Source organism: Callospermophilus lateralis, chromosome 9, assembly GCF_048772815.1.
Source record: "Callospermophilus lateralis isolate mCalLat2 chromosome 9, mCalLat2.hap1, whole genome shotgun sequence".
NCBI classification, from domain to species: domain Eukaryota; kingdom Metazoa; phylum Chordata; class Mammalia; order Rodentia; family Sciuridae; genus Callospermophilus; species Callospermophilus lateralis.
Genome location: NC_135313.1, coordinates 18,201,443 through 18,271,857, shown reverse-complemented (window position 1 = coordinate 18,271,857; position 70,415 = coordinate 18,201,443). Strand labels below are relative to the sequence as shown.

General features: G+C 49.1%; 2 protein-coding genes and 2 pseudogenes across 2 annotated transcripts; all 4 read left to right on the top strand.

Moving 5' to 3' along the window:
• Positions 1–6,915: 6,915 nt before the first annotated feature.
• On the top strand, positions 6,916–7,012 carry LOC143407693 (U6 spliceosomal RNA; annotated as a pseudogene).
• Positions 7,013–14,692: 7,680 nt separating this feature from the next.
• On the top strand, positions 14,693–27,361 carry Wnt6 (Wnt family member 6). Its single transcript, XM_077110289.1, has 4 exons — positions 14,693–14,772; positions 24,587–24,807; positions 25,018–25,352; positions 26,900–27,361. The coding sequence occupies exons 1-4, from the start codon at positions 14,693–14,695 to the stop codon at positions 27,359–27,361; spliced, it is 1,098 nt and encodes a 365-aa protein (XP_076966404.1).
• A 7,246-nt stretch (positions 27,362–34,607) lies between these two features.
• On the top strand, positions 34,608–46,469 carry Wnt10a (Wnt family member 10A). Its single transcript, XM_077110298.1, has 4 exons — positions 34,608–34,720; positions 35,686–35,948; positions 43,248–43,627; positions 45,972–46,469. Exons 1-4 carry the CDS (start codon positions 34,608–34,610, stop codon positions 46,467–46,469), a joined length of 1,254 nt encoding a protein of 417 aa, XP_076966413.1.
• Positions 46,470–54,522: 8,053 nt separating this feature from the next.
• LOC143642141 (heterogeneous nuclear ribonucleoprotein F-like) lies at positions 54,523–56,030 on the top strand (annotated as a pseudogene).
• The last annotated feature ends 14,385 nt before the right edge of the window (positions 56,031–70,415 follow it).

Sequence of the window (70,415 nt, the reverse complement as noted above, 5' to 3'; positions counted from 1 at the left end):
AACCCAGGGCCTCACACATGCCAGGCAGGTGCTCTACCACTGAGCCACAACTCCAGCCCCCTACAGAAATTTTCTGTGCACTTCTTCAGATCAGCTCTTTCAAAAGAAGTTTCCCAGGGTTGGGGTTGTGGCTCAGTGGTAGAGTACTTGCCAAGCATGTGTAAGAAACTGGATTCGATCCTCAGCACCACATAAATATAAATAAATAAAATAAAGGTCCATTGACAACTAAAAAAAAAAAAAAAAGTTTCCCACAACCCAGCTGCTGGCTCCTAATAATGCCCTTGTGTTACAGAGACTCCTTCCCAGAGTCTCACGGTATATGTGTGTATGTGTGTGGGGGGTGGTGCTGGGTTACAGTGATGGTCAAGTGCAACCTCATTTCTCACCTGGATTAGCAGCATTCTCCAACATCTCAGTCTGGCTTGGCTGCTAGTACAGCCTCTGCTACCACATTTCTTTCACACACAATGTCTGCCTCAGAGGACAGTCGTATCTATCTCTCCCTCTTTCCTTGCCTCAGTTTGACCTTCAGGAAATCTCACTCCATTTGCTGCATTTGTTTAAATGCCATTCATAAGCCAGGTTCAAGTTCTTTCCCACAGAGCTCCTGGGTAGCCTACAAACTGGAGTGGACACATGTCCTAAGCCGGCCTAGTTCACCAGGATCCCACAGAGAACTTCGGGAGGCATGTTGTCTTGTTCTTTCAGGATCTCAACAGAGATCTACCCAGCTCTACCAGCCAAAAAATGTGGCTGGTTTGCTCTACCCAGCCAAAAGATGTGGCTGTATTCACTATGTGACTTTCAGCAAATCACATTCATTAAACCTTGGTTTTCTTCTTTGCTCAAATAGGAATAGAAATACCTACTTGGCAGGGTTGACAATTTCAAATATAAGACATGCACATTGTTGGAAAAAATTCCAAAGCAATATAGAGAGGTATAATATTCAAAAGAAAAATCTCCCTTTTCCTATAATCTTTAGGCTACCCTTATTAACAGTTTATTGTGTTTTCTTCCAGAAATTTACCCCTTAGAGGATTTTTTTTCCATTTAAAAATTTATCCTGGATATGGTGTTCCTGCTTTCTTCAATAAAAATATATCTTGACCCTGTCAGCATATGTAGAGCCTGTATTTTATAGCATTGGCTATAATAGGTGCAATTATTTTCCTACTGATGAACATATAAATTGTTTTAAGGTGTTTTTTGTTGTTGTTGTTGTTTTCCTAGCACCATCAATGCCCCAATAATCTATTTTGTTCAAATGTCTTGAAATTACAAATTCACTTTTATTTGTTCTAATTAGTTATACATGACAATAGATTGCACTTTGACACATCATACATAAATGGAAATAACTTTCCATTCTTCTGGCTGTACATGGTGTAGAGTTACACCTGTCATGTAATCATATATGCACACAGGGTAATAATGTCTGATTCATTCTACTATCCTTCCTAACCCATACCTCCTCCCCTCCCTTCACTCCCCTCTGTCTAATCCAAAGTACCTCTATTCTTCCCTAGCCCCTCCCCCATTGTGAATTAGCATCCACATATCTGAAAAAACATTTGACCTTTGGTTCTTTGGGATTGGTTTATTTCCTTAGCACGTGATATTCTCCAGCTCCATCCATTTGCTGGCAAATACATAATTTCATTCTTTTTTAAGGCTGAGTAATACCATTGTGTATATATACAATATTTTCTTTATCCATTCAGATACTAGATTTCTTTTTTCCTTTGTTCACTTAAAAACTTTTTGTAAGCCAGATACTCAGGAGGCTGAGGAAGGAGGCTCACAAGTTCCAGGCTGGCCTGGACAATTGAGCAAGAACTTATCTTAAAATAAAAATAAAAAGGGCTGTGAATGTAGCTCAGTGCTAAAGCACCTCTAAATAAAGAAATAAATGTGAAGGACTGGGGGTGTATGTAACTCAGTGACTATCATGTTCAAAGCCCTGCTTCGGTCTGCAGTACTGCAAAAATCAAAAATCCCAACCTTTTTGTTAGCAGAAAGAGAAAAGAAGTCTCATCTTAGTGACCTGGAGGTCCTAAAGAGAAGGTGGTGTTGGAAAGGAATCTTGCATTTGAATGTTGAGAATTCTTCTCTAATTGCTATTTGCAGAGCGAGAGAAAATGCCTTGCCTGGAACCAGGCCTCGAGCCTTGGACTGGTCCTGTCCCTCCTCAGAGCTCTTTTCTCCTGAGCGAATGCTATAAGCCACTTTCCCCAGGTCATGGTGGCTCTTTCTACTTTCTCTCCCCTGGGGAAAGCTGAGCAGCGCATCAAATCTGCTCCTTAGGGTCTGGCACCCTCTGCTGGTTTCTGGGACTCACCACAATCCTTAGAAGATTTTAGGACCTACAGAGTTTAGGGCACAATCCATGTCCACTCCTCCCTGTCACATGGGGAGAGGAAGACAGAAAGTAGAGAAGAGACTTGCTCAAGAAAAAATGCAGGAAAGCAGTATGGAGATTCCTGGGAAAGCTGGGAATCGAACCACCATTTGACCCAGCTATTGCCCTTCTCGGACTATTCCCTGAAGACCTCAAAAGAGCGTACTACAGGGATACTGCCACATCGATGTTCATAGCAGCACAATTCACAATAGCTAGACTGTGGAACCAACCCCGATGCCCCTCAATAGATGAATGGATAAAAAAAATGTGGCATTTATACACAATGGAGTACTACGCAGCACTAAGAAATGACAAAATCATGGAATTTGCAGGGAAATGGATGGCACTAGAGCAGATTATGCTAAGTGAAGCTAGCCAATCCCTAAAAAACAAATGCCAAATGTCTTCTTTGATATAATGAGAGCAACCAAGAACAGAGCAGGGAGGATGAGCAGGAGGAAAAGATTAACATTAAGCAGAGTCATGAAGTGGGAGGGAAAGGGAGAGAAAAGGGAAATTGCTTGGAAATGGAAGGAGACCCTCATTGTTATACAAAATTACATATAAGAGTTTGTGAGGGGAATGGGAAAAAAATAAGGAGAGAAATGAATTACAGTAGATGGGGTAGAGAGAGAAGATGGGAGGGGAGGGGAGGGGGGATAGTAGAGGATAGGAAAGGTAGCAGAATACAACAGTTACTATTATGGTATTATGTAAAAATGTGGATGTGTAACCGATGTGATTCTGCAATCTTTGTAATGTTTTGAATAACCAATAATAAAATAAAATAAAATAAAATAAAATAAGAAAAAAAAAAAGAAAAAATGCAAAAACTAAGCTCCTGGGCCCAGAACTTGGGTCTCTGACCTGTCTTTCCACATGTTATCTTGGGAGGAATAAAGAAGACACCAAGGGGCTGGGGATGTGGCTCAAGCGGTAGCGCGCTCGCCCGGCATGCGTGTAGCCCCGGGTTCGATCCTCAGCACCACATACAAACAAAGATGTTGTGTCCGCCAATAACTAAAAAACAAATAAATAATAAATAATAAATATTAAAAAAACTCTCTCTCTCTCTCTCTCTCTCTCTAAAAAAAAAAGAAGACACCAAATGCCAGACTGGGTGACCAACCTAGGGGAGGAAGGTTTCAACATATGCCTGGGGCCCTCGGGGACTCCAGTCACAGAAGGCCCCTGGAATTGGAGGAACAAATGTTCAGCTGGCCCCATCCTTTGATTGCTCAGGGGCAGAGAGCCCTGCTGTCCTCCCTGGTCTGCTGCATTTCTCCCCTCAGAGCGCAGATGAGTTAAAGAACACCCAAGGCATAGGTCATGCTTCTCCAAAAGCCAGCTTTGAAGGCCCCTTTATGTATTTTTTATATCCATGTACTACCCAGATTATTATTTACTTATTTTTCTTTAAAATGTCTCATTTTAATTTTAAAGTTCCAAGGAAATCATCATTCTTCCCCCAGGTGATGATCCATGCATGCATCTGGTTTCCTGGCAACTGTCTCTGAATCTTCATTTAGTGCAAGAAAGTTGATCCTCACCAAGTTCTCCACTTGAAGCTGGTATCTTTCAGTAGCGACCTTGTTCTGTGCCTTCGCAATGCTATTTAATCCTCATCCCAGCTCTGTGTGGTAGGCATTCTAGTCCTCATGGGAAATTGAGGCACAGACAGGCTAGTTACTTAAATCCCCACAGTTTGCAAGTAGTTGAGCTGAATTTGTCACACCCTGATTATTTCCAACATCAACCGATCTTGCTTGAGTTCTAAAACTAAAAGTAAAATGATACAAAGCAATAATTAAGAAATAATGTCAGGGGCAGCATCTATGCAATAGAGACTCTCTGTGCAGGGGGGACAGAGAGTGGCCCCATGAAGGCAGCAGGTGAGCCATGCTGTGATAGAGGCAGGGACAAAGTTCAAGGTCCAGACACACAGGAGGTTAGGGATTGTGTTGGTGATAAGTCCTGGTTATGGTGGGTAGGAGTGGGTAAGAAGGAGCATCCTGGGTTCTACCCTTGATGTCGTTGACCCTGCTGGATACCCTGTGGCCCCTTTGGTCATCCATCTACAGGCCATCAATAACATTTTCTCCATGGGGGACCTTCTGGATGGAGTGGCTCACCTGGGGATGGTAAGTGCTGGACCACTGTGGGATAGGCAGGGAAGGGAGGGTTGGGATACAGACAGAAGCATAAGCTGAGATGATAATACCAAATGATAATGATATTGGCTTCAGTTACTTTATATACTTTATATGCTAAACATCCTATCCATGTAAACACAGATACGTACCATCCAGGTTCCCCTTCAAGGAAGAACTTGTTGGTCAGCTGGAGGAGTGTGGCCAGCAGGAAGTGTCCAGCTGTTGGCTCCTTTGGGATCAGCCTCAGTAGCAGAAAACACCTCTTATCCTTCCCAGGACTGCCCACATAGCTGATGACTGGATGAGGTAGGGGTACAAAGACCTGCCATTTCAACCCAGCAAGGAACACTCTGGGGCCAAACTCCCTCCATGGCTCCAGAACCCTGGATTGGAATTTAGCTCCAATCCTATTTCCTTCCTCTTCTTACCAATGCAGGTGTTGATTCCAAGCAAACCCCAAGCATTACAAACTCAGCCTGTGACATGTCTATTTTATGTGCCCAGGACATAAGAGGCATATAACTAGTTTTGATTAAGCAATTCCATATATGAATTAAAAATGTGAGAATTTCCTTGCTCATTGGAAACCACCTTCTGGCTGGTTTTAGATTTAATTTTGGAGAAACACTGAAAGTAGGCAGCTAGAAAGGTCCACAGCTTCCATGTATGATCAGGCCCTCACAGAACCACAGTGAATAACTTGAAGCCATAGGCTGAGGACACTTCTGGAGAGCAGAAGGCAATGAGAAAGATGGCCGTTATGGTGGGCACAGCATCGTGTTCATTCAGGGGCTCTCCAGACATCTACCAAGAGCATTTTATGAGCTATGGGTGTGTTAGGAGGGGAAAAATGCTTTGGAGAAACACCTTACAGAAGATCTCTAACACTACTATCCCCTGAGGGACAGTCTTCAGCTCTGTAAACTTTGGGTATTTTCCTAGACAATTCCTTTTTTGTTTGATTTTTTACTGAATAGCTGATGTTTTCATAATAAAAATAAGTATCAACCAAAGAGTCTTTAAATAGACAAAAATTCCAAGGGCTTCTTCATCCTTTAATAACATTGACTATGAGATTTTCAATCCTCCCCACTGCTTATTGTTGTGCACATGTCTATTTCACAGTCTTTATTATGAAAATAGCATTTGGGGTGCTCTTTTTGTCAATTGGTTTTATTTCAAGAAGTCTGTTTCTTGTTTTAATACAATGAACATATTCGTCATTTTAAGGCCTGCACAGTATTTTATCCTGTAGTCAAATCATGCTTGGTTAACCATGCCTACTTCCAGCTAGTCATTGCAAATGGTTCTAGCTATGCCCTAACAGAAAAGTTTTTCATGGTTATATTTTATATATAGATAGATTCCCAAAACTTTTTTTTTTAAAAAAACTAGGGATTGAATCCAGTGGGTAACCTACCCCTAAGCTACATCCTCAGCCCATTTTAATTTTGAGGTAGGATCTCATTAAGTTACTCAGGGCATCTCTAAGTTGCTGAGGCTGACCTTGAACTTGTCTTTGGAGTCCCTGGGATTACAAGCATGTACTATTGCACCCAGGGAATTTTTTCCCCCTCTTAAATAACTTCCTTTGTGTATCAATCCAGAATAGGACTTCTACAAAGTAGATAATCAGTTTGTCAGTATGTTCTCCAGAAAATATGGTCAAATTTCCAGCTCATCTTATTTTCTAGCACCATCTTCTAAAATGTTGCTAATATTACAAATTAGAGATCAACCTAGTTCTAATTTTTCATGTGCATTTCTCTGTCTTGGAGACCAGCTTTTTCTCTTGAGGAACAGTGTGCTGTCATGCCAGGAGATGGCGCTGTGGTTCTGTGCTTAGACTCCCTGAGCATGCCTTGGAGCTAGTGGTGGTGGTGGTGGGGTGCACCAAGAGAGGCCATGCCAAGAACTCCTGTGGGCTCCCCAGTTCTCCATCTGAGTCCAGAAGACCTGGTTTGGGTGAAGAGGTATTACTCTGCCTTTTGAATTCCTGCCTTGCTCTGCCCTACAGGCTATCACTCAGTGAGAGCCCAAGTTTATGAAGTGTCCATGGCAGGCCAGATTTAGTTCATGTCCTTCCAAACCACCCAGAACCAATGGGAGGAAATTTACAGACAAAATTCACTCTGGATACTGTATTTCCTTAAGGAAAGCTATTAGGAATTGGAGGCGTTTGCTGCCAGCTATAGGTACCTGAGCTCTTGGGGGATGTAGGGGCTGTTTGGTGGGGAGGAGAGCCAGTGTGGGCAGGGGTTGGGGTCTGAACAAGATGCCCTATCAGCCTGGAGCTCGCATGGAGACAAAATGCAAGCTGAGGCTAGGAAGACAAGCAAGAGACAAACTGGTCGGGTCTCACTTTGGCAGACATACTAAAATTAGAATGATACAGATTAGCTCCACTGCACAAGGATGACATGCAAAAAATCACGAAGTGTTCCATATTAGAGAGAGGGGAGAGAGAGAGGAGAGAGAGAGAGAGAGAGAGAGGGGAGAGAGAGAGAGAGAGAGAGAGAGAGAGAGAGAGAGAGAAACAGAAATTGTCTGGATCTCAAGGCCAAGCTTAGAAATATGGGCTTTATCATGCAAGCAGAGATGTGCTGATGGAAGATGGAGGTTTTACAGCGAGAAGTTGGTGGGACGGTGTTTGTGCCTTGACAAAATTGGCCCAAGGTCTAGCTAATCCAGTGGTGTTTCTCCTGTGTTCTAGAACATGTTTCCCTCTCCTGTCTGACGTCTCAGAGAGGCCAGCAGGGTTGTCTGCTTTCTTCCTCCTGAGTGCCCTCTTTCCCTGACTTCTGTGATCTCCCACCACCTCTGCCCCAGCAGCACCCCCTCTGTCTCTTCTCCAGCCTCTTCCCCTTCATCCACCCATGAAAAACTGCCCTTCATCAAGGCTCCTCTTAGCCTGTCCTCTCCCCTGGGTGATCCAGTTTAATTATACCCTACACAGAGATGACTCAGCCCAGGCCTCCCCTCTGCACTCAGATCCATAGAGCCAGCAGCCTGCTTGACAGCTTCTCTTGAGTGTTTCGGAAGTATCTTGAATTTATGCCCCAAAGTTTGCCTGATGCTGGTCCTTTTCTGGTGTTTACTGCTGGGTGGACGACACCAGCATCCATCCTGTTAAATAGGTTAAAACTTTCAGAAACATCCTTGACACCTCCCCTCATTTTCAACCAGTCCCCAGGTCCACTTGACCCTACTTCCCTGACACTAAACTACCACTTCTTTTCATTTCCTCTGCCACTCATCCAGGTCAAGGCTGCACTGTTTTGCCTTGCCCCCACCCCCGCCTGGACAGTCACAGAGCCTTCTAATTGGTCTTCTTCCTGCTTCCACTTTGGCTGCTTTCCAACCCTGTCTTCACTCTGGGTGGCCTGAACCTTCAAAGCATAGGACTGACCAGTCATTTCCATTGCCAAGGTATGTCTTAAAAAAAAATCCTTTTATTTTAGGGTTAAAATACCCAGAAAAGAGCATAAAACAAATGTACAATTGAACACCTGTGAAATGACCGGCCAAGAAAGGAGATGGAATCTTGCCAGGCTGTTCTTCCCAGTGTGCCCCTCAAAGCAGAACTTTCTCCTTCCCCTACTCCCAGAGCTATGACTCCAACTTTTGTAGCAGTCAGTAGCTACTTAGGGACTGCCCCTGGCTTACTCCACTCACCAGTTGGACTTCTTAATGGTGTAAAAGTATATGAATTCAGTAAAACCGTAACTTGGCTTTTGACTTTTGACCTTTTCCTGAGCTATTGATAAGTATACTCTTAGGAGATCTCAGCTCCCAGACAGCCCCACCACCGTAAGGGGAAATAACCAACGCTTTACAGTATAGTACGTTGCCAGCAATTTTTGGATATTGTGTTTCCAAACCCCTTCATGTCAATGTCTACAGATGTGTTCACTGCATCCATATATGTTATGGTTTGGATGTGAGGTGCGCCCCCCCCCCCCAAAACCTCATGTGTGAAATGATGCAAGAAGCTTTAGAGGACAAATGATTTGGTTATGAGAGTCTTATAGCAATGAATTATCCAATCAATGAATTAATCCTCTGATAGGGATTAACTGAGTGGTAACTGAAGGTGGGTAGGGTGTGGCTGGAGGAGGTGGGTAATTGAGGGTGAGCCTTTGGGATACATATTTTGTATATGACCAGTGGAACCTCTTCTTTCTGATCATCATGTGATCAATTTCTCTCCTCCACACTCTTCCACCATGATGATCTGCATCACCTTGAGCCCTGAGAAATGCAGTTGGCTGTCTATGGACTTAGAGATCTCTGAAACTGTGAGGCATCATATAAACTTTTCCTCCTCTAAAATTGTTCTTATCGGGTCTTTCAGTCACTACAGCAAAAAAAAAAAAAAAAAAAAAAAAAAACTAACATACAACAATGCTGGTTTCCAACTTCCACACTATCTAAATTACTGAAGATATTCAGTGTGTTATTATAAACTAGGATTTGTGTTACAGGATTTTGCCCAGCTCTGGGCTACTACAAGTGTTACCAGCATGTTCAGGGCAGGGTGGGCTGAGCCACAGTAGGTAAGGTACATCAAAAGCATTTTCAGCTTGAGATATTTTCAATTTATGCTGGGCTTATCTGTAGCCTTATCATAAGTTGGGAGGCATCTGTATTTTTCTTTGTCATCCAAACATGCATTCCTAAATACTGTAGTTCCAATTTACCTGTTTTGTTCTTTATTTATATGCCCGTTTGGTTTTCTTTAACCAAAGTTCCCCTTCCTTCTCTTTCTCTTCCCTCTTGAAATTGATACTGTTTTTGTTTCCTTATTTGTTTTGATATTGGGGATTGAACCCAGAGGCACTCAACCACCGAGTTACATCCCCAACTCTTTTGATGTTTTAGAGACGGGGTCTCCCTAAATTGCTTAGGGTCCCGGCTAAGTTGCTGAGGCTGACTGAACTTGCAATCCTCCTGCTTCATCCTCCCAAGTCACTGGGATTACAGGCATGTGCCACCATACCTGGATCCACTGTTCTTAAAATAAAGAAAAAAATATTACCTTCCATGCCCTTTTTTTGATTAGGTCATCCCAAATCCCTCCAGCCTATCCACCCCACCAGGCTGTACTTTACACCCTCTTCCAACCTCCTGCAAATCCTGTTTCACCATGTCCCCTGCATGCAATCCTCCCTCCATGCTCAGACAGGACTTTCACAATGGTTATTTCCTCAGCTGGAAATGGCCTTCCCTCTCTGCATCTACCAGTTAACTCCTTACATCTCAGTTGGAGTACTCCCTCCTCAGAGAAGCCTCCCTGCTCCCTGACCTAGTCAGTGCTCACCTTAGCCTCTCAAGGGCCCTCCTTCTTCCTCCCAGCATGTTCTAGGCTGTGGTTTTCCTTCTGTTTGGAAGATGACAGCGTTAATGACTGCCAGCTCCATGAGGACAGGGTTAAATCTGCCAGCAGCCAGCAATACAACCAGGAGAGAGACTGGCTCTGGACACCTCCTTGCATAGAGGCCAGAAGGGGAGCAGCAGCAGGGAGCAGTCAGAAGAGCAGAAGGTGAGGGCTCCTTCCCAGAATGCTGGAAGTCATGCCAGGGCCCTGCAGCCCAACAATCAAAACCACAGGAGCTGACCTGAGGGTGTGGCTCAGTGGTAGAGCACTTGCCTAGCACGCACAAGGCCCTGAGTTTGATCCCCTGCACCTGCCAAAAAGAAAGAAGCAGGAGGGGCCAACCACTCCCATTTGGTCCACTGGGGCTGAACTAATTGAAAGTCAATGTTCCCTCGCTCCCCCCAGCCCAGTTCTGGTGGGCAGCAGTATCCCCCCCCTCTTCACCCCTATTCCCTAAGCCCTGCCCCTTCTTTCAAGCTCACCCGGGGTGTGGAAGATGTGAGGCAGGTTGGCTTTGTGGGGAACTAGGTGGAGGTCCCTTGGACAAAGGCTCATGGGCTAAGGGTGAGACACCAGCTGGAAAGGCACAGCCTTAGGCTTTCAGGTGGCTGGGGAAGCTTAAGTAGAACTGTTTAGGATGTAGAAGAGAGAGGAAATGAGTCTCTCCTTTCTTTTTCTTTTTAATATTTTTTAGTCAATGGACCTTTATTTTATTTACTGATGCGTGGTGCTGAGAATCGAACCCAGTGCCTCACACATGATAGGCAAGTACTCTGCCACTGAGCCACAACTCCAGTCCTTCTCCTTTCTTTTTCTAACTTTCTTCTTCCCTCCATCTCTCTAGGGAGTTGGCCTTTCCTCCCTCTGTTCTCCTGGGACTTTGAGACCTGGAGTTCTTAGAATCCTCAAGCCTGTCATCTCCCTGAGAGTGAGACACCCCATCATTGGTGAGGGAGGGAGAGAGAGAAGGAGGGAGGAAGAAGAGAAAGAAAGGTTATTGAGAGGGGAAGGGTCATAAGCCCAAATTCCTGGGCTCCTGCTGCTTTGGTCATTCTGAGAAAGAAAAAGAAGAAGAAAGAGAGAGAGAGAGAGAGAGAGAGAGAGAGAGAGAGAGAGAGAGAGAAATTTAGAGACAGACACAAATGGAGACCAAATCTGGCCATGGGAGAAACGTGAAAAGACACAGAAAAGGCAGCTAGAGAGAATCCGACAGAGACAGAGGGCTCTGCTTTCGCCCGCAGCCATTCCGATGTTATCTGTCTCCAGCTGCTTCTCTCCCCCTCCACAGTCACCACCTCTGCCCCTCCTTCTTCTTCAGCCCCTTAATCAGACACCCAAGTTTCTCCTTCTTTGTCTCTCTTTTGCACAGGGACTAGAAGTGGAGTTTAGAGGTTCCTGGCACTTAAGGCAAGCAATGGGGGAAGAGGTGGAAGAGCTTGGGTGCCCAAAGAGGGGTCAGGCTGGCACCTCCTCACTCCTGCTGCCCAGAGTGTCCCTCATGAACATTTCTCTGCATGTGCATTTGTGTAGAAATGGCATGTGCACGCACATGCACCTGTATGCAATCTCCAGGGAGGCAGGTGTTCATTTCAGCCTGAGCCAGTGCATCTCTGTCCATCTGTACCTGTGGGTGAAAGTTACCCAGCATTGCCTAAGGGGAGGAGTGTGGTTTCTATGGGGTTGTCTGCTCGCCTGTGCCAGCTGTCAGTGTGTAAGCGTGCCTGCGGGCACACACATCTTGATTTATCTTGTGTGCCTTGGTCTGTATCTCCCACTTCCCAGTCCTGCTCTCTAGAAAGGCTACTAGGATGACAGCGGGAGGTGAAGGCTCAGAAACATCTGAACTTATGTCTCTGAAAATTTGTGGCCAGAAGTCATCAATCTGGCTCCACCCAGATGCCAAGCAACCCCAGATAGGAATGCAGAGAGGGCAAAGGGGAGTGGGCAGAAGTAAGGTTGCCGCTGGAACCAAAGCCCTGGAAATTGAGGTTTCCTGCCCATCACTACTCTAGCTCACACCTCCCTGGCCCAAAGCTTGTACAGGCAATCCCGCACCAAGTGATTCTGGAGTGGGACTCTTTGGGGGAAGGATCAGAGCTTGGGGAGTTCAGGGATGGCTAAAGATTCTGTGCTAGATCTGGCCAGAGCTAGCACTGCAGGAGGGGTGGGGTGAGCTGTGTGTGTTTGTAGGAAAGGTGGGGGGTGGGGGCAGAAAAGCTGCCTGCGGGGGAGAAGTCTTCTTGGCAAACGCCCCAGTTTCCTGAGCTGATCCCTGCTCCCTGCCACTGCTCCCAATTCTGTTGTTTCAATAACATCATTTTTATCCACCCCACAGAGAGACTATCTTCAGAGGGGGAGGCAAGGGGTAGGGCTAGGGCATGGGGGGTGTGGCAACGGAGAGAGGCTGGGGTCTGGAGTCAGCCAGGACTAGATTTGGGGCGCTCCCTCCTCAGGCAGAAGCAGGGCGGTCCCAGAGCCCAGGTCCCCTGATGACAAAGACAAATACATTAAAATTCTTGCCTCAGAGAAGAATGCAGGATAGGGAGAGCATTTCATAATCTGCAATAACAGTAGCAGGGTGGGGGCAGGGTGGGCAGGGGGTTTGGAACCCAGGCAGTATTCCCAAGGGGCTGGTCACTGATCACCTACAGCCTCCAGGGAGCCCTTAGAGTACTCTGGCTGCCTTTTTAGCACCATCTGGCCCAAATGGGCATGTCTCTGAATGTGCAGTGTCCAGGGTTGGTGTTGCCCTGCAGAAATGACAACTGTGAGTACAAAATCACTAGGCATTGGGAAGTTGTTGAAGGTTAAAATGACCACTGTCTCACTTAGCTACTGCCCCCATCTGCTCCTTCCCTTTTTCCAGAGTACCCCACCCCCTTCAACTCTCTGCACCAGTACAAGGGACTGGTCAGACCCAGCCTGGACACCAGGTGGGACTCCCAGAAAACCTAGGGGCTTCCTCTGGGCCAACATTTCTCTATTTCTTCTCTTCTCTACTTACTCCTCTTCCTTTCCCAGATCTTTTTCCTCTTCTGGAGTAGGCATCTGTAGTCTTTTGTTGCTTCCCCTTGGACAACCAGCCTCATCTTGATCCACTCTTCCCCACTATCTGGGATACTCAGGATAGTGTATTCTCTTACTCACTAGGGGTGTTTGTCTTTCTTGGCAGTGACCTCAGTCTCCACTTCCAGAGTCCACCCCAGACAAGGAAGAGCTTTCTTCCAGGTGCCTGAAGTTTCTGCCACATGGGCTTGAGGTGCTCTATCTGTCCTCCCTTCAAGGACACCCTTTAAATGTTGTGGATTCTCTAAATGGTAGTGATAGGGAAACTGGCCCCTGCTGCAGAACGTCAGCACCACCTGTCCCTCTGCACTCCTGGGCTATGTCGGGGGGCCTCTGCCCCGAACTGAGGAGCAGGGGCTGCCGCCCCGCTGCCAGCCGCTAGGCTTGATGAATGGAGCTGTCCCTCCTCCCCACCGGGCCTTTGATCTCCCCCTCGTGGGGAGGGGCCCGGGGGCATCAAAGACATTTTTGTGGCATTAGAGAATCAGATAAACGCCATCTCACCTGCAGCTGGCTCTCCCACCCTCTGCCCGGGCCAAGCTGGGGGAGGAACTCGAGGAAGGGACCGCGGACACGCGAGGCATTGCTGCAGCGAGTTCTGGCCGCACATCTCTGGGAAGTCCGCAACCTCCTTCCTTGCTCTCGCTTACACGTGCGAGCACTCGAGCGCTGGCCCTAGAGAGGCTCCCCTTGCTGTCTAATCTCCCCCCACTCCCGCCCCTGAACACCGGCCTGAAGAGGCGAGATGGCTGGGGAGCTGGAGCGGAGGCCTAGGGCTTCCTCCTTTCCTCCGGGAAAGGTTGAGGAAGGGGCGTGTGGCGCAGAGATGGCGTGCTCTAAGAGGTGACCCCTCCAAGGTCCGCTGGTCTGCCAGTGGAGTTGACACCCCTCCCGGAGCATCCCGCGCCCCAGGCCGACTTCCTCTCCTGGTCCCCGCCAGCACAGCATCTCCCTCTGCACAGCTCTCCCCCCCCCCCAAACTCCCTCATTCCTGGGAAGTTTTCTCTCTTTACAGTCAACAAACCTGTCAAACGTCTCCCTTCAAACCAGCCCCCACCCCTTCCTCAGCTCTTCTTCTTTCCTCCCCCTCTTACCCCTCTCTACTCTTCTTCCCCGCCCCTCCTTGCCCCCGACTCCTAACGGCCCGGGGCGGCGGGGGGCAGCCCCGAGAGGCGGGATGAGGGGGTGAGGCGGGATGAGGGGGTGAGGCGGGCGGGTCCCGCAGCTAGGAGTGCGCTGCGGCCCCGCCCCGGCACCCGGCTCCCGCCCTCTGCTGCGCTCTGCGCTCGCCGCCCCGGGGCTCACGCTCCCTCCCGAGAGTCCCGCCGCCTGACTGTCGCAACTGCCACCCCCACGGCCCCCCTGCCCCCCGCCCCCGCCCACGCCCGGGCCCCGTTCCCCTCCTACCCCCGCCCCCGGCTCTGATTTCTTCTCCCGAGCGAGCTCGGCAGGAGACTCAGGCACTGGCTGCCCGGTCCGCTCTCCGCCTCCGCCGCGCCCTCCTCGCCCGGGATGGGCCCCCCCGCCGTCGCCGCCGCCGCCGCCGCCGCCGCCTCCGCCGGCGGAGCCATCGCCTCCAGACCGCCGCCTTAGTCGCTGAGCTCGTCCTGAAGCCCTGGCGGCCCAGCGCACCTACTCGTTCTGCAGCCTCGCCTGCTGCCCGCGCCTGCAGGCGGTAGACAAGTCACGATGCTGCCGTCCGTGTCCTCCCTCCTCGGGCTGCTGTTGCTGTTACTCCTGTGTCCAGCGCACGTCGGCGGACTGTGGTGGTGAGTGCTTCATTGGGGCTGTCCCAGTGCGGCTCCGAACTCAGGAGGGTGGGGATCCGTGGACCAGTCGAAGGGCTCCGCACTGTACTCCTGACTTTACGGACTTTATCTGCTCTCGGAACCCTGCTGCAGGGCAGTGGCCTGGGGACCCTGGGCAAAGGTGCCTGGAGTTCTCCTCACGGTCTCCGCCGGGGGCGCTTTTTAAGTACCACTTTGAGGTTCCCAACCCCTGGACACATTCTATTGTGTTTCCTCCTCCCCGGTCCTCCCCTCCCCCCAAGTACTGAGCTCAGTTCAGATCACTAAGAATTGGCGGGTAGGTAGGAAAGAGCTTCTGGGACCGAGATCTGTAATCAGAGATTTGAAGAAAAGAATGAGTAAGGAGGGTCCCAGAACTAGGGGAGGGGGGCTGGATATTGGGCGCTCCCTCCTCAGGCAGAGGAAAAAGGTGGGAAGGCAGAGAGTCAAACAGCTGCCCCTCTCCCCTGTTTGCCTACCAGCCCACCAGCTTCTCTCTGTGCCTCCTTCAGCGTGGGCAGTAGTATAGAGGAAACGAATGTAAAGGGGGAAACTGAGTCAGGACCCTGACTTTCTCTACTTTCTCCCCCTAACAAGGAAGAGAAAGAAAAGCAAGAAAGGGATCCAGGCCCCTGGCCCTTCCAGATATGAAGGTCATTGATTAAAAAAATAATAAAAGTGCCAGCCCAGGAGATGCGGGAACGGGGAGTATCCTGGTGGAAGGGAGAGGGACCTGGTTTGCCAAGGGACAGGGGACATCTTCAAAGTCTCGGCATCTAGCCTTGGCCTAGGTAGAGCAGACACTAGCCAGCGAAGGTTGCGGGAGTTTTGAGCCTTGAGGGATGGGCAGGGCGAAGAAGGTGGGTGCCCGCCTGGTCTGCTCAGAGATCGAAATCCTGAAGTCTCTCCCCCCCTCCCCGCCCCACTACCCCTTTTCTTAAGTCTACGGAGCCTCAAACCCGCCGGGAATAGCTCAGCGTTTAGAGGGGAGGGATTTGGACAATAGTGCTAATGCCTCATCCAATCCTAAGAAAGCAGAAGGTTCTCTATTTGCATATTACCAATTCATTGGTTGAATTCCCACACTCCAGTCCTCGCCCACCTCGCTGGTTTGGAAGGAGGGGTTAGGCAGGCAAATCCTCTCTTCTGGCGAGATAAAGTAGGATGCCCACACAGCGAGTTGCCAGCGGTTATCTCTTCCGTGATGCGGGAAAGACATCCCTCCTGGGTGTCAATAAGGGGGCAAACTGAGGATGATCATGGTCTCAATTGGGAACATGTGCTCTTTGATCCTGGTTTAGCACAATGCAGTAGCACAGACAGACCTGAGATCTAATCTCAGCCATTAAATCAGTGATCTTGGGCAAGTCACTTTCCCTCCCGGCAAGGTCTTAATTATGAAGTAGGGATAACGATCTTTCTACCTGGAAGGCTTGCTGGGAGGTTTAGTTGGGGAAATGATCTGACATTCAGAAATACTCTTCACAGCCCAGCTTCTCCAGGCCAAGGTCCCCAGGGGGCAAAAAATGTGATTAATTTAAATTCAAAATCTAGACTCCCAATTAAAACTTAGTAAAGGGATCTCTCCTTTCTCAAACACACCTATCCTAACTCTGCCCTTTCTCGAGGTCTGGGGTCAGGGTTGTTCTCTGGTGGCAGTTGCCTTCCCTCTCCTCCCTTCTCATCTGTCAAATCGTTCTAATCCTTACAGTTAAAATTCCACTTTCCTCCATGAAACTGTCCCTCTGCCGCAGTCTTTTGCTGGGCACAAATCACGAGTCTCCACACAGCTTGTAGATTCAAACAGCAATTCTTTATTCCCGAACTCACACCGGCCGTCTACAAACACGTTCTGGGGGAATCCACGTTCTCTTTCCAAATCCACTCCTGCCTAAATCCACACCGCATGGGCTTCTGTCTCTCAAAATATACTGTCTGACCTAAGCACTCAAGAGGAACTCAGCAGCAGGATACGCCCTATTCTAAAGGGGGAACACCCTACTCTCCTATTATGCTAAACTTTCCTATTCTAAAGGGGGAACACCCTACTCTCCTATTATGCTAAACTTCCCTATTCTAAAGGGGGAACACCCTAAACACGGATCCTGCCCTGGTCCTTGAGCAAGGTCACCTTTCAGAAGTCCTTCCACAGACAGCATGGAAGTAAGCTGGCAAGGAGATTGTCATACCTACTTGGCTGATGGCTCCCAGCATCCCTCTGTCCTCCTTCAGTTGCCTTCTCTGAGCTCCAAGCATTGGGCAATTACTGCATTTTACTGACAACCATCTGCTGTGGGGTCTCTTTATCCTGCTCCTGGAAGTCAGAGTCTTTATATCTTTAGGGTCCCCCAGGCCCAAGACAATGTAGGTGCTGAAGATAGGTTTGTGGAATATTGTCAAACTGGTTGATTAGTCTTTCCAGGGGTTTGTATCTGTGGGGGTTTCTTTGTTCAAGAGGGACTGCTGGGTGGAAGCCAAGAGGAGCCTGGTCCCTCAGAGACTGACCCTGAAGCTGGGATGCAGGGAGTGGGGGAGGAGCTGAGGAGGGCAGGTGTGGGAGAACACAGAGGCCTTCATGGCACAGCTGCAGGGTGAGCCGGGTGAAGAGTGAGGGGCCTGGGTGATAAGGTGGCTGAGAATGCCTCACTCAGAGGTGCCTCAGAGAGAGCCTGACCCTCCCACCTGCCTCAGCCCCCTCCCTCTCCTGGATTTCTGAAGATTCATTCCTTTGGTCTAAGCCCTGACTCCCATTCACATGATCTTTCACTCTGCCTACTCCAGTCCCCACCCCACCTCACCACTGCCCTCCAAGGTCAGGTTTGGTGGGTGGTTAGGCTGGTGGGTGGGATCTGGCTCAGTAGTTGGCCTGAGGCTCTTCCTGTCCCTCCCATCTCACTTTAGCTGGGAGCTTTCAGGTTGTTCTCCGGTGTCCAGGATGCGCTCTGCTGGCCTTCTTCTCCTTACTTCTCAGGATGCTGGTCAGAGCTCCAAATGGTAGCCAGGAAAGCAGCAGGACCTACAGCAGCCACTCTGACATACCAGCAGTGGCCAGGCTGGGATCAAAGGGGCCTTGAGGACCTCTGAGTAGAAAGGAGGGTCTAGGCGGAGGGTGACTCAGGCTCTGAAATTGGCTCAGGGTCCTGGCTTCAGGTTCCAAAGAAGTTTCCCTTCTGCTCTCCTTTCCTTTCTGCCTCCCCCCATCTCAATGCATGTATTCTGGACTCTGCTGCCAGCTTCTTTCTCTGTGTCTCTCTATCCATCTTGTAACCATTATCTTTGTGAATCTCAGAATCCCAGATTCCAGGACATTGGCCAGGCTTTCTTGAGGTCATCTTGTCCAGCTCACTGCCTCCAGGCCATCCACCCTATGCTCTAGTACCAGTAGTCCCCAGAGTGGGATAGAGAAGGAGAGGCTCTGGCATCCGGGCTCACCAGCTCCCCCCTCTCACCCTGCTCCTCTCTTGCTCTCCCCCAGGAAGTTCTTCACAATGTCTGACCCATCTTTATTTATACCTTCAATCAGTGAATGTAGAAAAGAGCTCACTCTTATGGAAGTGCTAAATCAATCTCCCTTCTCTTTTCCTTTCTTTTTTCTGTTTTATTTGTTATCTGAAAGAGAAAACTAACTCTAACTCTAGGAAAAACACCACCCAGTCCCTTCCCACATCCCATCTTGCCTTCACCACCCCCACTTCACATATGGAAAGGAAACAGGCACCAGAGGCCTAGTATAGCCTCATCTCTGGCTCCACAGGGAAGCAGGGAAAGACCTTGACCTCTTCCTAACACCCAAGTTTTCCAGCTGTCACCTCCACCCCAGGCTGGACCTGGCTACCCTTTCCAATTCTGTCTTAATCTGGGACCCCTGACCCTTCATGGTCAGTCCTGTTGCTGGCCCCTGCCAAGCTCCAGGGTCGGGTGGGATGGGGGTAGGGTGGCTATCCATTCCCTACTCCAGGCCTCCCGCCTTGGCAGCTTCCCCAAGGGAGACAATGAGGCTGTGAGCAGAAAAGGGCAGGGGCAGAAGGAGGCTGGCTTGATCCAGGCCAGAGCATGCCCTGGGCCCACCAGAGTCCTGGCACTGTGACATTTCCTGGGGGGTGCGGCCCTCCTGCCCCTTCTGTTCTCATCAGAAGAGAGGAGTTGGTGGGGGGAGGTCAGTGGGAGGCCTGCTCACCAGGGCCCAGCAAGGGGGATTCCAGAATGAACACTTTGATGGGGAAGTGCAGCTGTGGAAGGGATGAGGCAGAGCTGGGCAGGGCTGGCAGCCAGGCTGGGGGCCAGTAGAGCCAGAACACTAGGAAAAGACCTATCTTCTGCAACTGGTGAGAGTGGCCCCGGACCTCCATGCCCCAGCTGGAACCACCTGAAGAGTTGAGGGAGAAAATTTTGCCACGAGGTTTTCTGCCTGGTTCCATCAGCTCTGATTCCTCTGTTTAAACTAGAAGTAGATCTAAAAGGAACTCGGAGATCATCTGGTCCAATATTCATGGTGGGAGCAGGACACCCAGGGACAGGAGGTGACTTGCCCAGTGCCCCAGAATACTGGTAGCTGAGAGCTGGGGCTGAGAGTTTGCCTTCTGCTCAGCTCCGTCCTTGCATGCAGTGGCAAGTGGGCATCAGGAAAGGGCTACAAGGCCTTTCACAGGCCCCTTTGCTCCCCTATCCACCCCCAGATAGGTGCTCCCCACCCTACTGGGGAGAGCAGGTGTGCAACAGACTCCTCGTGCATCTACTGAAGAGCCAGTCTGTCCATTGCTTTGCCTCCCAGAGCCATGACCAGTAGGAAACCCTTTTATATGGTGAGGTCTGTCAGGGAAGGCAAAGCCCCGGCCTCTCCAGGAGCTGTGAAGAGAGAGGCGTTGAGGACAGACAGAGGGAACCAAATTGGGTCAGAGTGGAGGAGGGAAGGAATGGGGGTCACTGGTGGACAGTGGGGAGGCAGGGGTTAATGGAGCTGGGGCATCATTGGCTTTGATGTGGTAGTTGGGGTGGGGGTAGGGACTGGGGGAGGGGGAACAGTAATTACTGAGTTAGACAGAGCAGGACAGGACAGGCGGGCGGGCACAGGCCCGGCAGCCTCAGCAGCCGTCAGGCAACATTTTTCTGCCCCTTCTCCACCACCCACCTCCTCCACCTCCATACAGCCCCCACCCACAGCCCCAGGGCTCAGGGCTCCCTCTGCTGGCTCCTGGGAGGTGGGGTCAGTCTAGGGACCTGGCGGGGGGGGGGGGGGGGGGGGGGTACAGGGAAATACAGGAAGGCCTGCTGTAAGACACTCCAGAGGAAGCTGTGCACCCACATGGACTGTGGGCCTTTTGGCCTCAATGATCCCATCAGGAGTGCTTGCTGAGGAAGAAGAGGGGCCCTAGAGGGTACTTCATATACCTGGGCAGGACTGGATGAAGGAGGAGGTGATACAGATCCAGGCTGAGAAGTGAGGCAGGGAGTTGGAGAAAAGGGTGTTCTCAGGAATCCAAACAGACCACCTGCGCTATGCAGACCCAAGAGTTAGATGAAGTGAATGGATGACCAGAAGTCCTTGTCTCAAGCCATCCTCTGGACAGGTCTTTGGCACAGGGAACCAGGCAAGGAGGTAGGCATTATTATTTGTGTTTTCCAATTAAGGAAACAGGAGCAGAAGGGTAAGTTTTATCATCCACTCAACAAATACTATGTACCAGCATCACATGTTGGGGACTCACTCAACCTCATAGAACAAGCAAATGGCAGAGCCCAGAACCAACCCCAAATCTGATCAATCCCCAAAGCCCTGATGGGCCCTGCTGATGACGCCATGCCCTTTGTGAGATTTTTGTCTTTTATGAGTTTTCTATCTAATTGAGAGATAAAACAAGCAAATTTGCTTGCAAACCAGTTAACACCCCCAGGTAAGTGACCACTAGGACACCTGGGGTGATGAGGAGGGGGCAGGGACTCAAGGGAGGCTCCTCAGGGCCCAGTGGGTTCTGAGTTGAGTTTGGAGAGATGCTGGCAAGGATTTTGATGACTTAGGGGTACACAGATATTGGCTCTGAGTCTAGAAATTAAGTGGTATGGTCTGGATGGATTCAGAACCCTGCTAGGAGGAAGAGGCATGGGGAGGAAGATGTGAGAGGCCACCTCACTTCTGGAAAATGACAAAAGTCATTTCCTCCAACCTTGTTTAGATTTTTATGTCATCTAACTTTTCTTGCAGTGGGGAAACCTCCAATGAGTGGCCAGGGCCTGACACTTATCTGTGTAACAGGGGTGACGTGGCTAGGGGTGGACTAGTTTCTTTGACCCTTTGAATAAAGGTGAAAAGATAGGTTGGGATCTAGAACCCTGGGGCTTCTGGAGCTTAGGTCTACAGAGGCTACCAGTAGAAACTGACTGACCTCTGATAGCATCTTCCTGGGCATTGATCCTACCAACCATGGTCCATGGGAGAGAGACCTTAGTGTGATCCAAGTGGCCAAGCTCTTAGGCCTTGATCCTTCTTGTCTGAATACTGAATTATTTTAGGGACAAGCTCTTTTCTATGCCTAGTAATGGTAGTTTGATTAGAACTGCAGATTCTATATATTGAATATTCCTACCACCACTGCCCTCCAGACTCTAAGATATGCAAATTCCCCAAAGAATCATATATTTTCTGGGCTGATCCAGAAGCCCAAAAAACAGAGTTTAATCCAAATCTCCTGATGGGATCATTGAGGAAGCAGAAGGGAAGGAAGGAAGGAAGGAAGAAGGGACACTGGGGAGAGAGGCAGTTAGTCCTGGATGTGGAATCAAATGTTAAATTTAGGGGTGGGAGGATGAGGCTTTCCTTCTAATTCATTTTTCTAAAGCCCCAAGTGGGAACTGATCTGTTCAGAGTGGCTCAGCTCACACAGAGCTGGCAGAATCCAGGATTCAGAAGCTCTGTACAGTGTTTTGCCCAGAGTGCCCCTGCCATGCCTCTTCTGTTTCATTTCCTATGTCTTTGGGATGGAAGCAAGGATGGGAAGACAGGGAATAAGTTGGTCCCTTGGGATTCTAGCTGCTATCACTGCCCATCCCGCCTCCTGACCAGCTCGTAAACAAGTCTAGTTCCCAGGAAGCCAGCCAACCCGGGAGCCAGACCCAGGCCAGGAATGGCTCTGAGGCGGCCCCTGGACCTTGTGAAGGGCCAGCCCCATCTCCTGGAGGGCCCTGCCCTGAAGACTCCCCACGATTCCTCTCCTATCTCTAGCCCCTGGGAAGCAGACAAGGTCAAGAGGTTTCTGCCTTTCTCCCTTGCTTGTTCCCACTCCTTCCTGCCTTCCTAGGAGGAGGAGGAGGAGGAGGGAGAGGAGAGGGATGGGACAGAGTGACCTTGGAAGATAAGTCCAGTCAACCTTGGGAATGGGAGTCAGCAAAGGGCAAGAGTGGGGTGGGGTGGGGGCTGGGAAACTTAGCAGCAGGGGCTGTGGAGAGTTCACAGAGCCTCACCCAGCCAGTAGGGAAAAAAAAAATATGTCAGGAAGTGAATCAGGAGCCATGAAATAACACATGGACAGTGGCCTGGGCTCAGGGGAGGATTTCCTCCTTGGGAAGATGGTCATTCATGTATTCAGAAACATGTATCAAATGGTATTCATTATTGTATTATATACTACATATGTTATTCATATGTAACATGATTCATAATATGCAAATTTTCATAGTTAGCATTGGGGGTAAATAGAAATTAGGCATCTGAAAATCTGCTAGAGAAAGGAAAATGAGACTGTCATAATTTTCATAGTCTTAGCTGCTGACCTTGTATTAGCTATGCTGGAGGCTGCTCAGATTCTTTTTATAACGAGGTGAGATAGGTGAATGGAGAGAGGATAGATAGATGGGTAGATGCATAGAGACTGATCAAATCTCCAGGGTCACTGGCATTAAGAACCAGCTTGGGATCTCCAGCTTTTGTCTACTCCCTTCTGCTCCATCTGTCCCTTCTCTGAGATTGGGGAAAGAGAGGGGCTGGTGTTGGGCCGGTCCTAAGCCCAATGGAAGAGTTGTCTGGAGTATAAACCTTTCCACTGAAAAGATAGTTCCTGAACTATCCCTATGTGAGTAGGGATGATGCCAGCAACCTAATCCTACCTGAGAGACAGAGATAGATGATAGATAGATAGATGATAGATAGATAGATGGATAGGTAGATAGATCAAGAAATCATAGATAGAGTATTAGGAAACCTTAAAATACTGAGCTTACATATCTTCCTACAAACACCTCATCCTTAGTGCTGAGTTCTACCTTAAGACCTAAATTCCTCTTGCTGCTATTTAAGATCATTACATCTCAGAACATGCCTGGGCAGCCTGTACTTGTGGAGCAAATGGGGACAGTGGGGCAGATATGTACTCAAGCAAAGCTGAAAAGTAGGTCACCTTGACCTTTCACCCATCTGCCATGATTCTCCTCTACATTTTCTCTGGTCACCCTTCTTCCCAACCAGTCTATCTCTGCCCTTTGCAGAGGGTTTTGGGATAGTCTCAGATTACCCTTTCAAGTGCTGTGTCCACATATTTCTTTAAGACAAGGATCCCAGTTAAGTGTTCAAATAGGAGCCATTTGATTAAACGGGTTCCCCCCAGGTGTGAATTCTTGGCTGACAACCCATGGAAACTAAATGTCAGCTCTCTCCTCAGATGGAATGAAGGCAAGGGCGGAGGGATTTCTGAAAGTGTGTGGAACTTCCCATGAGGTCTTTACCCACCAAGCCAAACACACCCCCATTGCCCAATTGGATATGTCACCCCAGGCATAGGCCTTGGCTTGCTGCCATCCTGCTCTGGGAAAGCCACAGACCTTGTAGCTGAAGAAGAGTCAGTGTTACCTACTCTGTAGAAATGCTGCAGAGACTCGGTCCCTAGTTCTTTCCTTCTGCTCTTCAATTCAGGGAAATGGAGGATATGGGGGTAGTTCTAGGCTCCCACCTTAGAGATCTAAGCCTACCTCTCCCGTTCTACAAAGGAGATACCTGGATTAAAGAGGGGGATATGACCTTCCCCAGAGGTTCCTTCCCTAGCCATTCTAACATCTCATGACCCTCTATGGCCCTGGGATGGTGCCTCCCTTTCATTTGGTCTGTCCAACATATCCATCTTGTGGTCCACTCAGACCAGATCCTTCCTTGATGCTGTTTACTTTTCTTTGTGTGCTGTCTCTCCCCCTCCTCTCCTCTCTCTTCCCCTCTCCCTCTCTGGGCTAGAGATGAACCCAGGAGTGCTCTACCTCTGAACTACATACCCAGCCCTTTTTAAAATTGTTTATTTTGAAACAAGGGTCTTGCTAAGTTGCCCAGGCTGGGCTTGAACTTGTGATTCTCTTGCCTTAGCCTCCCAAGAAGCTGGGATTATAGGTGTGTATCATCATACTGGCTCTTTGGTGTCTCTTTCTGATGTATGCTTTCTTTGACAGCCTTCTTGATCTTTCTTTTGCTAATTTCTTCCTTGTCTCCCTTTTGGGCTAGGCCTGTTGAATTTTAGCCTTGGCCTACCTTGTGCCAACTGCCTTCATCTTGAGTCACATTCCCATAAGAATTTATTAATTAAGATGTACACAGAAGGATGAGTGAGACTGCATCTTGCTCTTTAGCAATTTTCAGTCTAGAATGTAGTCAAGAGGGGACACAGACATGGCATGGTAAGGGAACCAGCTAGGACAACCTTCATCTCAGCTGACAGGGAGGCACACCATAGCTCCTGGCTATAGGCTGAGTGGGGTTGGTCTCACTCTCTTCCAGGCCTGCTCTTTTCTGAGTTACACCCCTGACCTGCTGTTCTATGATCCCCAGGGCCGTGGGCAGCCCCTTGGTCATGGACCCCACCAGCATCTGCAGGAAGGCTCGGCGACTGGCAGGGCGGCAGGCTGAGTTGTGCCAGGCTGAGCCAGAAGTGGTAGCAGAGTTAGCCCGGGGCGCCCGGCTTGGGGTACGAGAGTGCCAGTTCCAGTTCCGCTTCCGACGCTGGAACTGCTCCAGTCACAGCAAAGCCTTTGGGCGCATCCTGCAGCAGGGTCAGTGTGGGGAGATGGCCTGGTGGGAGGGGGGCTGCTTCCTCCCTGCTGGAAAGCTGGAGGAGAGGGGAGAAGTTTGGGGGAGGATGCCTGAGTCCGACCTCCCCGCTGATCTTGGGCTTCCTGGCCCACCTTGCCCCTCCACACCCTGCATAGACCCTGTCTCCCAGGCCTCTCCCTGCCACTTGACTGACCCTCCTTCATCCACAGACATCAGGGAGACCGCCTTCGTTTTTGCAATTACGGCTGCCGGCGCCAGCCACGCCGTCACACAGGCCTGTTCGATGGGCGAGCTGCTGCAGTGTGGCTGCCAGGCCCCCGGGGGCCGGGCCCTGCCTCGGCCCTCCAGCCTGCCTGGCACCCCAGGGCCCCCTGCACCCGCAGGCTCCCCAGACGCCAGCGCTGCCTGGGAGTGGGGAGGCTGCGGTGACGACGTGGACTTTGGGGATGAGAAGTCCAGGCTCTTTATGGATGCCCAACACAAGCGGGGACGAGGAGACATCCGAGCGTTGGTGCAACTACACAACAATGAGGCAGGCCGGCTGGTGCGTATGGGCGGGGGTGTGCACGGGGTCAGTGTGGAAATGGTGTGCTGGCGAGTACAGTGTGGGTGGCAGCATGTTTACGGAAGTGTGGGCGTGGGCGTGAGTGAGGAGTATGTTGGTGAGAGTGAATGGGACAGAGGGGGCACTTGGGAAGGTTGGGAAGGACATGGATGCCTGTGGAAGGTGAGAGGAGAGGTGTCCAATCCATAAGTGGACAGACTTCGGAGGGCCTGATGCTGGCTGATAACTCAGAGAACAGCAGTCAGGGTCTTTAGGAACCCAAGGTGGGAGAGGACCTCTGACACAAGACAGGTGAGGCAAAGCTGGGGTGGGTAGAGATCTGGATGCCAGGTCAGGAGCAAGAGAAGGAGACAAAGACGGAGGATGGAAGCAAGAATCGAAGCAGGGACAAAGGTATGGGGTCTGGAGACAGGGAAGTGAGGGAGGCCTAGAAAGGGCCCAGAGCAGGCTGGAAGGGATGACAGGTTTGGAAAGGAGTGAAGGGCCAGAGGCCCAACCTGGCAGAGGGAGGAAGGGGTCAGGTGGAGGCCTGGAAAGCTCTGTTTCCGGGCATTCCAACAGGTTGCCCAGTAACCCCAGATCAGGTCTCACATGCTCAGAGCCATGGCAGCCCTACCCTACTATTACCCCTCTGCTGTGAAGAGGGTCCCAGGACTATTGTAGAGGGATAAGAAACCTACCTAGGCCAGATGGTTCTAGAAGTAGGGCAGGTGAGGGTCAGGGAGAGAGAGGTCACACCAATCTGTAGGTCAAGTTAGTCCCTGACCTCTGAGCTTTACAGTTGATTTTCATGGGCCATCTGACTGATACATGTGGGATTATGGCTCTTAGACCCCAGCCTCAGACCAAACAACAAAGAAGAGGGAAGCCTCCTTGGTTCTGTTCCCAGTAGTGCATTCACTGGGGCCCTCCTGCGCCCTGTGCCCCAATCCTAGAGTGCTCTAGGGAAACACACACACACACACACACACATTGTGCAGTCCCTTAGGGTTCCAGCCTGAGGCATTGGGCAGGGAAGGAGGAGGGGGCCAGGAGAGGAATGTCCGGACAGGCCCGCATACCTGTCGGGAGGGTTGGGAGGGGTGGTGGGGACGGGCTCTGTGTCTGCTCAGCCCAGCCTGGGGCCCTGAGAGGATGGAATGAGAAGGCCAGGTTGGCAGGAAGGCTAAGCTTCCACAGCTGCCCTCTCTCCCCGCCTCTCCCCGTTTCCAGTGACAATTTCACCCTTGGCGTCCATCCATTCTGCTTTCTCCCTGGCTTTGGACGCTGGAATCTCTATGGAACTTACTGTCCCCCCAATTTCCATTTCTCTTACTTCTCCGTCCTGTCATTCTTCCTCTCGCTTCTCTCTGAACTGTCGCTTCCTTAATTTTTTCCTCCACGCTTGGCATTCTCCCTTTTAAAATTGTTTTTTATCCTCCATTCGGTTCACACCTCCTGCCCCCAATCTTTTTTCTGTCTTTCCTATGGGCCTTTCCCCACCCCGTGCCCCTCATTTGTCCCCATCCCTCCCCTGCTCCCCTCAGGCCGTGCGGAGCCACACGCGCACCGAATGCAAGTGCCATGGGCTGTCGGGCTCGTGCGCACTGCGCACCTGCTGGCAGAAGCTGCCCCCGTTCCGCGAGGTGGGAGCGCGGCTGCTGGAGCGCTTCCACGGCGCCTCACGAGTCATGGGCACCAACGACGGCAAGGCCCTACTGCCCGCCGTTCGCACGCTCAAGCCGCCAGGCCGCGCCGACCTCCTATACGCAGCGGATTCGCCAGACTTCTGTGCCCCCAACCGGCGCACCGGCTCGCCAGGCACTCGCGGCCGTGCCTGCAACAGCAGTGCCCCGGACCTCAGTGGCTGCGATCTATTGTGCTGCGGCCGTGGGCACCGCCAAGAGAGCGTACAGCTCGAGGAGAACTGCCTGTGCCGCTTCCACTGGTGCTGCGTGGTGCAGTGCCACCGCTGCCGCGTGCGCAAGGAGCTCAGCCTCTGCCTCTGATCCGCTGACCAGCTCACCATTTACGCAGAGCCGCCTTTCGCCTTTCGGCACCAGCAGGACCTCTGGGCTCCAGTAGGGAGCACTGCCTGAGCCCAGCCTTTCCTTGGGAAATTCCACCTCCCAGGCTTGGGGAAATTGGAGACAGTGGCCTGGGGTATGCATCCGCCCACGAAGGCCAAGTGCGCGGGACCGATTCTGGAGAGGCGCTCTGGGAGTTTCTGGGGGAGACTATACAAACCCTCTAGGTGGAAACCAAAAAGGTGGTCTCTAGGCCTCTGGAGAGGGGCTCCTCAGAACCACTGGCCATGGGATGGATGGGTGAGTTTAGCATCAATAAAGATATTTAAACCAATAGGACTAGATGCATGGTTTGGGAGGAGAACTGGTCTCCCTCGGGCTGCCAGAAGGCTGGAGAAGGAGTGTGTAAAGGGAGATGGTTTGATGGAACTAGCATCTTAAAGGTTGTCACCTGGGTACCTGTCTCCTCTGCCACCGTATTGGACTCTCCTGGAAATCCTGTACCTTCACACTTTTACCCTTTTTGTCTCACAATGGGGGCCTGCACGTGAGGAAGAACTAGTGATTCCTCTTTAAAGGGACGGTGAGAAGGTCCAGGAAAGGGAGACAAGAAGCCTCTGGTGTGCTCTGCTCTGGGGCCAGCCCTGCCCATCATATTTAGGGCATTGTGTCTATTTCTGTGGCCCCTAGGGAATTCAAGGGTAGGCTTTTGGGGCCAGCCAAATCCATGAGATTAAAACAGTTTATCAACTGTAGAATATGATGAAACTAGGTGATTAGCAACACCAGCTTCTTCTAAGGTCAAAAGTAACCTCACCTCTATTAGCACTGAAAAGACTGCCCACACATCTCTAGTCCCGCTTGGAGGGGAAAAGAGTTTTTTCTTGGCACCCAACCACACCACCTTTCTTCTGGCTCCTTTGAAAGTTGAGGGTAAAGGGATGTGAGCAGTTCTGGAGAAACCTGAGGGAATTGTGGGTATTTGACGTCCTCACTTTCCCCAGTCCAAATAATGCAATGTAGGACAAAGGATGAGCTTTGCATTCAAGAGCTCTGAGTTTGAAGCTGCTACTGCTTAGTTTATAACATAGGCTAACCTGGCCTCAGTTTATGTGCCTATGAACAATGGGAATATCACCCCATTTCAATTATCCCTTGCTGCATAGTGAACAATTCCAAAGAAATTACTTCTCAGGATTCTTCAGGTCAGACATTCACTGGAACTCAGGTGGGTGGTTCTGCTCCATATGGCAGGCCCTCAGGTTGAGGGGGTGAGCTGGGCTGGACTGCCTAAGAGGCTTCCCTCCCATATCTAGGGCATCAGAGCTTCTTTTAGTGTTCTTTTGATGTGACTGTCTTGGGCTTCCTCCCAGCATGGTGGCCTTAGGGTTACTCAGATTTCTTACATAAGGCTTGCTTTCTAAGAGAGGGTGTCAAACTAGCAGCAGAAATTGTGTCTTCTTAAAGTCCAGAATCACTGGCACTCTGTATTGGTCACAGTAAGTCATAGAACCAGCCAAAATTGAAGGCGGTGTGTGTGGGGGCAAACAGACTCCACCTTTTAATAGGCAAAGAATTTGCAGCCATCACAATACATCCCAAACTGTTGCCTGGAAGGCTTTTATTTATTTTCTTTAGATAGAAAAAAACACTTAGTGCAGCTTTTTTCCTTTTTCTTTTTTTGTGGGGCGGGGGTAGTACCAGGAATTGAACTCAGGGGCACTTGACCACTGAGCCACATCCCCAGCCCTGTTTTGTATTTTATTTAGAAACAGGGTCTCACTGAGTTGCTTAGCGTCTTGCTTTTTGCTGAGGCTGGCTTTGAACTTGCAATCCTCCTGTCTCAGCCTTCCAAGCTGCTGGGATTACAGGCATGCTCCGCTGCACCCAGCTTAATACAGCATTTGATGCATAATAATTTCCTTGAAACTTACATTTAAGAAATGGTAGCTACTGTGAAAATGGGGATAGAGAATTTATGCTTTGCAAATATTAGCCAGGTCCTGGAGCTGGGGGTGTGGCTGAGCCCTTGCCTAGCCTATCATGCAAGAGACCCTGCGTCCAATGGAGGAGGAGGAGGAAGAGGAGGAGGAGGAGGAGAAAAAGGGAGGAAGAAAAGTCTATCAAGTACAGGCCCTGATTGCAAGTGAGTAAACTAACTTTTAGATTAGGCTAAAGGGAGTTAAAGAATGGAAAATCCATCAAGTCTGAATTTAAGCACAGCTGAGGCCAGGGGCTCAAATGGTGTCATAGGTCTCTCATCTCATCAGTCCCCTTCCTCCAGCATCTGCTGTTTCTGCGTATCTCTGCTTCTCTTTTCTTACTGCCCTCATCCTCCCCTGCACCCTTTCTCTAATACCATAGCTCTCCTAAAGCTGGGGGTCCAAAAAAGAATGGCCTTCCAGGTTATCCCCAGGAGAAATCCCAAGGAAGACCCTGACTAGTTGAGCCTGGTCATTTGCCTGTCTCTGAACCAATAACAGTGTCCATGGAGATGTAGTACCATGACTGGGGTTGACAGCCCCCTATGACCACTGAGAGGACAGCAGAGTTCTTCAAGTGGTACAGAAGGAAGGGGTCCTCATCCTGGATGTGAAGAACCCTAGCCATGGCTTCCAGTACATCCACCATTCCCCCAAAGTGCCTCTGCGTCCACTCTGTGATCTAGCCAGGCTCAGGCTTCCAGTTTTACAGTGACAGGGTGTTGAAGGAGGGTGTGCAGCAGGCTGTGGTGGGAAGGAAGGGGCATCTGGTATTCTTTCCTGCCAGCTTCCTCAGATCAAATGCCTGGGATTTGGGAAAAGGTCGTGGAGAATTTAGACTCATAACCTCTCAACCAAACTAGGCTCAGTCAACTTTCCCAGGGGAAGAGTGGAACTGGCATTCTGGCCACACCAAAGAGAAATGAGGCTTCCTGAGTGGCAGTGATTATAATTCACAGCTCTGCCTTCCCCAGAGCTCTGCACCGCACTTTTTAATCTCCTGCACTTCTCTCAGAGACCACCAGGGGGCAGGCAGAGCCCAGCTTCCCTATTAACAAGGACCGACCCAAGGAGCAGGAACTGAAAGCCCTTGGCAGAACTGGAAGGAAGTAGGAGACCTATGGACAGCTTAGGTCAAGCTGCCAGTGTTCCAGACTGTCTGGGACCTATGGGCTCGCCAGACCTAGGGCTGGGATGCCAGTCTCCCAGTCTCTACTGCTGCCTGGACCTGGTGGTGAAATGGGATGGGGTGATGCTGGGTATCTTTCTCCATGATGCCACAGAAGGCAATTGGGGACAGTGGCATGAACCAATACTATCACAAGCAGGTTGAAACTAATTCCAAGGAACTCGTACAACATAGTGAAAAAAGCCTAGTTTACAAGCTTAACTTTGGTTGGTCAGTTAACCTATCTGAGCCTCAGTCTTTCCATCACAAAATAGGGCTTCCTAGCACATTGTGAGAGTTCACTGCAGTCTGTAAGCTGCTAGTCAACTGTCAGTGGCCCATTTTCTGCAACCAAGCTAGCAGGGGTCTGGAAGCTGTTTTCTGTGACTGGTGACAGTGAAGACTCAGGAAGCACCATTGGGACAATTAGTCTAGTTCTCTTCAAGCCCAGAGATGGCTCTGTGTTCTGCACTGTTGCCTGGGAAGGGGTCAGAAGCAGAACTTGGAAGTGCCCCCGACACCACATTTGCTCACCCAGCTGCTCAGCCCCAGGCACAGTCAAGGTCCCCTGCTGGCTGAGTGGCGGGGGACATGTGGTACTGGGGAGATGGGGGAAGATCAGAGAGGCACCCCAGATGTTTGCATGACCACACCAGGAAAAGGCAGAATGCAGGCATATGAGTAAAGAAGCCTGGTAGAAGGCCCAGGATCAGCCTGAGGCCAAGGACTCTGAAAACATCTCCCTTTCCCTTCAATGGCCAAACTTTAGGAGCTTGGGAAGATGGGAGCAGCAAACTCCCCCTGGCCTAGCTGAGTTCTGGGCAACAGGACAAAGAGCCCCCTTATGGTTCTGGGGCTCCTTCCCTCTCTTCACCAAGACAAACTTTTACAACTGATCAAGGGGACTGGATTGGGTCAGGCTGGGGCTGTGAGGGTCCCACCTGTTCTCACCCTGGTGCCTCCCCCAGCCCTCCTTTCCTCAACCTCCTCCAGAGCAGCCACAGCTGGAACCATTCTCCAAGCTGCCTTTGATCCTCCGTGCCCCCCCCACCCCCAGTGGCCCTGTAATTGTGGTCTCAGGCAGCGGGCTGCGGGGGCTGGGGCTGGGCTGAGGGCCAGGGCTCAGGGTAGGGCGAGGGTGGGGACTGGGGGCTGCTGATAGGGGCTTGGCCATGGCGTGGATCATACAGGGCTGGGCCTCAGTTACACACTCTCTCTGGGCCTCATCTACATACATGTCAAGGCCTTGTGCTCACATACATCCTTGGACTGAGGAGGGGTGCCCTAGATTTGGGCACTCCTAGACATCAGGCCTGAGCTATGCCAGGAGCACAAATCTTGAGAATCAGTATTTGCCTCCTGGGGTTTTCAAATAAAAGGTCTTTCTCCTTTGTACCTCCATATTTCATGGATAGTGGAGGTGGCAGGGCACAAAGAGACCTTCCCTCATCAGAGGCAGGCCAAAGGGGGAAAAATCAGCTGCTCAACCAGGTCAGCAGCATTCCCCAAAGGTGCCCCACCAAAACACTTGGGTTAGGGTTAGACATGCAGACCCAGAGCCCTTGGGCCTGGAAAGGCTGGTTCAGTCACATGGGGTCTGGAGTCTGTACTTTTTTTTTGGTACCAGGGATGAACTCAGGGGCACTTTTCCACTGAGCCACATCTCCAGCCTTTTTTATATTTTATTTAGAGACAGGGTCTCCTCACTAAGTTGCCTCACTAAATTGGTGGGATTGACTTTACTTGAGATCCAGATCTTCCTGTCTCAGCCTCCTGAGTTGCTGGGATTACAGGTGTGCTTCACTGGCCCCAGCGGCCCCCCTCAGAGGAGACAGGATGCATCAAGCATGAGAAACACTAGTGTGAGCACTGGGCAGGGAACAAGGAGGTCTGTAGCCTAAGGGTGGCCTTGTCACCTGCATTGTGTTGGGCCTGTTCTGAAACCTTTCTGGGCCTCAGTTTTCCCAACAGTTAATGGGAGCTTGACCCCCTGCCACCTGCAAATGCCCTCTCCCACCCTGGGCTCCTGTTCCTTCCTGTGTTGAGAGTAGTCTTACCCAGCCCCTAACTCCTTTCCAAACTGTAGTCCCAAGCTGTCCGGTTCCTGTCCCTGTCCCCCGCAGCATGGTGGGGGAGAGTGGGGAGGACAGGGGGTGGCTAGGGTCAAACCAGGCTCTGGCTGACGCAGTCTGCTTCCTGCCCCCGGCTGTTTTCCTGCTGTCCAGCCAGACTGCTCCCCCATTGCCCCACCCCCACCCCCAGCAGCCTCAAGCCCTTAATTCCTGACAGCTGCAGTGGCTGCCGGCAGAGATTGGGGGGCGGGGAGGGAGTGTGTGCCTTCAGCCACCCCCACCACCTGACAGTGTGGGGACAGGAACACCCCTCCTCTCTCTTCCAATTCCCCAAGGATGGGCAATTCCAGGAATGGGCCCCTTTTGTCTCTGAGCCCAGAGGCTCCAGCGGTTCTGTTCCTAAGCCAGGAGGGGCTCTCTCCAGAAAGAGGGGGCACTGGGTGGAAGGGGTGTGTATGTGTAGAGTGGGAAGCTTGTGCCCACTTTACAGAGGAAGATGTGGAGGCCACAGCAGGAGTAGGAAGTATCAGGGCCCAGATGAGAACCAGAAACAGAAACCACAGCCTCTTCCCCCAGCTCTCTGGTTTTCAGGCCCTTGCCTGGGCCAAACACACTTGCCCCATATGAGGAGGGGCCTGGTGTTCAGCCAGAGCCCTGAGGAAAAAAAAGTGGTCCCAGAGGACCATGTGTGGACAGGGCCAGGGCACACTCAGAGCATCAGTAGGCACAGGCAAGCAACACTCAGTGTAAGGGCCACAGCTGCTGTGCTGGGAGTCAGGAGAACTGAATTCAGTTCTCCTTGTTCCACTAATATGCTGTGTTACCTTAAGGAAGTCATGACCCTCTCTGAGCCTCAACATTTTTTTATGACACAATAAGGGGACCTCAAAACCCACTTCTTGGATTAAGAGATTTTAGAAAATCCCCTTTCCCAGCAAGTGCCACCCCCAAGGTGCTAGGCTTTCAAACAAGCATTTTCTCCTTTCCTTGGCTTACCCTCAGTTGGTAAAGGGGCAAAGGGTGTCTCCAGGAGCCGGAGGCACCTGTTTAAGCCAGGCAGCAAAGGAGAGAAAGAGCCAAAGGCTGCCAAACCCCTCCGCAGGACCCCAGCCTGCCTCGCAGGGCAGGCTCCGGGAAGTCCCTCCAGAAGTAGGGGAGGGTGAACCCGGGAGAGGACAGCCCCTCCCATCTCGTCCCAGCAGGTGTGTGCTGGGGTGGGGTGGGGCGCTCCCGGCAGCTGCGTCTCTGCGGGCACACACACCTCGCGGTAACACACCTACCCCGCACAAACCAGCGCTCTCTGCGCACAGGCAACTCCCTGTGCAGGGCGCACAGACCCCGACGCCTCTCCTTCCTCCGCCCTCAGCACGCCCTCTCCCACCGCCCAGTCTTGAACCGACGCCGTGGCCTGGGGACTCGTCCACGCCTCCACACCACCCCTGTCGTGACGTCACGTGGGGTAGAGCCCTTAGACACTACACGGGGCGGGGGGGGGGCGCAGAAAGGGAGGCGGCAGCGCTCCCTGAGCCGGGACAGTCACTTACTCTCCAGGCTGTGGGGCCAGGCACAGCGCCGCCCCCCGCCCCCGCCGCCTGCCTCGCTCACCTCGGAAGCACAGGCTCGCGGCGCTGCGCTGGGGTGCTCCCAGGCACCCCGGCCTCGAGTCCCCACCCGCTGTACCTCCGGGACCCCCCTTACTCTCGACAGGCACCAGGAGTTGTCGCAAGGGGGCCTTGGGAAATTCCCCGGACCCCTGTGCCAGGAGGTGCCCGGTTCGCCCGCTCCCCCCCCACCCCCGAGGGCGGTGCCCGGGGGTGCTGCCCCATGGAGCAGGGAGGCGGGCGCCGTCTGCTCTCGGAGCCGTGACCCGAGTCTTGTCGGAGCTGTGTGTCGCGTGTCGCAGACGCCCCGACCCCAGCTGATCATGCGCCGCCGCCCCTGGCTCGCCAGGCCCACCGGGCTGTGAGCCCCCCACTCCCGGCCCTTCACGGCCCGGCCCGCGCGCCATGGGCAGCGCCCACCCTCGCCCCTGGCTGCGGCTCCGACCCTGGCCCCAGCCGCGGCCCGCGCTCTGCGCGCTCCTGTTCTTCCTACTGCTGCTGGCTGCTGCTGTGCCCAGGTGAGCCCTCACCTCACGCTCCGCCCTCCTGGAGAGCTGGGACCCCCGGGGCAGGGGCCTCTGGTGCTCTTGCTGGGGCAGGGACCCTGGAATGAGGGAGGGACAAGGCCACTGGAAAGTGCGGGTGCCCCAGTGAAGACAGTGAGCTCTCTCCTAGGAAGGGATTGGACTGGTGATAGAATATGGGCAGTGCAGGGAGACAGGGCAGTGCTCAGAGAGTGATGGCAGCTGGGAGAGGTGTATGTGAGGGGAGCAGTGCCAGCCTGGAGCGTCACTCTGGGGGAGCTCACCCCCACCCCTACCCCAGCAGAAAATTCAAACTTCCTCCCTCCACGTAGGAGTTGGGGGGCTGGGAGGAGGTATCCCAGATGGGGTCAGTGAGTGACTACAGCTGAAAAGACTGTGTCATAGAGTGATCCTAGCAAGCTGGGCTGGTAAATAGCAGTAGTGTATGTGTGTGTGAGTGTGAGTTCACGGGTATGTTAAGACAAACGTGTGTGAATGTGTGTATGTAATTATGTCTGATGAAGTGTGCATGTGTGTAAGAGTTCCTGGGTCTGTATGTTCACCACAGTGTGTGCAGAAAGTGTGTCTGTGTAATTGTGACCATCTGGAACATGCTCTAAGAGCGGGCTTCTGGGGTGCCCTGTGTATGCAGGCATCTGTGCCTAAGGATGTACTCATAAAATACTGTGTGCACAGGCGTAGCCAGGCATAGGGGATGTGTGTGCATTTACACATGTTTGCCTGTGTGGGTGTGCAGCTGGGTGGGCTGCATTGGAAGGGATGATGGTGAGGAGGTCAAGGAAAGGAAAATGTTTAGGAGTGTACTGAGGGGCCCAGCCTTTAGAAGTGGGAGTTGGAGCACAGAGTGATTATGACCTTTGGGAGAGAGTGTGTATTATTAAATAGGGTCCTTAAGGTCTCCCCAAAACGCTTACCCACCCCACCCCACATGCCTGCAGATCAGCACCCAACGACATCCTGGGCCTCCACCTTCCCCCGGAGCCTGTGCTCAACGCCAACACAGTTTGCCTGACATTGCCTGGCCTGAGCCGGCGGCAGATGGAGGTGTGTGTGCGTCACCCTGACGTGGCCGCCTCAGCCATCCAGGGCATCCAAATCGCCATCCACGAGTGCCAACACCAGTTCCGGGACCAGCGCTGGAACTGCTCTAGCTTGGAGACTCGAAACAAGATCCCTTATGAGAGTCCCATCTTCAGCAGAGGTAGCTGCCACTCACCCCTGCTCCCCTTCCCGTCCCATCCAGCACCTCCATCCCAGAATCTATCCAAAATCTACACTCTCAAGCTGGTAGTCCCTGACCCCTCACATCTGCCAGCCATGCTACTTTTCTGCCTCTTTCTAGCCTCAGAAAAGTCACGGGGTGGACAAATGGGACAGATTTGTCTCTGGCCAATGGTGACAGGTTTCATTCATAATAGGGAACTAGACTCCTGGTTATCTGGCCTTGTCACTAACACCAAAATCCCTCAAGTCTGGGAAATTGCACTGTCACCTGCCTCAATTTACCCTCTACTTTAGTAAACTACACTTAGAATGGAGAGCCTGTGAGAAGGTTCTCAGCAGTGGCATGAAGAAGGATGACATTCTGCCAAATAGTGCAAGTCGGGGAGCCTGGGCAGGTAAATCAATGGTCTGTACTTATGCAGAAGCTCTGCTGGCCGGATACACCACCAGCCTCTGTGTCATCCTCACCACCCCCAAAAACCCTCTCTGAATCAGAGCTCTGGGTGTGTGCTTACTTGTGCGCGCGGTGGCTCCAGACCAGCAAGCCTGACAGCTCTGCCAACCCCTGTTCCCCTCACAGCCCAGGCGAGTGGCAGCCCATTCCCTGTCCTCTCCTGACTTCTGAGTGGCTCAGAGACCACTTCAGCTTGGGTTGAAGACAGCAGGTGGTTTTATTACTCATTTCTGATTCCTCTCACCTCTGGCCTGGCATCTGGAGCCAGAATCAGGTCGTTGGGGCAAGATGGGGGCCCTGGTTCCTGGATTTGCCTAGCTGGGTATGTGTCTCTTCTCTCGGCAGCCTGCATAGGACAGTGTGGGGTCTCTGTGACCCTAGTTCCTTGGGCCTTGTCCAATTCTAGCTGATGGTGGATGAGAAGGGGTACCCTTATACCTGGAGCCTGGGGCTTCTGGAGGAGTCAGGCCCCTAGGTACTCCAACTTAGGACCTTTGGTTTTTACCAGGACTCCTGCATGTGTCCCCTGGGCCTCCAAGTCAGGGGCCACCCCAACCTCCCCCAGCCCAACCCCGGCTGCCCGCCCCGCCTCCGCGCGCTCCCTCTTCCCTCCCCCGCGCGCCCGGGGCGCTGTTTCTCCCCGGCGGAGCCCAGCCCGGCGCGTGTGGCGGCATGCAGCCGCGAACTAATCCCCGCGGGCCGCGGCAGACGGCTCCCGGCCCCAGCCGCGCCGCTCTCCAAGAGGGCGCCCCCCTGCCCCGCAAGCCCTCCCTCCTGTCCCGCGCCCGATCCTTTCCCACCGTCCAGGGGCGGCTGCTGGGGACCCCCAGCCCACAGCTGGCCCAGCTCCCACCACGCGCCCCGCCCGGCCCCGCCGCTCGCGCTGGCTGACCCCGAGTGGCGGGCCTCAGTGTCTTCCCGGCCCAGGCCAGGCCCGGCCGGCGCTCACCGCCCGGCGTGCCCGCTCCCGCAGTCCGGTTGCTAGGTCCCCCGCGCTCCCGCAGCCGCGTACTCCCCAACCCTCGGCCCTGGAGGAGAGGGTCCGCATCCCATGCTTGGGTTTCCGCTCACTGGGGGCTTGGCCAGGCGCTGAGGTTCTCACCCTGACGCTTTGGGCGAGGCGAGGCAGGGCAAGCTCTTCAGCCCTCTCCCCGGCCTCGGGTCCCCTCTGGTCCTCCCGTGCCCTCTAGACTGAGTGAACCCAGGCGTCCTGGTTGCTTTCCGATCAGGCCTGTGAGGCCTGATGAAGAAACTGGGGGTCTCTGAAACTGGGGGCGAGTTGGGAGTGGTGGAACCGCGCTGGGTTGGCGCGGGGCCAGGCGCTCCTGGGTTCACCCACAGTTTAATAAGCAGGAGGTGAGCTGGGGGGACGGGTGAGGGGAGAGGTTAGGAGTGGAGGGGGGAGACTTGCCGGGGCTAGCCGGGCGGGGCGGCGCCCAGCGCGGGGAGGGGGCGGGACGGTGGCTTCTGGGCCCCGCCAGAGGGGCTGGGCTTCTTGCCTGTGCCGACCTACCTTCGTCGCTTCTGCAACACCCCCGCCCCCGACCCCTCACTGTCCCCCCTCCCTGTCCCCCCCCCAGCCCCGCACACAGTCGTTGCTCATTTCTATCTCTCCCTCAGTCGTTGCTCATTTCTATCTCTCCCTCTCCGGAGGAAATGAATCTGAGCTTCCGGAAAGAAAACTGCCACTCCCCCACCTCACCTCCATTTGGCCTCCACTAGCCCCTGTTCCACTTCACATCTGGATCCACCCTCCTCTAGGGTTATTTCCTGGTCCATCTTGATCTGTCTCCTCCAGAACTAGCTAAATTCGAACCCTAGGAGGCCGCTTGTGGTGGCAACCAGCCCCTGGTGGTCTTATCTGAGTCTCCTTTTCAGGGTCCATTGAGAGTCAGGTGACTTCGGTTTCCCCCAGGTGGAATATAAGGGAGCTGACCCCTTTTCAGACCCAAGCTGCCAAAGGATTTCTTTTAAAGTGGATTTTTTTATTTTATTTTGACAAGTTTCAGTTTCAGAGACTGCTTGGGGTAGGTGGTTCCTTGGGTCTTCTTTACTGCTGCTACTGTCCTGTGGTTCTGTCATCTTCCCTGAGATGGGTTGTGCTGGTGGGATGGGACTGATGAAGGAGGGAGGGGAAAAGATACATCTGGGTTCAACAAGCCTGGGAACATACCCAGGCTTTACCTAGCCAAAGAGAGGTGCTGCAGCCTGGTGGGAAGATGGGACAGGAATAGAGGCCTCCAGGGGGCTAGAGAGGGTCAGAAAAAAGCTGCACGTGTGGAGGATGCAAGCTCATGTTGGCAGCTTTGCCCAACCCAAGGGCACCAATGATCTAAGTAATGAGGGCACTCGTACCCCCAGCTTTTTGTACTGAGGACCCAGACAGGCTGGTGCCTGGATGGGGTGCTGAGTATAATACCTGTTTTTTGTTATTGTTGTTTTTTTTTTTTTTTGTTTGTTTGTTTGTTTTTAAAGAGAGAGAGAGAGAGAGAGAGAGAATTTTTTTTTAATATTTATTTTTTAGTTTTTGGCGGACACAACATCTTTGTATGTGGTGCTGAGGATCGAACCCTGGCCGCACACATGCCAGGCGAGCGTGCTACCACTTGAGCCACATCCCCAGCCCCAGTATAATACCTGTTACATGAGGCATTCCTCACTCAGGAGATGGGGAGAGGAAGGAAATGTGAGGTGGGAGCTCCTGAGCTCAGGCACAGGGATGGGCAAGGATGGGAGGTCAGGGAGAGGCTAGATGGAAGAGAATGTAGTAGATTCACAGAGAAGATCCTGGGAGCTCCCACACAGTTTGGGCACTGCCCTCCCTAAGGCCCATACCCATTTGGAATGGATGCATAGAGGGGGCATGAGGCCCTGCAGCTAGCCAGGCTCCAGCCCCAGGGAAACCAGAAATGTAAGTGTCCAACCTTTCATCTCCAAGGTCTGACTTTCTTTTCCCACCTACCTTTAATATTCATCCTCTCAGGGAATCATGGTTTTACATCCAGGCCTCCAGGGCTTGGAGCATGTGTGCAGTGGCACTCAGATGGGGGAAACTGAGGCACAAACAGGATTAACTATTTTTCTAATTCTATTATTATTCTTTTATTCTAATGACACCCAGTAAATTAGCCAGCATGTACTAAGTATTTGCCATGTGATGGGCATTGTTCAAAGCACTTTATCCATGCTGAAGAGTCCTCAAATAGTCCCCAGGAGGTAAATCCTATTAGCCTTATTTTACAAATGTAACTAAGAGAAGTTGGATAACTTGTCATTAGTCACACAGCTTATAAGCAAGCAGTACAGCCAGGACTCCATGTAGCCAGCTGACTTTAGAGTGTGCACCCAGCCTCCTACCATACTGTCTTCCAAGCTCCAAGGCCAATATGAATTCCCACTTGTGGCCAAAGATGAGTTGGTGCAAAGAGAGTATATTCTTTTTTAAAAAAATATTTTTAAATAGTTTTTTATTGTCAATGGATCTTTATTTATTATTTATGTGTGGTGCTGAGAATCAAACCCAGTGCCTCACACATGCTGGGCAAGTACTTTACCACTGAGCCACAATCCCAACCCCAATGAGAGTGTATTCTAAGAAATTAAAATGTCATGTGCACGCACATACACACACATACACACCTACCCATGTTTGTGCAAATGTGTAGCCCCATTGAGTGTCATGCCTAAGTGTTGCCACATGCACTCAATTCATTCTTGCTCTATCGCTGTCTCACTCTGCCCAGGCACAAGAGCAAGCGCAGATTATTTGCATGGAGGGGATGCAAACCAGACCTTTCCCCTCTCCTCCTTTTTTGACTTGGATGTTCAGGGCTCGGGCTTCTCTAACCCCTCCTAGTTCTCACTGCCCCTTGCCCTCTAAGACTCCCTGCATCCAGCCCCTTCCCAGGCCTTGGCTGCAGCCTGTAGCAGCAGCTGACTCTACTTACATGCTGGCAGTCCCTGTCCCAGATCAAAGGCAGGGCGGCTAATTATGCATCTTAACAAGTCCCCCCCTTCTGCTTCAGGCAGCCCAGCTGGCCATGGCCCCACCCCTTTCCCCCTTCAGCTGGCCAGATGGCACAGTGCCTGCGTCTGCCCCAGACAGTCGGGGCCAGGACCGAAACTGGGGCCCTAAACAGGAGCTGGGGGCAGACTCAAGTAGGATGGATTTCTATGAGGCTTGGATGCCTGCAGCAGAGGGTGGCCATACAGGCCCTGCTTGGTCACTTCTACACGTGGCTGTGACAGCTGTCAGAGGCCATGTGGGGGAAGGCATCTTGAACTGCATGGGACAGGGATGTTCTTTTAGGGCTATGGGTTACAGTTCTCCAGATTCCTATGGGTCTGCTCTTGAATGTGGCAGAGCCTGGGGGATGGTGGTTGACCCTGCACATGATCCCAAATCAGCCTTGTGCTCTTTCCTAGTGCCAAATGTGCACAGGGTCTTAGGAACTGGAAACTGGGTTACCTGGGTTTCTTTCTAAGCATCAAAACTTCCTTGGAGCTAGTGTCCTTCAGCAGAAAGTTGTCACTACTGGAACTGGATCCAGCTTCATAACCCCTGTGACCTTGGGCTTTTTCATTTTGCATAGTGCATGTGCATTTGGTGGTGGCTGTGGTGTGTGGAGGGTGATTTCTAAGTTGCTCTGGAGGCCTGAATATTGCCATGTGTCCTAGACTGGGCCAATGACTCCTCCGTAATAAGAGAAGTGCTCAAAGTTCCAAAGATAAAAGGCAAGGGATAAATGCAGGGTGTGCTTCCCAGGGACTTTGGTCCATCCTTCTTCCCCAGGTCCCTCCAACCCAAAGCAGTTTCTGCTCCCCTGCCAATTCCCAGCATCCCCTTTGAAGTCTCCAACCCAGTCCCCATCCCTTTCTGTCTGATCATAGCTAGTCTCCTTATGAAAAAACATACTGAGATGCCATGAGCTGGAAATAGATTATAGAGAGGGAGCTTCATGAGCTGCTAGTAGCCCAAATGATTTATTTTAGAATGGGTTATGAACTGCTGGGCTCTGTCCTTGAACAGGGGGAAACAAAGAATAGTTACCTGCTGGGTAGGGTGGCACATGCCTAAAATCCCAGTGGCTCAGGAAGCTGAGACAAGAGAATTGCAAGCTTAAGGCAGCCTCAGCAACTTAGTAAGGCTCTGTCTCAAAGCATTACATTTACAAAAAGAACTGGGGATGTGATTCAGTGGTTAAACACCTCTGGTTTCAATCCCTGGTACCAAAAAAAAAAAAAAAAAAAAAAAGACCTTAAAATGCAGAAGTGAGTGAAGTCAGACTGTAGGAAGACCTTCTCAATAATAGCTAATGTTTATGTAGTACCTAATATGAATAAGGCACTATTTTCAGCCTTTAAATTTAATAACTCCCTTAATTCTTGGATGAGGCAACTCTATTTTACAAGTGAGGAAACTGAAGAGGTTAAATCACTTGGTCAAGGTCACATAGCTTGAACCCAGGCAATCTGACTCCAGAAATCAGTTCTTAACTACTAACCATCTTATCTTATCTTATCATCATCATTTGTCTAGGTAGAAAGAGGAGGAAAGTGCTCTGTGATACGGGGGTAAGAGTTAGAGGAGTGGTCCATCCTGATTGGTTCTCCAGTATCTGTGAGGCTGCACAGAGTAGAAGAACCCAGACGGGGTCTTTGTTTCCTTTGAATCTCTGGCCTCTGCTGAGGTCATCAGCCTCCTGCCAGGTTGGGGGTTCTTAGGGGATCATAGTAGCACTGGTGCATTTTCCTCCCTGGGTCGGGGCTATTCTTGTTCTTGGCTTCTCTCACTCCTAACCTCTCTCTGAAGTCCAGAGACTGGTCCATCTTCTCCTTTCTCAGATGCAGAATAAGCAAGAAGTAGCCTGCAGATAGGAGATCTAGTAGGTCTCCCTCTGCCATGGGCACTCCAAGAGGAAGGCTCAGGCTGGAACACTGAGAGGGAAAGCAGTGCAGACAAGTAAATGGCCTGGATCTGAGCCACTGAGAATACATGGGTCAGGAAGGGCCTTGATATCTCCCGAGCACCTAGCAGAAGGTGTCTTCCCCTGTACCATATGCCAGGCGCCAGTTAAGACGCTGGACTTGCCTCTATCATCCGTCAAACATCTTTAACTGATCTAAAGGATTTTGTTTTTTTATGTTGATAGTGGGGACAGAACCCAAGGGCTTCATGTACCCTAGGCAAGTGCTCTACCATAGGCAGAGCAGCTGGGAGGTACCCATTCTTGAGTGACTGTGTGTCCTGTGGACAAGGATGGGGACTATCAGGGAGGATTCTGGGCTGGGTCTACCAGGGGTGCACACTGGCAGGCAATCTGGGGGAGGTCACTTTAGGAGCAGACCATCTTCTCTTACTTATCCTCCTGCCCACTGGCATCCCTGGGGACTGGAATTCCATCACTGGTTATGTATTCTTTAGGTTAAACTGCAGGGTAGTTTATGCAGATATCACCATGAAAGGTAATAGATGAAATCCCTGATCTTAAAAAGAATGTGTTTACCAGGTATTTTCTGCCCTACAGGAGAGATTTAAGCACAAGAATTCTGAACTTGCTTGGGTGATGTTAATGAAAAGGGAAAGGCAGTGTAACAAGTGTGTTATCAAGGAGAACTATCCCTTTCACCTTGAATCCTGTGTGGAGAAGGCCTGGCTTCTGCTATAATTTCTGCTCGCCCTCCCTCCCTCCCTCCCTTCCTCTGTGTCTTTATATCAGACCCTCCAAACTGGGACTCAGTTTCTCTGTTTGATGCTAAGGCTGGGCAGGCTGGGCAGGGGGATCGGATGTCGAGGCCGCATCAGAATCTGTTTTCTCGCAGGTTTCAGAGAGAGCGCTTTTGCCTACGCAATCGCAGCAGCTGGGGTGGTGCACGCTGTGTCCAATGCGTGCGCCCTGGGCAAACTGCGGGCATGCGGCTGCGACGCATCCCGGCGCGGAGACGAGGAGGCCTTCCGTCGCAAGCTGCATCGTCTGCAGCTGGACGCGCTGCAGAGGGGTAAGGGGCTGAGCCACGGGGTCCCGGAACACCCCGCCCTGCCCCCTGCCAGCCCTGGTCTGCAGGACTCCTGGGAGTGGGGCGGCTGCAGCCCTGACGTGGGCTTCGGGGAGCGCTTCTCTAAGGACTTTCTGGACTCCCGGGAACCTCACAGAGACATCCACGCGCGCATGAGGCTCCACAACAACCGAGTTGGGAGGCAGGTGAGAGCTCTGACCCCTAGACCTGCTCCAAATCCCTCTACCTATATCCCACCTCTCCCCCAGGCCAACTTTCTTCCCTGGGACCAGCTCAGCGACCTTTTCTTTGCCCCCTCCTAATTCAGTCAGCAAGCATGACTTGAGGATCTACTTTATGCCGGGCACTGGACTTGACCTGGGAAATACAGGGATGAAACGACCCTGCCCCCTACCTGGGATCAGCACACCCTGCTGAGCAGTCTGTTCCTCCATTTTCTCCAGTATCACCTGACAGGACTGAGCTGGCAGTCAGGGCCTCAGGGATCTAGGCCTGGGTTGTCACCCTTTCTACTCCCCTGTAGAGTCAGAAGGTTGGACTAGATCATTGTCAGGTCCCCCAGCTCTAATGTTTCATGGTTCCATGTGACTCCGACCTCCTCTCCCAGTCCATAATGGGGGATTCCTGGAAAGTGAAGGGGATAAGAGGTTTCTAGGGGCCCCCTTGGGCCTGTATTATGATTGCCTTCATCCTTTCTCCCCTCCAATATTCATTGAAAATAAATTAAAGAAATACATGAAAAAATAAAAAGGAGAAGGAAGGAAAAAAAGGAATAGGAGCCTACATTTATTGAGTGGTTACTGTGTGTTAGGCCCTGTCCTGAGCATCTTATTACATATTAGCCCATTTAATCTTTACAACCACCTATGATGTGAACACTATTATGAACCTCATGTTCAGATATGGGAACTGAGGCACAGATGGACAAAGAAGCTTTGCTAGAGCTGATGTAACTAGTGAGAAAGTGGTAGAGGCAGGATCCATGCCCAGGCAGTTGAGCTCTGAACCTGTGCTTGCTTGTTCTGTGGAGTGGAGTCTACTCTCTGGACACATGGTACACTCAGTGTGGACTCTATACTCTGCACATGTTGTACACTCAGTGTGAAGTCTACACTCTGATGCCTCCTTGGCCCTCATGGTGACCCAGCACACTCCTCTCCTGGCCATTCTATCCCCACTCCGTCTCTGGACTCTGCTCAGTTTGCTCCATCCTTGTTCCTGCCCTCTTCTTAACTCTGTTGGGGAGCATTCTCTACTTCACTTCCCTTTCCCTTTAACTTTTAGCCTGCTCCAGTTCATCTTCTTCCTCCACAAAGACTCCCAGCTGATCCAGCAGTTCCCATCTTCACTTAGAGGTGGGGTAAACTGAGGCACGCCCACCCTCAGATCCTGTCCAGCTCCCACCCAACCCTGCCCTGTGCATGAGGCTCTTTCCCCAAGCTTCCATACCATCCCAGCCTGTACCAACAGTGCCTCCTCCTCGTCCTTGTTAAACTATTTAATTAATGGCTGCTGCCTGTGGGAAGCAGATGTTCTGGAGTTGTTGGCCTGGGGAGGGGAGGCATGGGGCTGGTTCTCATGTGGTGCTGACACCATATGCAAGCTGCACAGCCCTATAAGGCCCCAGGGGCAGGGTCCCTCACTTTTGGCCCTCCTGCCCAGCCATAGGACCCCAGATCCTTGCTGTCCCTGCCTGAGAATATGTCTTGGGATGAAGTGGGGGCCACCTTCCTGTGGGGACAATGCCAAGGAGTTCTTTGGGAGGGGATCCTAGACTGGTTAAGAGTTAGTCAGGGGGCAGGTATGTTCCTCTAAGTACCTCCCCTGGAGGCCTGGCAACCTCTCTCCACTTTCACAGGACTGAGAGCCTGGCCCTCTCTGGGGTTCCTTCTGTATTCAGATAGAACTTTGACCCCTAGTGGCACTCAGCACAAGACTGAATTAGTCCCAGTCAGCATAATGGGAGGGGTGGTCTCCCAGGTTCCTGTCCCCTTGCTTTGGATCCTCCAAAGACCTGGGGATGGTGGCAGTGGAATGGGGCTTTCTCAAACTCACTGCCAGCCCAGCTCACAGTCTGGAGTGAGGCCAGAGGCTTTGGGGCTGGCATTTAGTGGAACTGGCACCCCCCTTCTCCTGGCCCCTACCCCAGGAATGGAAGAAGAGGGAATTTCCCTGAAGATCTGGGATCCCCTTCCTCAGGAAGCAAAAGCCTCCTGCCCCCAAGGGCTCCCTGCAGCTGCAGGAAAGGCTGGCAGGAGAGGAGGGGAACAGTGGGGAGCAGGAAGGACAAAATTTCCCCATGGCCTAGCCTGTTGGAGGTGGATGGGAGCAGAGCAGAGAAGCCGGCAGAGGAATTCTGATTGCTTAACTCGGGAGTTGTAGGGCCCCTACTTTGGGCCTCAGTCTTTGCTTCTGTACAATGGGAGCTGGTTTCAAAAGCCTCTGAGATTTCCAAGGCCAGTCTCAGCAGTGGGAGGAGGGCAAGGGTCCGGCCGCCAGCGTCACTCCTCACCGTGCCTTCTTCCGCAGGCGGTGATGGAGAACATGCGGCGAAAGTGCAAGTGCCACGGCACGTCAGGCAGCTGCCAACTCAAGACCTGCTGGCAGGTGACGCCCGAGTTCAGAGCAGTGGGGGCGCTGCTGCGCAACCGCTTCCACCGCGCCACGCTCATCCGGCCGCACAACCGCAACGGCGGCCAGCTGGAGCCAGGCCCCGCGGGAGCACCCTCGCCCGCCCCGGGCACTCCTGTGCCGCGCCGGCGAGCCAGCCCCGCCGACCTGGTCTACTTCGAGAAATCGCCCGACTTCTGCGAGCGCGAGCCGCGCCTGGACTCGGCAGGCACCGTGGGCCGCCTGTGCAACAAGAGCAGCGCGGGCCCGGATGGCTGCGGCAGCATGTGCTGCGGCCGCGGCCACAACATCCTGCGCCAGACTCGCAGTGAGCGCTGCCACTGCCGGTTCCACTGGTGCTGTTTCGTGGTGTGCGAAGAGTGCCGCATCACCGAGTGGGTTAGCGTTTGCAAGTGAGCGGCACAGGTTTCCCTGGGCTCCAAGAAAGGCTCCCCTCCTGGAGCCTGGCCTCTGCGCTTGCGATTTGGCCCAGAGCACCTTGGCTTCCTGGGAGAGACTGGACCACAGGATCTCAGACGGACTCCCAGTTCTGCAATCAAGGGACAGTCCAGGGCTTCCAAATCAACCCCTCTGCTCAATTCTGTGGGCTTTAGGATTGATTGGCCTCCCTCCTTCCTGTCCTAAGCTCACACAGCTCAGTTGGGCTGGAGACTGCCCCATACCTTAGGACACACAAGCAGGCAGCCCAGCCCCTCAGGCCTGTCTGTGCCCATCCTTTCTCCCCTTCCCCTGGAGTGGGAGGGAATGGATAGAAGCTGATGGGCAGGGGGAGGAAGATTAAAAAGAAGAACTGGACATGACTGAGCTGAAGTAATTCTATATAAAGGCCCCAGTCATCCTCACCCACTGGCCTCTGCCCCTTACCATTTCCCTCATCATTCATTTAACAGATATTTATTTTGCACTCTCTTTGTGGCACTCTCTATGGGGAGGGAGTTCCGGGATACAGGTGTGCATAAGAGAGAGACACAGCACCTGCCCTAAAGGAGTTTACATTCTTCTTGAGGGAGATGCGCAATAAACCAGGAAACACACAAACAAGGTCATTTCAGACAATGCTATGTGCTGGGTGTACAGGGATGTGGAGAGAGGGACCCCTTCTGATAAAACCAGGGGTCAAGGAAGGCCTCAGAAGTCATGGTACTCATGCTGAGATCTGTGAGGTAGAAAAGAGGGCCTCATGGAGGTTGAGGGGAAAGGCTTTCCAGGCAGAGGCCTGGGGAATGAAAAAGTTCCAAGAGGAAAAGACCTCTGCTTATTGGAGGAATAGCAAAGAGTCCACTGCAATTAGAGTGAAGAAATCAAGGGACTGATGGGCAAGAGAGGCGCTCAGAGGGTGGGCAAAGGTCACATCATGTGTCTTTCTAGGCCTAGTTAAGGAGTTGGAATTTTGTTTATGAGGAATGGGAACCTGCAGAGAGTCTTAAGCAGGGGGTGTCATGGTCTGGTTCCTACATGGATTGTTCTATGCAGAACTGGGGGACAAGCTGACAGCTAGAAGGCCATTTCCAAACCAGAGATGAGACCTGGACGGGATGGAGGCAGTGTATATGTAGGAAAGGGACTGGATCCAGGCAGGGTCTTTTGTGCCAGAGTTCTAACCGCCCACTTTGTGCCTGAGCCCTCTGCCACAAGCCAGGGCGAGTGGCTGTGCCCAGCAGCAACCATCGGCAGAGACAGGAGGCACTCTGAGAGGAATAATCCTGGGCAAGACCCAGCTCAACCCAGCCCAGCGCCCGGGGGAGCAGGTGGGGCCAGGAGGTGCGGCTGGGAAGAGGGTGGTGGGGGAGGGCTGCAGACTCATTGTCTGGATCTCTGGGCTCCTGAGTGCGCAGGAGGAGAGGCAGGGTATGTCAATAAGGATCTGGGGGACCATCTTTCCTGGGCCTTGGTGCCCTCAGAGCCCCAGCTCAGGGTGCCCCTTGGCAGGTCAATAATCCCTCTTAGTAGGTCATGCCCCCATCAGGACCTGCTGATCTGGCAGTTTGGTACAGGCTTGTATTCTCCTTGTTGTAGATCTGATGATTTTCTGGAACAGACCCTCAGGATGTCAGGGAAAGAACAATTTAACTATTTCAGCCAGGCTTCCTTATGCTCACAGTTAAGGACCCTGCTGGCTGCCTGTTTTTCGCAAATGGCATCCCTCTTGATAAAATAAGACAAGGACAAAATCTTGTTCCCCAATTGTTAGCCTGCAAAAATCCCCCACATTTCCCTACCTCTGCTCCATGTCTCCTTACCCATGGGTGGAGTGAAAAAGAAAAGGAGGTTATCAGGGTGATGCCCATTGTGGGCCCTCCAACTGGGAGATTTGCCTTCCCTAGCTGGCCGCAGCTCCCTGTGCTTCCTCTGCTGGCACCCCAGCAGCTCCCAGGCATGCCCAAGGCAGGAGACCCTTCCAAGGGCTCAATTCCATTGCCTCGGTGGAGAACAGGGTTTCTCTCCCCATCCCCCCAAAGACAGGCAGGCTTGTGAGAGTCCCCAGGGAGGAGGGGTAGGCAGGAGCAGCCAGACACACCTGCCTCATTCCTTTCCTCTTGTTCATTCAGGAGAGGGCTGTGGGGGCTGGGTTCCCTGCCCCCTTCCTCCCTCCCATCCCAGGAAGGAGAAGCAGGCTGGGGGAATTGGAGTCCCTAGGGCCCGGCTGGGGGTTTTACCCCCACCCCTAGTAGTGTCCAGTAGGGCATTGGCCTTGACCTCACCCTCTGCTGCCTCCCAGCCTTATGCAGGACAGACCTGGGTGTGGGGCATGGGGGGGACGGACTGGAAGTGAGAACTCTAGGATCAAGTTGGGGGAATAAGGTAGGAGCCCCAACACTGTAGAACATGCTGCCTTGGAGGCAAGGGTGGGTGGCAAGGGGGACGGGGGCTGGATACTGAGCTGTAGGGGAGGGGACATGTTCTAGGGGTGAGGTCATGGTGATCTATGTCAGCCTGAGCCATAAAGAAGGGGAGGAAAAGTTTGGAAAGGGACAGTATAGGGTGTTGGTCATCCTCCCATCCTCTCCCTGGGCCAGAAGTTGAGTCCTGGGACCAAGGCTAGAGTCACAATGAAAAGGGGTGTGTAGGACTTTGCAAGGGTCCTAAAGGGAGACATGAAAGTGATGGGGGATGGGGAAATGGGGTCTGAGAGGCACTGGGCTTATGCATACTGGCTGAAGGGTATTGATGTACATATTGGAAATAGGGGAAATAGGCTGAAATTAAGTGGGAAGGTAGAGTTGAGATGAGGAGAACTTACCAACAGCTTGGGGAACATCAGGGTGAGCCTTAGAAATAGGAACAGAATGTGAGCAGAGATCATTCAGAGGAGAAAAGAACCTCTTTTACCCCCAATACATTTCACCTGGTGGACACTAGGTCACGCTCTTGTGGGCAGAAGTAGTAGTAGATCCTACTGGATCTAGATTGTCCCCAAAGGAGTGAGGGAGCAAATAGGGAATGAGTGTGCTGGACAGATCAGCAGGCAGTGCCCAGGTTAAGGGTCAGGTGGAGATAGTCAGGCTGAGTAGGATCAGAACCTAGGTTTCTGGCTTTTCAGGCACCCAAGGAACCTGGGGGTAGAGGGAAGAGGCATTCAAAGGTAGACTTGGGGGCCATGGGAATACCCCATGAGAAGCAAGGTCAGGGTCATCCAGGCTTCCCTCCTTCCCCCGAATTAATGCATACCCAACTAGCCACCCCCGCAGGGGGCCTTCCACGTTGGAGAGTGCCTAGGCCCTAGTCTCGTGGCCCAAGTCATCCCCTCTCACCCCCCCTTCTCATGTGGTTGCCGGCAGCTGCCTGCGGTCGCCCCAGCTCCTGCACGGGGACTTTCCAACAGGGGAAAAAATGACTTAATGAGAGTGGGAGCTGGGGGCGGGAGGGACAGGTCCCTGTAATCACCGCTCTGCTGTGGGGCCAGCGTGCCTCCGGGCTCTTCCCTGGCTTCCTGCTGCCAGCGCCCCCCTTGGGTTCTGCTGCGGGAGGGGGACAGAGCTGGTGACAGGGGCTCTCTTTCCAGGTTCTCTGCGACCCTCAGGCTGCCTGTTTCTCCTGGATTCGCCTCTGGAGTCCTAGAGGCCTGGACACTCCACTATCCCTCTCTGGACCTTTTCCTTGAAATTGGGGAGGGGGTGTCTTTCCCTGGAGCTGGGGTCCCCTGCTGGTGTGGTAGAAGGGTAAGGGGTAGTGAAGAGAGCCCCTGTCCATTTTGCGGCTGCATACTTCCAAACGCCACTGGTTGCTGTGGCAACGAGGACAGCCGAGGTGTGTCCACCGCTCTGGGAGGCGCCCCCGCCCCACCACACGTACACTTTGCAGCCCGCTGGGCCAGGCCCCGCCGCTGTGGTACGCGGGGGTGGGGGTGTGCCGTTACCATGGCAAGGGTGCGCTAGAAGGGCACATTCTTCCCTAGGGTGGGAGCGCCCTGGGGATATGAGAAGGGGGGTGACGGGGGCGGCAGAAAGGGGAGCAGCGGTGGTCAGAACAAGGGAGGAGTCTCGGACAAGACGAATGGGGCTTCTGAGGTTGGGGTGGGAAGTCTGCAATCGGTCCCCGTCCTGCAGCTCTTGCCAGGCATTCTCCCTCCCTCACCGCCCCCCACCCCACACCCTTGCTGGGGTTCAACGCCCCAATTCACCGTTTCAGAGAAGGGATCCCCAACTACCAACCCAAAAGGTTTCTTCCAAGGCCGGGCCTGCTGAGCTTCTGGGCCTGTCCCCTCCCCCCAGGTGGGGCTGCGGCCCAGACTGCTTGCAGAAGCCCTGCAATTAAGCCCCTCGCCCGCCCCTGCACCGCCCGCCCGCCTGTCCTCCGCCAGGCCGGGTCTGCACCAGCAATTACAGCAGAGCGCAGCAGCTGATTACCCTGGAGCCTGAGGAGTGGCTGGGAGTGGGGACAACAGGCAAGTTAAGGGGTGGGGATCCTGGGGTTATCACTGGTCCTAGGGTTGTTAGCTGTGGCCCTCTAGCCCCACTTCTCAACTCTAGAGGATAGGGAGGAAGGGTCTCTCAGTGCTCGGTCCTGCAGAGCCTCAATTTTTCACTCCGTGAATGCACACGGCACCGAGGGCAGACAGAGCTCTGGGAAGATCTGGTGCGCGCGCTCACGCCTGCGTGCATGTATGTTGGAGCGTCTGGAATCTCAGGTTGCATACTCAAAAAAGTTCAAGGCCCTCAAGACCAGCTTTCTTTCCCGCCGCCGACTGCCGCGTGGGTCTCTCCTGGTCCCGCGCCCCGCCCATTGGACCCAATTAGGTCTTGCTGAGCCAGCCCCAGGGCTGCTGCCAGCGCCTTTTGTGGGAATCAAAAAAACGGCGCCCTCTTTGGGAAAGAAGCTTCCTATTTCTACAGAAGACAATCCGGGAGTCTACAGAGCAGCGACAGTGGATTTTTCTACCACCATCCTTGCCCACTGCTGTCCCTTCTTCGTTCTGCCCCCGCCGGCTAGTCTGCAGGGACTCGGGTAGAGCTTCGCGCCTACCACAGTCCAGCTGTCCACATCTGGCCGACAGCTGGGAGCCGCCCACCACAAACGGATGAGGACACGGCGCCCTCTGTTGGTGCAGAGCTGCAGCGCACCAACTTCAGGGCCTGGACCACCCTCCAGCTGCGGGGGGGCTGGAGGTCTAGCTCCAGTCAGGTGGGTCTCGGATTCCACCATTCAGTGTCTTTGCTCTTGGGAACTACCTGCTCTCTGCCTCGCTTCCAAATCCCAGGCCCTGTGCTCTCCGCCCGTCACAGCTTTGTTGACCCTCTTTCCTTTGTCCCTGCATACTGAACCCTGTTCAGCGACCTAACAGTTCCCAGACCTCCCAGCTTCTTTCCCTAGACGTCGGAGCGCGGACCGCACATCCTGCGAACCTTCGCTCCGCGCCCAACGTAAAAGTCCTAAAATAGGAACATGATTACATAAGACACCGCCCGTTTGCTCAATGGAATTCCTCGCCGCGTTCTTAAAAAAAAAAAAAAAGGTGGTTGAAGTATATTTAGTGACTGAGACAGTGTTTGCTCTACATTGGGGAGGAGGATGCTAGGCACATAACATAGCACGGGGCAGGATCCCTCTTTTACTGCAACAAAAATGTATAGATGCGATTTCCATTTTAGAAGTCTAAAATAGGCATCAAATGCTAATAAATTATTTTGGATGAGAGATTGTAGGTGATTTAAAATGTGTTCTCTATTTGCATTTTCCTTTGTCTATAACGAACCCATATTACTTGGGCACAGCAATGATTCCATGTGCAGAACATTTTGACCCAAAATGGAAAATCAAATTATTAGAATATTTTTAAAACTAGGTTTTGGAAGATCTGGTTGATAAGAGCTATGATTATGCTATTGGAATTTTCTTTTAAAAATAACAATGATTTATAGTGAGAAGTCCTGAATTCCTGCACCAGGAAAGCCAAGAAGCATCCTCAAACCCATATGCACATCCAGTACTGTGGGTAGTTATAATAACTGATTTATTTTTTATTGTGCTGCTTATGTACGAAGATGTTGTCATGATTAATAATACATAAAATTTATAAAAATTTTAACACCTTTTTCTCAGTTCCAGTCCTTTTCGATGTCTTTGCAACATTGCATATCTGTAACCACTCTATCCTTGGGTGTAGGCAATCCATCCACCACCTTGAATGATGTATTGCCTAGTCCTCCTCATTCTCCACTGCCTCAGAAACTTCATTCACTCTTTGTCTTTGTCTTTTTTTTTGTGTGTGTGGGTTAGCTCCATTTAATTTTATTCATAACCCACATAACATATTAAACTGAATGTGGAGAAATAAAAACTACATTTGCACAATTATCTAAAAATATGGACATTTCTCTAATACACAATATAAAAAGCAAACAGATAAGTTTGATGGTGACAATAATTGATATGGAGCACTGTTTGTATTCTTATGAATTTAATTAGGTTGACTACCTTCCATATTTTCACCTTTGACTTTAATATTTGTACCAAGCACAATGTGCCTAGGTGTGAGGATTTTTTGTCTTTTTCTTTTGAAATAATTTTGAAGGTACAGAAAAGTTACAGTGGTACAAAGAACTTCCCATGTCCCTGAACCACATAAGAGTGAGCTGCCTACACAATGTCCCATTACTCTTTAATGCTTTAATACATGTTTCCTACAAATAGATATTCTCCTTTATAACCTAATACAATACTCAAAACCAGAAAATTAACATTGATGCATTAGTACTATCTAATGCCTCTAAGACCTTATTCCGTGTTCATCTGTTAGCCCAATAATATCCTTTATAATAAAATTCTAGTCCAGAATTTTTTTACATTTGGTTATTATGTCTTTGTTGTCTCTTCCCATCTGACACACTTTCTAAGCCTTCCTTTATGTTCATGACCAGGACAGTTTAGAAGATTACAGACCAGTTATATGGGATGATGTCCCTTACTTTGGGTTTATCTGTTGTTTCCTGATTTGATGTGGTCATGTGTCTTTGGCAACAATATCACAGATTTTGGGTGTTTTGCTCATTGCCTTATTATTGGATCTAGAGCTAAAATTTCCCAGTTTAGTTCCTGTTCAGCCAAGTCCTGTCTCAGGAGCATTCTGCTTTGGGAGCTACAACCCATGGGCTCCAGGGGCTGTAGCTCCTTAATTATAAATAGTCCTCTGCCTTCCTGGTTCACTTACTGAAGGTTCAAAGTTCTAAGTGGGAACACTGATTTGGCTATGCCCTTTCTGCTCAGGATCAGGGGAGCAAATATTTGACTTCCCACTAAGACTTATTCTAAGGAGGATCCACCAACATAGGTCAGGGGCTCAGATGCTGGTCAGCTAAAGACCCCAGTGCATATTCACATACAAGTTCCTGAGAACATCACTGAGACCTCCACCATCTGCCATTATCACCCCTGTCTTTCTCCCTTGCATGCCATGTTCCACTGAAGCATGACTGCATGCAGTTCCCTTCCTGCCTTAGCCCCTGTAACAATTAGCCTTCAAAGATGAGCCCAATGAATCATGTGTCATACCTCTGTATTGTCCCCTCCCCTTGGATCTGGGCTGGTCCTGTGATTCATTTTCATTGATATAGGCTGTGGAAATGGTCCTGCATGACTTCTGAGAAGAGGTATTAAGAATTCTTGCAGTTTCTGCTTTAGTCTCTTGGAATGTTCCTTTGGGGGAAGCCAGTCACTATGTCTGAGTTCCATCTACCTAAGACCATCATGCTGTGAGAAAATTTAAGCAAGTCACATGGAAAGGCTGTTTGGAGAGAGAATAATGTCTGGACAGTCCCCATCTGTTTCAGCCAATTCAGATGAGGTGCGAGACACACGATTAAAAAGAGTTATCTAAATTGGAGGATCAAAAGTTTGAGGTCAGCCTGGGTAACTTAATGAGATGCTGTCCCAACTTCAAAAATAAAAGGAGGGCCTTTTCTTCCTCCACATGGCGGCGCGTGTTCCCAGAGCACCGGTCTCTGCGTTTGTCCCCTGCTCCTAGAGGTTAAGAACAAAAAAGATGCACCTGGACTTTCCCCAGAGCCTTCTACATTTCTAAGTGTCGGTGGAATTTGAGGTTCTCTGGCTGCGAGCTGCGCTTACTTGATGAAAGAAATCAGCCCTACCTTCCTCAGTGGACAATTTGTTACCTACTTTAAGTGTCTCCCACTGAAGGCATCCATCTTTTCTTGAGCCACAGAAACCTGTGCCCAAGCTTGTCTGACATCTGCCTTGTCAAGTGTCCATGATGCTGGGCCCTGAGGGAGGTGAAGGTTTTGTGGTCAAACTCTGTGGCCTGCCCTGGTCCTGCTCAATTGGGGACGTGCAGAACTTTTTCTCCAACTGCACAATTCACAATGGGGTTGCAGGTGTCCATTTCATTTACACTAGAGAAGGCAGTCAGAGTGGTGAGGCTTTTGTTGAACTTGAATCAGAAGATGATGTAAAAATGGCCCTGAAAAAAGACAGGGAAAGCATGGGACACCGGTACATGGAGGTGTTCAAGTCGCACAGAACTGAGATGGGTTGGGTGTTGAAGCACAGTGATCCAAACAGCGCCGACACTGCCAATGACGGCTTCGTGCAGCTTCGGGGACTCCCGTTTGGATGCACAAAGGAAGAAATCATTCAGTTCTTCTCAGGGTTGGAAATTGTGCCAAACGGGATCACATTGCCTGTGGACCCCGAGGGCAAGATTACAGGGGAGGGCTTCGTGCAGTTTGCCTCACAGGAATTAGCTGAAAAGGCTCTAGGGAAGCACAAGGAGAGAATAGGGCATAGGTATATCGAAGTGTTTAGTTTAAGAGCAGTCAGGAGGAAGTTAGGTCATATTCTGATCCGCATCTGAAGTTCATGTCTGTGCAGCGGCCGGGGACCTATGACCGGCCAGGCACAGCCGGGAGGTACATTGGTATCGAGAAGCAGGCGGGCCTGGAGAGGATGAGGTCTGGTGCCTACAGTGCAGGCTATGGGGGCTATGAGGAGTACAGCGGCCTGAGTGATGGCTACGGCTTTACCACCGACCTGTTTGGGAGAGACCTCAGTTACTGTCTCTCAGGAATGTATGACCATAGATATGGAGATGGTGAATTCACAGTGCAGAGCACCACTGGCCACTGTGTCCACATGAGGGGGCGGCCCTACAAAGCAACAGAGAACGACATTTACAACTTCTTCTCTCCACTCAACCCTGTGAGAGTCCATATTGAGATTGGCCCTGATGGTAAAGTGACGGGCGAAGCAGATGTTGAGTTTGCCACCCATGAAGAAGCTGTGGCAGCTACGTCAAAAGACAGGGCCAACATGTAGCACAGATACATAGAACTCATCCTGAATTCAACAACAGGGGCCAGCAATGGGGTTTATAGCAGCCAGGTGATGCAGGGCATGGGGGTGTCAGCTGCCCAGGCCACCTATAGTGGCCTGGAGAGCCAGTCAGTGAGTAGCTGTTATGGGGCTGGCTATAGCGGTCAGAACAGCATGGGTGGATATTACTAGTTTTGTTGTAACATTTGAGTTATTTCAATCAAATTTTCATAGGCAGCCAACAAGCAGTGAAAGCAGTTTATAATTAGAGAAAGCTGTGGGACCCATTTTACATCATGAGTTTGTGAAATCTGGATTAAAAAATTACCTCTTCAGTGTTTTCTCATGCAAACTTTTCTTCTAGCATGTGATACTGAGTAAACTAAAACTATTTTCTTCTGCTTTTCTTGATTAACATTTTGGTAGTATACTTCAGAGTGATGTTATCTGAGTTAAAGTAGTTTTAAGTATGTTAAATGTGGATCTTTTACACAACACCACAGTGAACACATTGGGGAGATGTACTTTTTTGGAGAACTCAAAGGTGCTAGATCCCTAATTCAAAGAGAAACATTTCTCATGTTTGTTCTATTTTTTTCTTCTTCTTCATTTAAAATTTTTAGGTTAAGATTAAGCTTTTTAAAGTTAGTTTTGAGAACTGAGATACAATACTAATACTGTAAGAATTGGTGAGGCCTTGACTTAAAACTTTCTTTGTATTGTGATTTCCTTTTGGGTGTATTTTGCTAAGTGAAACTTGTTAAATTTTTTTGTTAACTAAATTTTTTTCTTAAAGACTTTTTCACACACACAAAAATAAATAAATAAAAGGAGGGCTGGGGATGTAGTTCAGTGGCAAGGTGCCCTTGGATTCAATCCCACATATTGAAAAAACAAACAAACAAACAAACACAAAACAAAACAAAAATACCAACCCTACCTTTGAGAGTCAAGTTGGTAGACCCTTCAGATCTCTAGATAGTCCAGTACCAGCTTCCATCTAACTGTAACTGGTTGAGTTCTCCCCAAGTAAGATCTGCCTAGCAGAATACAGTCAACCCATGACTGCGAGAGATAATAAAAAATTATTTTAAGCCACTAAATTTTGGAGTGGTTTGTTACTCAGTAATGGTGAGCTGAAACAACCCTTTTGTAGTGTTTGGCTTTCTAGGGAATGTTGCCCCACTGTCCTGTCCCAGACACATGATCACTTATATCTTTGCTTGTCAAAATCCTTCTGACTAGTGTGGCACTGAGCAGTTGAGCGAGCCAGGTTTTGAAATCAGCCTGTGGGGTAGAAGGGTTGAATCAGTTTTATCTCAGTTTTGCTGGAGGGGAAAAGGGCAGACTGAAGAGTTTCTTCAGAATAATATGAGGGTGGGCATGACCTTGGATTTCCATATCAGCACCTGCTATGTGGTAATAAAAACACCTCTCTCCTTGAATTGTTTTGAGGATGAGATATAACATATATGTTATCTACCAGTCTATTTTTTTCGTCCCTGTTAGTACCATTGAATGATGATACCCAGACTTCTAGACCTGTATCAAATGGCACTTTTGAGGTACACGCCCATCATCTAAGAATTACATGGCTTTAGACAAATCCCTTAAACTTCTCTAAGCCTTACTCTCCTCTTGTTACATGGATTTGATGATAATATCTGTGTAATGGGGTTTCTGGACAGGACTGCCTTGTGGTGTTAGGCAACACTGCCCTCTTGAGGCAGAACACCCACACCCTTAGGCCATATCCTTTAACCACCATGGCACCAGGAATCCTTCAGGTGTCCACCATGGGGCTCCAGAACAGACATGTCTGGTGGGCTGGGAGACTGTGGTGAACACCAGAATGCAGACAGGATCAACCGAAGCCTCAAGAGCTCATTACCCTGAGGGAAAAAGAGGTTTTGCTGGAAGGGAAAGGGGCAGACAGAAGAGTCTTCTTTGGAATAACATGAGGCTGGACATGACTATTTCCACTTCCTCAGGGCTTTCTTGATGGAGAAGGAAAAATTGGGGGTATGAGAGACATAGTTGTCTCTGTTGTAGGAACTCTTTATGAAAGAGTTGAGAATAAAAAACTTAAGGTGCTTTCTCACCTTAGGTGGTGAGAGAGACAGAGAGACACACTAAAAGGGAAGTATGCCAGACTGCTGGCCACTGGCAGGCAGAGAGGCAGTAGGTGATGGTGATGAAGAGATGGGTGGCATTGGGCAGCAGACTTGACCTGGTGAAAGGCAACTCTACTGGTTTCTTTTTGGACTTCCTCTGATGGATTTCTGGGATGTGATGGGAGAGTGCAGGCTATAGGATTCCAGTTAAATCCAAAGCAAAGTCTGGCAAAACTAATGTATGCTGTTAGAAGGCAAGAGAGTGGTTACCCATGCAGGGGAAAAAGTGACCAGAAAGGGGATTCTGGGAGCTGATAATATCTTGTTTCCCCATCAGGCTCCTACTTACACTGCATTCATTTGGTTAAAAACTTAAGTGCCCTTAAAATTTGTGCACTTACTAGTATATTACTACTTCTTTTATTTAATATGTTACTTCAATAACAGATTGATATTCTTTCTCCACCCCACCCACACCATTATTTGAGAAAAGAATGATGAACAGACATTTATCACTGGAAGCCCTTTCAGATAGTATTACATCCCTGAAGAGATTAATGGTTGGAGGTGAGGACCACCTGGTGTCTGGCCAGAATCACGTTTTCCTCCATTCATTCACTTATGGTTTACTAAGCACTTCCTACACATTGAACAATGTACAACATGTAAGAGAATTAAAAGATAATTAATAACCATAGTTTCCAATTACTGGGAGTTTATTATGGAGAGATCTGAATATACATCTAACCTTCACAATAATTCTATGATGTATTATTATTACCCCATCTATCGGCTGAAGAATGAGTCTCAGAAAGGTTAAAAAAAAGTTGTCCAAGGTCACAGAACAAAGGACTTATCTGGATTTTCATATGCACCCAGTCTGTGAGGACCCAAAGCCCAGGTATTTCTCACTGAGCTTCAGGTCACCCAGGAATCTAGGGGGTGAAGGTCCTGTAGTGAAGTTGCTCTACCTCAGAAATGAGGCCTTAGAGCCGGAGCGAGTCTGAGTTCGAACCTAAGCAACCTCGTTTTCTCTGCCTCTTGGCAGGTTCCTTAATTCTTTTGAGACTCTTTCCCCAGTTCTATAACAAGGGTTTAAAAAAAAAAAAAAAAATCATGCCTTTCTCTTGGGATCATTGTGGGCAAGGGGCGCGGTACAGCCCGGTGTTGCGCACAGTGAGCGCCTAGAACTGGAAGTCACTGGCATCTGTGAGACCTTGGATCACCCCTGCAAGGCAGAGACCCACGAGGGCAGCGGTCAGACTCGGACGCTCCCCACCTCTCGCCTCCCAATCCGAACCTTTCGGGCTGGGTTCAGTTGAAAATGAACCGGCGGCCTTGATAGCCATGTTTGAGTTGCTCCAAAACCGGCCAGGGTACGAGACTCGACCCTAAAGCCAATGGAGAGCCAGCACCCACAGCCCCGCGTGGGCGTTGTTCCGGGTGGCTCCCGCGGGCGAGAAGACACGCTATCGCGAGATCTAGCGAGATCCAAGGTAGCGCAGACCGGAAGTGAGGGGCGGGCTCCAGAGAGCGCGCTCCTTCTGAAATTTGAGACCCGCGGAGGGTCCGGGTACGTCGGAGGTCGCGGTCCTCTCTGGGAAAAGAGCCGCAGGTGGGCAGAGCTGGGTCAGCGGGGACCCTTCACGGGTGTTTGGTTGGGAGAACAACATCATGCCTTGGGCAGCTCCCTTGGACCTGCGTTTTCTGGGACGCAGGTTGGCAGGTTGGCGAGGCCTCACTTTGCCCCGGCGTAGGTCCCGAACCAGGGAAACGCTCCAGCTCAGCCCAGCCTCTCTCCTACTCTATAACACCCCTCCGTTTGGCTCGGCTAGTTAAGAGTATTCCTGACCCGAGAAATGTTTTGCCCCAACGCTAACGTAACTACAGCTTCTGACCCTCTCGTCCATTCCCCTTCCATGGCCTTGGAAAAGGGTCTTAGCAACTTACTCAACACGGTTATATTTGTAGAAAACTAGCAAAACGAAGATACTTTATTCCAAATCTGCTAACACCACTGCCTCTTTCCATTGTGAATTCTCCTATCTAGGGGCATTGATGTGTCTGTGGATGCTTTTTAGGTATTTTGGGGTAGAGAATATTCTGAATTTGAGTTTAGTGGGATGAATTCATATGGCTCCTGTGTTTACTTAAGTTATTATTTTTACTTTTCCAGTGGGAGTACTCCCTAATCCACATTGCACTGAATTACTAATGTGGTAACCTAACATCCAAGAGGTTTTTGGTCCTAGGACTTCCAGCATCACAAGAATTGGGAGCTGTAAAAGAGTTGCACTCCATGGGACAAATATGGAATTCCCTGAAATTATAGCTCATAGGAAAGCTTCATAGAAATTACTACTCCAAATTTGGCAACCTTCCTAAAATAAGGAGTTGAGGGACTGAAAGAATTTTTTCTGAACTAGCAATACATTAATTCCCACCCCCTTTATCCCATTTGCTCAGTTTCAGCTGCCTGTGGACAGTTGTGGTTTTAATATTAGTGGAAAATTCCAGAAATAAACAATTCAATTTTAAATATCTTTTATTATAGTATATTATAATTGTTCTATTTTGTTATTACTTATTGTTGTTAATCTCTCTCTTTCTTCCCCTGCCCACACCCCAGAACTGGAGATTGAACTCATGGATTCTACTATAGCTACATCGACAGTCCTTTTGTTTTTTATTTTGAGACAAGAACCTGATAAATTGCTCAGGCTGGCCTGGAATTTGCAATCCTCCTTCCTCAGCCTTCAAGGTAGCTGGAATTACAGGCATATGCTGCCATTCCCCAGTGTTAGCCTCCTACTGTGACTGATTTATAACTTTATCATAGGTACATATGTATAGGAAAACAGGGTTTGTCACAGTCTATGGTTTTGGGCATCCACTGGGGGTCTTAGAACATATCTCCTGAAAATAAGGAGAAACTACTTTAGTGAACAAATTTTGACCAACCATGAGAGGAAAGACTAATTGAGCTTCCTATTCTCTCCATAAAAAATTGTTGCTGCTAAAGAGGCATTGAAAATATATACATAATCAAGCCCAGCCTGATGGGCACATCTGTAGTTCCAGCTACCTAGGAGGCTGAGAGGGGAGGATCACTTGAGCCCAGGAATTTGAGACCAATCTGGGCAACATAATGAGACCCTATCCTGCCACTTCTCCCAAAAATATGCAGCCAGAAATGTAGGGAGGAAAATATATAGTGGCATGCCAAGCATAGTAGTTTGATATAATTTTTTTCCTCAAATATTCATATTTGTACCTACGTGTGTGTGTGTGTGTGTGTGTGTGTGTGTGTGTGTGTGTTGCTGGGGATTGAACCCAGGGCCTTGTGCATGCAAGGCAAGCACTCTACCAACTGTGCTATATCTCCAGCCCCTGTACCTATTTTTGTATTTTTAATTTTTAATTCTTTTTCTTTATGAGCCCCATGAAATTACATAAGCTCTGGCCTCAAAATATCTAGATTTGCCCTTGCATGGTTGTTGCATCCTCCTAACTACTCTGATTAGGGCAGGGCATATGTTTCTTCTCTTAATTGTTGAGAAGATGTAAGCCTAGAGTAGTTAAGTTGCTTGTGCCTGGCTTTCTCACTGTGAGTGGCAGAATTAGAGCTAGAACATAGCTCTTTCTGTTCTCCTTTCAGACATCTAGTCACACCAAGGGCAAGTGCTCTATTGCAAAGCTTCTCACTGCCTTTCAGTGGGTAGGGCTTGAGTGTGTTCATTTGGTCTGCTTTGGGTTCTGGGTTGTATGTGGTCCAGATGAGAAGCCTGATAAAGCTAAAAGGGAAACAAGTGTGATTTTGAAGTGCTTCCAAATCACAAACCATAGTGACCTTTCTCTATACCCTTGCACATCCTTCTCATGAAGAAAGACTACCATAGGGCTGAAGAACTATAGCTTTGGGTCTTCCTTCTGTGTTAGGGTGAGAAGTGTGCAATCCTTGAACAGAATTGGAATCCACTGGTGAACCGGCTGTGTGTGAATATGCATGGGAACATGTCTTTTGTTACTTCTTAAGCCAAGTATATTTTTGGTCTGTTTCCCTGGAAACTTATAGGGAATAGGGAGAGACCTTACCAAATGTAGTATAATTTTACCATTTCTACTTCCTTTCCAATTCTCTGAATTAGTCACCCCATCTCTACCTGGACTGATTTTTCCAAGGTCGCTAACAACTTCTTTGTTGCTAAATCCAACTTTTCAATCCTTAATCGATTCTCCTCTGCTTTCAGTGTTATTTTCAAATGTAATCTGATCCACCTCCATTTAAAATGCTTCAGTGGTTTCCTCACTGCTTTTAGGAACAGTAGGACCTATTCTACAATGTCATTCCAGTCCGTACATGTTGATCTTTGATTTTTCCAATGGGCCATGCCCTGTCCTGATACTATTTAAACCAACTATTTGCCAGTCATTGTTTTAGTATTGGAGATACAATAGGGAATAAATCAGGCAAAAATTCCTGCCATTCTGGAGCTCACCTTCTGATTATGGTTTTTGGATTTTTGTTGTTGTTGTTGTTTTGCTGAAATGTCCCTTTCCTTTAAATTTGTGTTTTCATGGTAGAGAGTTTGAGATTTGTTGATGTTTAAATAAATGTATTTAGGTATGATTCACAATAATTTAAATTTCAAGGGGCTGGTGGAGCACTTGTCTAGCACATGTTGGGCACTGGGTCCTATTCTCAGCTGGGAGAACTGGAACTGGAAATCCATATGCAACAAAATGAAATTGAATCCCTTTCTCTCACCTTGCACAAAAGTTAACTCAAAATGGATTAAGGAGCTAGGAATCAAACACCAGAAACTCTGTGTCTAATAGAAGAAAAAGTTGGCTCTAATCTCCATCTTGTGGGGTCAGGCTCCAAACTCCTTAATAGGACACCTATAGCACAAGAGTTAAAATCAAGAATCAACAAATGGGACATATTCAAACTAAAACGTTTTTTCTCAGCAAGAGAAACAATAAGAGAGATAAATAGGGAGCCTACATCCTGGGAACAAATATTTACCCCTCACACTTCAGATAGAGCTCTAATCTCCAGAGTATACAAAAAACTCAAAAAATTAAACAAGAAAACAAAAAACCCAATCAACAAATGGACCAAGGATCTGAGCAGATACTTCTCAGAGGAGGATATACAATCAATCAACAAATACACGGAAAAAAATGCTCACCATCTCTAGCAATCAGAGAAATGCAAATTAAAACCACTCTAAGATACCATCTCACTCCAGTAAGAATGACAGCCATTATGAAGTCAAACAATAACAAGTGTGCTGGTGAGGATGTGGGGAAAACGGTACACTTGTACATTGCTGGTGGGACTGCAAATTGATTCAGCCAATTTGGAAAGCAGTATGGAGATTCCTTGGAAAGTTGGGAATGGAACCACCATTTGACCCAGCTATTCCCCTTCTCGGACTATACCCAAAAGACCTTAAAAGAGCATACTACAGGGACACAGCTACATCAATGTTCATAGCAGCGCAATTCACAATAGCTAGACTGTGGAACCAACCCAGATGCCCTTCACTAGATGAATGGATAAAAAAAATGTGGCATTTATACACAATGGAATATTACTCAGCACTAAAAAATAACAAAATCATGGCATTTGCAGGGAAATGGATGGCATTAGAGCAGATTATGCTAAGTGAAGCTAGCCAATCCCTAAAAAAACAAATGCAGAATGTCTTCTTTGATATAAGGGGTGGGGGCTGCTGAGAGCTATAGCCAAGTAGAAATGACACATGGCATTTTTGGTTGAAAGGTGACCCTGCTCAGGGATTAGGGTGGCTCCAGGTTTAGGGTGGATCCTGCTGGATTAGGGTGGCTCCAGGTTTAGGGTGGATCCTGCTGGGAATAGGGCGTATCCTGCTCCCTCAGGCGCCCGCTCCTTGAGTTCCCCTTGAGTTCTCGCGGGGTTCTGAGAGTATTGGTACACAGAGCCCGGTGGAGGGAGTGTATTTTCGCATGCCATGCGTCATTCCTACTTGGCTATGGCTCTCAGCATCTCCCCCCTTCTGATTAATTAAACAACAAGCAATGTGGCTTAGGGACCGTGCCTGTTAGGTTGTCCAATTCAACATATGGTTCTTGCCTGTCATCGGATGAGCTGACCTCTAGGTGTCAGCCTCCTGTCTTATGTTGGTACCACTTCAATTGGATCATACCTGTCACTGACTACCGATCCAGCACACTGCCATACTTGTGGATAGGCCTATGCACCAGTGGGGGGGTGAGGTTCTTTGCCTCACCTCTGTTGGCCCCCAAATTTGGCCTTGGTGCCAGTGGGGGGGTGAGGTTCTTTGCCTCACCTCTGTTGGCCCCCAAAATTTAGACCATCACTAGCAGAAGGGAGGAGAATACAGAAATGCCACGACACCAAGCCAATTGACGGCTCCTTGGGAAAAATTGTATCACTGGTGACACCATAAGCAAAGATACGCCAGCACTACCACAATTCGCTGCACCAACAGATAGTTCACAATGCATATAAGTGATACATAGTCCAGGCAAGTTCTGCAAGCAGTTCAAAGCGGAGGAATCTATCAATATGTCCATTTCCTCCCAAAGTAAATTAACTCCTTGATTGAGAATTACTTGTTGAGTTATTATTCATTAATGCATCCGTTTATACAGTTTACTGTGATAGCTATCATAGAAGCTGTAGTTTGGTTTTATCTTTGTCTTCACCAGCACTGGGATGAAGATAGGAATTCTGGCAATGATGCTAGAAAGAAATTATGTAACATTCCAACAGGTACTAAGAAAACAATTTTCTGAACAATTTACATTATCCTGAACAGAATTATTAAATATAATGAAAAGGAAAGGTGAAAGTAAATAAACAGATCTGTTAACCTCCTTATTTGTATACATATTAAAACAATCCTCAACAACTGTTTACCCAGTTTAAATTAAACCATTAAAATCACATGAAATAAAAAAAAATTTGGATCCATTTTTTCATGAGCGCTCCTCATATATATGGACATATGCACATACAGACATACAACACAAAACACAAGTGTGCACACAAACATACAACACATAAGATAATAGTAAAGGCCTTGTAGCTTTACACAGGTGAAATCTCCATTGCAATGTTTAAAAATTCTACAATCAAAAAATAAAACTGATCAGAAAAACATTAACCTAGGTTTGTATGAGCTCAAAAAATAAAATAGAACTTTATGATGTGGGAAAAGGCAATAATAAAATAGATGTTGAAAAAAGCATCCTGGTTAATCACTGTCGCAGATGTAAGAATAGCCAAGCTGGAGCTCTGAATATCAGCTGTTATGGATTTGAGTCAAATGATCTTCTTTTTGGTCTGTAGAAATTGCTTTGGTTAGTCTCTCTGGAATCCAAATTGGCTGCTGTTCTCCCTGTGGAAACATACAAACAGAACCCCAACTCCAGACAATCACTGGGTCAGAACCTTTCCATTTTCCTGTTAGAATATCTTTCCAAAGTACCTTAGGCTTATGTACATTTTTTGGACACATATGCCTTTCTGCAGCACTAAGTCCTGATGAATCCAAATTTAAAAAGTTTAGAATAAAAAGCGTTATTTTAAGTTTATCTTTGGGGGATATATACCCCTTCCCAATCCCCTCTTTTTGCTTTAATAAGTACATTTTAATAGTTTGATGAGCTCTTTTAACTATGCCTTATCCCTGTGGATTGTATGGGATTCCTGTTAAGTAAAACATTAACTGATTTTTCTTTAGGGATGATGTTCCAAAATATCCTATATGCATCCTTTGGAAATTTAAAGCTCCTTTTAAATTCAAGTCTTCCAAAAGCATTTTGCCTTAGTTTTTAGAATTACTTTAGTCCTTTTAATTTTTTGATGTGGTTTTAAACCAATTTCCTTCTAGTTTAATGTTTTCTAAATTGGCTCTTGTCTATAAATTTTAACACCCTCATCTGAGACTTCTAATTTCTGCACCACCAGAAATTAAAGTTGATGGGCTTTTTGAAAAAAATTACTAATAATCTCCTTGTTCTTCTATTTTATCCAATATTTGACTTTAAACTTCTCTCTTCTACCTTTTTCTATCTTGAATGTCTGTATCTAATAGTTGTCTTACTTTTTGTATTTTTTATCTGAAATACCTTTATTTGACATTTTTAACCATTTTTATCTTGTTTCTATCTTCTAGTTTTCTTCTAAGGTTTGTATATTTACCCTTAGTTGCTTTTTTTCCTCCTAGTTTTTTTTTCTTCCTATTTTGTGGGTTTAAAATTCTTGTCTTCCTACATCTTTTCTATCTTCCTACATCTTTTCTATCTTTTTTTTTTTTTTACCTTTTGTACTTCTGTCTTCAAAGTTTTTCACTTCAAATTTCTAATATTCTTTCTCCAAATTGTTTGTATCCTATTATCTTCCCATTTTCATGTTTGTTTGTTTTTTTAAGTAATGCTTTTAAGATTAACTAGGCTTTGAATGACACAATCTTTCCTCCATCATGAAGGCATCTTAACCACCTTCAATTTAACCTTTTAAAGCCTTCCAATTATCATCTATACTGTACTTTTAAATGTACTTTTTCACCACTTACAGCTTCACTCTTTTAAACGAGGCTTAGATTCTGTTTAAATCGCTTAATGTTAGTTTACAGCTGCCCTTCAACTAAAGGCTTTTTTTTTTTTTTTTTTTACTCCATTAAGAAGTTTTGTCTCAATCTGCCATGTACAAATACCTTTTTCTTCTTTCTTCCTTTTTCAAGCTTTTAAAGTAAGTCTAGTTTCCTCAAAATCTTTTTAAATGGCATTTTACAACTTTTTACTTTACCACACAGAGATTATCTCATCTAGAAACATTTCCTTTATTTTAACATTTATATTAAAATATATTTCCACATCTTGAATCTTTTTATATCTCTTTTGTAGCCGTTAACCCTTTTTATAAATTCACATTCTGAAACAACTCTTATAAAATTTTTGAATTTAGACAAATTACTCCACTTTAATAAGATGAAATACTTTCATGTTTTTTATGGTACTATAATACTGTAATTGAAATCCAACTGAAACTTCTTATACTCTTTGTATATAAATTACACCTGATAGAATCTTAACTCTTAGTAACCTTGTTTCAGCAAAGACACAGACACAAAGCAATATTAAACTTTTTTTTCACTTACCAATTTATGAAAACACACATAATGTTTAAATATATTACCTTATGGAACTTAATAAGAGTACTTGATTTTATATTTAGTGGTTAATGTTTCAACACTTTAGCTTTGTAAATTAATCAGATGTCTGTAAAAACCAAGATCTTAGGCAAGTGTAGTAAACAGAACTAGCCATCTCTTTCTTGTTGAAGAAAAATCCTTCTACAGGATACCATGATGGTCCCATTGATATACTTAATAACTCGTCTTAAAAAGCCATGGGCTACATTTTTGTATTGTATCAACATATTTCATAACTGTTCTTGGTCTTACTGGGGTGCCTCCTTCCTCTAACAATTTCTCTTCCTCGGAGGTGAACAACTTCAAACCTTGAGTCAACCATTTTCCCCAGTTTGCCTGAGAAAGTTCTAGAGACAGGCGACTTGAAATAAAAACAAAATAAATCAAGACAAGAACACATTGTTTTTTGAAATGGTCACCCATTCTTTCGCTCTCCTTCAGGGGCGAGCAATTTCACTTACCTCCAAGCTTCAGACGTTCCCTGCACGGGCCGCCAAATGCCGCAGTCTGTCTGGGCACAAAATAACCGAGCCACCACAAAAACTTGTAGATTCCAATAGCAACTCTTTATTCCCGACTCTCACCAACACTCTACACGCAAGTTCTGGGAAAATACACTCCCTCCATCGGGCTCCGTGTACCAATACTCTCAGAACCCCGGGAGAACTCAACGGGAACTCAAGGAGCAGGCGCCTGAGGCAGCAGGATACATTCTGTTCCCAGCAGGATCCACCCTAAACCTGGAGCCACCCTAATCCAGCAGGATCCACCCTAAATCTGGAACCATCCTAATCCCTGAGCAGGGTCACCTTTCAACCAAAAATACCATGTGTCATTCCTACTTGGCTATGGCTCTCAGCAGGGGGCGACTCAAAACAGCAGGGTGGAAGAGCATGAGAAGAAGATTACCATTAAATGGTGCTTGGGAATGGGAAAGAGAAGGGGAATTGCACAGAAGATGGTAGGAGACCCTCATTGTTATGCAAAATTACATATAAGATGGTGTGAGGGGGAAGGAAAAAAAAAGAGAAATGGGTCACAGTAGATTGGGTAGAAAGAGGTGATAGGAGGGGAGGGGAGGGGAGAGAAGATAGGAAGGGTAGCAGAATACAATAGACACTGGTATTGCCCTATGTATAAACATGGCTGTATAACCAATGTGATCCTACAATCTGTACACGTGAAAAAATAAGATTACGTACCCCATTTGAATCAAATGTATGATATGTCAAGATCATTGCAATGTTTTGAGAAACTAATAAAAAAAATTTTAAAAAAGAAAATAAATATTGTGTCCATCTACAACTAAAAATATTTTTTAAAGTGTGCAATTCATTTTAGAATATTCAGCATCATGCTTCCATCACCACAATCAATTTTACATCTTTGTTTGTGTTTGTGTATGTATGTATGTTGCTGTGAATAGAACCCAATGCCTCCTACGTGCTATGCAAGCACTCTACTATATCCCTAGTCCATCACAATCAGTTTTAGAACATTTTTACCACCCATTAATAGGCACTCTTCCTTTCCTCCCAGTTCCTCAGCCCTAGGCAACAAATCTACTTTCTGACTCCATGGATTTGTCAATTCTGAATATTTCATATCAATGGAATCATGGTCTTTTATAATTGGCTTCTTTCACTTAGCATGCATTTATGTGCTTTGTTGTATTGCTAAATAATATTCCATTGTATGATATATTATAACATTCTCTTTATCCATTTATTAGTTGAAGGACAATTGGATTATTTCCACTTTTGATAATTATGAATGATGCTGCGATGAATACTTCTGTATGTTTCAATTTTGGGGGGTATAGAATTAGGAGTGAAATTAGGGTTATATGGTAATTATATTCAACATTCTGAGAAACTGCCATTCTGTTTTTAAAAGTGGCTGTACTGTTTTACATTCCTACCAGCAAAATATGAGAGTTCCAATTTCTCCACATCCTTGCTGTTATGGTTGAATTGTATCATCCATTCATACGAAGTGCTAACCCCAAGTATGTCAGAATGAATTTATTTGGAAATAGGATCTTTTTGCTGTTGTTATTTCCCACCTTTTTAATTGCTGCATTATAGTTGTACATATTGATGGGATTTGTTGTTACATATTTGTAAATGCACATAATATAGCAATATAATTTGGCTAATATCACTCCCCAGCATTTCCCTCTTCACTTCCTGCCTCCCACCCCTTGGTCCCTTTCCTCTACTGATCTTTCTTTGAGTTTTAGGAGATCCACCCCCAACCTTCTTTTCCTTTTTCTCTCTAGCTTCTGCAAATGAGAGAAAACATGCAATCCTTGACCTTCTGATTTTGACTTATTTTGCTTAACATGATGGTCTCTAGTTCCATCAGTTTTCCTGCAAATGCCACAATTTCATTTTTCTTTGTGGGTGAATAAAATTCTATTGTGTATGTATACCACATTTTCTTTATTTATTCACCTGTTGGTGGACCCCTAAGCTGGTTCCATAGTTTTGCTATTGTGAACTGTGCTGCTATAAACATGGGTTCGAATTCCTCACTACAGTAAGATGACTTTCATTCTTCAGGATAAATGCTGAGGAGTGGTATACCTGGGTCATATGGTACTTTCATGCCTAGTCTTTTGAGGAACCTCTATACTGATTTCCATAGTGATTATACTAATTTTATAGTTCTACCAACAGAGTAAAACTGTTTCTTTTTTTCCCTTCATCCTCTCCAGGATTTATTATTTGTATCTTGATGACTGTCATTCTGACTGATGTGAGATGAAATCTCAGTGTAGTTTTGATTTGCATTTCCTTAATTACTAATGGTGTTGAAGATTTTTTCATGTATTTGTTGGCCATATGTATTTCTTTTTGAGAAGTATCTGTTTAATTCACTTGCCCATTTATTAATTGCGTTATTTGATTTTTTTGGTGTAAAGTATTTTGAGCTCTTTGTATATTCTAGATATTAAGCCTCTTTCAGAAGAATAGCTAGTGGAGATTTTCTTCCATATTGTAGGTTCTCTCTTCACATTCCTAATTGTATCCTTTGCTGTGCAGAAGCTTTTTAATTTGATGCTATCCCATTTATTAACTGTTGGCATTATTTCCTGAGTTTTAAAAGTCCTAGTGAGAAAGTCTTTGCCTGTGCTTAAAAGCTGGAGTGTTAACCCTATATTTTCTTCTAGGAGTTGCATAGTTTTTGGTCTAATTCTGAGGTCTTGATCCATTTTGAATTGATTTTTA

Coding starts and splice junctions, on each gene's coding strand:
- Wnt6 (XM_077110289.1), top strand. CDS start 14,693: ATGCTGCCGTCCGTGTCCTCCCTCCTCGGGCTGCTGTTGCTGTTACTC. Junction 24,808..25,017: donor TGGGCGCATCCTGCAGCAGG/GTCAGTGTGGGG, acceptor CTTCATCCACAG/ACATCAGGGAGACCGCCTTC. Junction 25,353..26,899: donor ACAATGAGGCAGGCCGGCTG/GTGCGTATGGGC, acceptor TGCTCCCCTCAG/GCCGTGCGGAGCCACACGCG.
- Wnt10a (XM_077110298.1), top strand. CDS start 34,608: ATGGGCAGCGCCCACCCTCGCCCCTGGCTGCGGCTCCGACCCTGGCCC. Junction 35,949..43,247: donor GAGTCCCATCTTCAGCAGAG/GTAGCTGCCACT, acceptor GTTTTCTCGCAG/GTTTCAGAGAGAGCGCTTTT. Junction 43,628..45,971: donor ACAACCGAGTTGGGAGGCAG/GTGAGAGCTCTG, acceptor CTTCTTCCGCAG/GCGGTGATGGAGAACATGCG.